Raw genomic sequence first — 69409 nt, 5'->3', positions numbered from 1 at the left:
TTGCGCAACTGTAGTTCTATAGAAAAAATAAAAAACCACTGCTCTCTAGTGGTATATGACCGCTTCTGTTTTGGCTTATTTCCAGCGGCGCCTTCGTTTCTGTAGGAAGTGCAACGTGGCCTTGGTTCTTCTGGTTTATTCTTCTTTTGGAAAGTACGTGGCATACTGATCTCCATTTTAGGAGGGCCCTACGTGTCGTCAAAGTCTTTATCTTATCATATTCTCGAACGATAATTATAGTGTGGTGTTTGAATAATATTCTTGGATACAGCAGGGACATAATTAGTGTGTTTTAACACATAGATATTTATTAATATTATATTTTAAAAATGGGAAATATCATCTATGTCGCGCATATATATATTATGATATGTAAATGAATTATACAACATAGTCATACTCCGGTAGCAAGCAATTTGCAAAGAACACTACTTGACTTTTTACTTGTAATTTGTTTGTTACAAACAAATGACAGTCATATGTTGTTGAGTAAAATGCCTCCAGGCTGAGCTTGTCTAAAACCCAAATGATCGAGCTCAACTCGAGCCCAGGTCGTCGAGCTTAGCTCGAGGTTGAGTGGCTAGGCTAAGTTAAGCTCAAGATCAGGTGGTCGAGCTGAGCTCAAACCTAATTACCACATATGTTTCCACCTAATCTCATGTGGGCTTCTAAATCAATTAGTCCATGAATTTAGGACCGGTGTGGATGAGGCTTACCTATCTCGATTTACATTTGATTAGAATTCCTACCTAAATAGATAGGAGCTGAAGCGTATGTGGAGTAAGCTCCGAGGTACACGGTGTTAACCTAAAGGACTTCTAATCCTAAAGGAACTAGGATGTTTCAGGTTTGCCAAGACACGTCCACCTATAGGGAGTCATAATCCAAGGAGGAATAGATCGTCCTAGAGTATGACTATGGTCAGAAAGGTTTTACGACCTTTTCTCAAAGTTAGGCAATTCTAAACACCAAAACTATCGTATACTTTACTCTCAAATACTCGACTGACTTAAGCATCGGAGGGTCTTTGGCCAACACCACACCGATGTCACCCTCCTAACCTGGTCCGAAAGAATTACGTGGCCTAGATGTCGAAAAAGTCATCCCACTGTTGAATCAAATTTAGGCATCAACATAACACATATGCAAAAATAACATATTAAAATTTCATAAAAGAAAATTTTCTACACATATGTGTAACTGTGATTTGTAGAAATTGCTTCTTATTTATTTGCAAATACGATTCATTTCGGAATGTTTGGCTTAATGATAATTGTAAACAAAAGAACTTTCACATTAACGAAACAATTCTTTTATCATTTTTGTTCAAACAAAATTTTTATAGCATTTTTTTTTCCAAGCTATCTTTTTTGTACATTAACAAACCAATAATAGGAATTATTCTTCCTATATGAAAACTAAGAGAATGCAGTGGCTTGTAGCTTGGGCTTAAAAATATAAAATACATATTCTCTAAAATATATACATACACATAAAAGGCCTAATAGATTGCATACCGAAAAATTGAAGATACAAACAAACGATAATTTGTTAGAACTAATTTCTATTTTTATTCTTTTTCAATTTCAATTCAAATTCAGCCATTTGGTACATCATGTAAATAAAATTAATCTATAATTGAAAAGGCTAATCCAAATTAAATTAACCTTAAGAATGTGAAATATAGAGAGGTAGCTCTAAACTTATAGCTTAATTACATAATTCAACAACAAAATTGGATATATTTTTGTGAAATTTAACTTAAATAATTATTTAATTAAATAAAAATAAAGATTCAATTGAAGATACTAATCCACCCCCAAAACCATGGTGGAAACCTAAGTTTTCTTCTAAAATTGAAGGTAGCAAGAAAGATGAAAATTAATCACTTGATTTCTACCATGATAACTACTCAAGTTTTGACATACCACCACCATCTTAGTTTTAGCCAAGGGAGCTCATAAAATTCATAAGAAAAACAATTTAACCAGAGAATTAATAGCAAAGAAGATAAAAGAAATCAAACTCCTGACTATGCAGATGCAGCAGTTTTGTTCTCCTTGGTTTAACTATGATCTTCTTCAAGCTCCCACATAAATCATCTTCTCTTCAAAGAAAATCTCCATCTTCTGAGCTTTGTTTCTCTTCCTCCTTGTAATTTTCTGCTCCTTCCCCTTGTCTTTTTAACGGATGCAATTTCCCTTCTCTTGCAAATTGGCCAGTTTCCTTTATCACTTTATTTATCGGTTTCTTCAAAGCGTGGCCTTGCATTTTATTTGTACAACATTACTCATTATGACGACATACTTACACACCCTTCTTTTTTTAGTAAATAAAACAAATCTTTTTTACTTGGTTAAGAAAAAAATATCTAATGAAAGAGGGAATCGAATTTAGGATCTCCCTCCACGTAGTTAAGAGAAATATCATTAGACTAATAGAAAGTAAAATATCATTACACCACAAATAACTGGTAGTGCATATAGTCTGAGTGGGTCAGTGGTCATGTAGTCTGGAGTGGTAAACGTGATCCATTGCCTGAAAATTACCTCAAACATTCTTCCACATCCAGCTTTCAGCAAAAGAGCTTTTCTGTGCATATAAAAGCCCATCCAAGCCTGGTCTATCTCCATTGAAAGTGTAAAGAAAAATTGGACCTTAGGGATTTAGGCCCAATTGAGAATATGGAACCCTAGCCTGTAATTTTATGCAAAGGGGTCCATTGCTCCTCACTGGACTAGGCTATAGGAAGGTACACAAAGATACATAGGGATAACAACGGGATGAGAAACACTTACGTGCAATGGGGATAACACTGGTTTGCTATTCTTAATTAATCGTGTTATACCATGTGTGATAACTTTTCTACTTAGCATAGCATGATTGATTGAGGATAGCAAAACAGTATTATTCCCGTTTCATACAAATTTTTCTACAATAAAACAACTTGGGATCAGATTTTCCCTCACCTTCCCCACCCCCATCCCCTAAAACTTACCAATTTCAATCGAGTGCGAATTCCCCATTGAAGATTGGGTTCTCATTCCATTAATCAAAGTAAAATTTTCAAATTAAGAAAATATCTATTAAATAAAGATATTAAATAATATAATAATTAAAAGTGTAGACAGTTTATTTGAAAATTCATAAAATACTATTTCAAAGCAAAATTACGACGTCATTCTCACTATCATGTTTATTTATTAGCAATGGGTATCAAAATCATTTCAATTCCTTATTCCCTTGTGTTTACTAACACAGGTATTGGAATGATTCCAATTCCTTACTTCTCCTTCGTTTACATACACACACAAAATAAAAAAATTATGGGAGTTCTATGGTAAAATCTCTAATCAAATATCATCAAAACTAGGAATCAGATCAACTAGAATGGGTAGTTGATCCGATTCCAATTCCTTATTCCCAAATTCTTAAGTTCTTCGATTGATAACAATTCTCATTCCCTTACCCATACCGGATTTTACCCCATGACCAAATAAATATCTAATTGATTATTGACGGCCATTTGACATTTTTTTGCCAATGTGGGATCTTATCAAAATTCAAGTCAAACATGAAGGCGTGAGAGATGAGTAGAACATATTTTTCAGGTGCAGTATATATGACTACCAAGTAGATTAAAAACCGACCAATAATTATGTTTCAAGACTTCTGTCTCAAGAATGCAACGAGGCAAGCTTTAACACTACCACATATACATATGATATAGATTTGGGTCATAACTCATAGAGTCATAGGCTTTTGCCAAGTAATCTTCTTGGCACTTGCATTTTGCCCAACAAAAGATATAATCATGCTATATATATATATCTATAAGACAAGCTTCAATTGTAAGCCAAATCTGTCTAATTGACTTCACATATAAATTTGTTACCAAAAAGCAAGAACTATTGTATGATAATTGCTTTAAATATTAAAGGGGAAGAAAAAAAAAAAGAACAAATAGTAGGAACAACATGATTTAGCCTTTTTCTTCTCCTTTTCTTTTTTCTTGAGTCAAAATACATGGTTTGGTCGGGGAAACTTTACCCAACCCCAAGAAGAAAAATAAGTCTCCTACCTTAATCATAAGCCATGATTTCCATCTTCCTTTCGGCCACCACTAGTCTATGTACTACTATGACACCAAACCTCAGAGAGCATTCTTTTCTGTCCATAACACTTTGGCACTTAGACGATTCAGTTCATATGCTTTAGCTGAAAATGCAGACTTTTTCTTTTTTATTATCATCTTCTTGTGTTTTTCCATTAATACAACCCTAGAAGTATGTAGTAGAGGAGCGTTACTGGTAAGGACACTAGCATCCCAAAAATAACCCTGCACAACAAGGGCAGAGCTTATAAGTATTTCTTGCAATTAGCATTTTGAATGAATAATTATGTATTTTCATAAACTAAGTGTGTGTCTAATTTTATCAAAGATAGTTTTTCAGAAGTTGGAGGCAAATAAGTTTTTGTTTTATTTAGTATTCGATTATGTTTGTAAGTACTTTTTGGATTAAGTCTTGCCTTATTAGTATCTCCTAATTTTTTATTCCCATTAAAGTTGAGTGGTTGAGTGTGTGAGAGAAATACAATGCCACTAACACATTAATTTCCGGTAGACTTCTTATAATTGGTATCCATGCACGCGTGAGAGACATTCTTAGTCAATGATTGATGTGAAGTCCATTATAGAATTGGTCATATCCAACAATTTTTAAAGTTAATCATGATGGGTTCACATCAATTAACGGCTAACAACTACTCATTATGACAGTGTTCAGGACACTGACCACATAGGTGGACCACTCTCCTTAGACACGACTGTCCATAACATTGCTCCTACTCACAGACGATGCATCGAACCAACATTAACATTTGACTAGGTGAAACAACAATCAATTAGCTACTTTTGGTATATAGTACCATTGCCCCCACATGACCCGTTGAAGAATAAAATTGGGAGGGGGGAAAGTGATGAAAACTAGAAGATTGTTGATTTTTCACTTAATAAACTAGTTTATAGTTCTTGTCCTTTAAATCTTTTCAACTTCCTTTTTCTTTAATGTCTGGTTTGAAGGTTGGGCTACACAATGAAAGCTAGCAAAAGCCTACTCACATTTCACCACCTTAATAAAGGGAAAACCATAATAATTGGTTCAAGATTTTTCATAGCACCCAAAGATTTTTTTCCCCCCTTTCTCTCTTTTTGGCTAAGCAGAATCCTATAAGACTTTTTCACAAAATATTTTATACTGCTAATAATTTTACAATTTTATACAATAAAATTATGAATCAATGTATGAAGATGAAGTAGAAATGAGAACAAAATGAACTTACCCTGTACTCAAAATGTCAGGATGCAGCCCGTATTCCCTAGCAAAGACAAATGGTACTATTCCTTGTGGAAGCGCTGCCTGATCAAATCATCAGTTATTCAACATTTCATACCATCATCAAAGACTAAGGTAACATTAATGTCACTTGGACAATAGACTCGACTTAAAAGGTGAACGGAATTAGCCGTAAGTAGTAACAAAACTTTAATTCAGGCGACAACAAATGTGGTTCGATTGTTTTTATTTTTCATTTTCTGATTTTATATTATGGTGGGAAATTGTTATAAAACCTAGCGACCTATATAGCTCAATGGTTTTCATGTAATTTTCTCCAATTATTCATCCGTATATAACGACAGTACCTGAACTATGGCAGCATGAAGTTTTACTCCTCTTAGACCAGTGGTGACAGAGGCAGCAGACATTAGAAGAGGCCCACAAATAAAACGGATCCCCATCCCCATTGTTGCCCTTTTTGTGCCACACGCAATAATCCGAGGCTGAAGGGCCATGAACAACCCTACAACATTCATTCATAACGATTTATTGCCATTTTCAAAAGTCAAACCCTAAACATCAATGTTTTATCATATGAAAGTGCAATGGAATCCAATCCTGTGATAGAATTTCAAAATAAAAAATTAAAAATTTGTTTTATGCTCTATAATTAAACGATGATGTGACAATTGATGTGTTAACAGTCAATTGTAATAATTCATATATATAATAAGTATACTTCAACTGTCACATTAAATGATGAGTTAATTAATTTGCGTAATACACGTATGTTTTGAGCAATGCAGAGATGAAATACCTAAACTGAACATCGCCATCCCTAGACCTGCATCGGATATTATTTTTATGGAATATTTCACCAAATTCGGCATCCCCACATCCCACCTGAAAAATAAAAGAGAATAAAACTATCATGAATGGCATAGCTTAGCTCAGGATGAAAGTTAACGAGAATGATTAAGACTTTATGGTATATATTTATATAGCTCACTTGAATGAGATGAGAGACCAGACAAGGCCTAAGACACTTGAGTATGTGTTTGGGTTGCGGGAAAGCTTTCTTCCAACCATGATTAGTATAAGCCTTAGCATGACTAGGGCACTTGGCATTTCTTGATTAGTTGCTGCGGCCTTCGTATCTGCCTCCTCTGGCATTGGGATTTTGGTGCAGTCTCTGAAGCTGATTTCTTTCTCTGAAACAAAGAGAGTGAAAAACAATCAATGATGATTCACAAATATTTTTATTTATTTGATTAAATTGTTAGGTTGACAAACTTCATTTAGAATTAGAATTATAAAATCATATATGAACATGTGGGAAACAGAATTCGAACTTGGGTGCAAAGTAGAGAGCATATCTACTTTAGTTAACTTGACTAAACTCATATTTACTTAAAAAATTAAACTATTTAGATTAATAGTATCACGACATAAGATTATACTATTTAGTGATACATATTTCTCTATTACTATATTAGAAAGTAATGCTCCTCCTTTTACGAAGCACAATAAGACAACATAATTAGAAACTGAAAATTTTGGTTGAGCATGATTTGGGCGTTATGATTTATAGGATTCTTTACCATGACTACCAAGATTAAGTAATCAAATAGCTCCCCTTTATCATTACACACGTGCTCTCAAGCAAATGATGGCACCTATCAATGAAAGTTCTGATGACTAAGCAAAATATAAGTAGAAATTCGAGATGACTTTATGTCAATTGGTTTAGGGAAATTTTGAATACTTTCCTCTTGAATTAGGCTTTGAGTGGAGACACCACATGTCTCCTTTGAGGTTGAAGACTTTTTTCACAGGGAAATATCATCATACATAATCAAATAATTGAGGTCGACATGTAATTTATATAAGCTATATTAGAGAGGGAGATTCGAACACATTGGAACTCTGCAAAATCAAACCATTAATCTTGCTTGATTCTAACTTATTTCTCTACCCTCTAGATGCAATTATATTTTGGATTTGTGATATTATAACTATCCATAGAAAAAATGGTATTTTAGTTTCTAGTTTGTTTTTTTTAGTATAAGCGACAATCTAAATTACAGGAGAGGGGAATTTCTCACAGACATAACTATGAAGCCAACCTGAAACCTCTGGTATACAAATCAATGTCTTTTTTACAGGACTAGACCCCTTGGCTAGTTTCTATAGTCTTTTTATTAACAATATATACCCAAATATTTGTAAAATTTGTGTAATTATTTATCTTTTCACGCAGGGATTAATTGATTATATTTGTACACTCTGCATTAGTTGGTTTTGTTTACTCTACTAGAGGACAAAGCGTACATATCCTCCCTGAAAAAGCTGCATGTCTCGTTGGTGTTCTTCTTCATCACACAAAACGACACCGTTTGTCCCCTTCACAACATAAAGCGTAAAAAGACATACCATACCACACGACAAGTCTACATCTACACATGCACATGCGTACCTCCAACCTCTTTGCGACCTTGTTGTATCTGATCCCCACTTTCACATTTCACCGGCGACTCCCACACCATCCTCACGCCGCTAAACGCCGGCGAAGGCTGCTGGGAAAACTTTCCGGCCACAGGAGACCTCCCCCAAACCGGAGTGTTGGCCGTGGTGGCGACAGTCGTCGTGTCCATTTCATTAAAAGTCGACGCACGCGGCGTCGGCTGTAGCGAGTACGCATCAGAAGACGCGTAGCCGGTGGAAAATTGAGGGCTTGCGGATCGATACCCAAACGCCACGTCACCATGCCCCAACGTGAAGTCATGGTTTGCATGGTGAGGTGTGTTGATTGAGAAAATTTCGGCGTTGGAAAGGTTTGATGGTCTGGGAGTGAGACCCATGGAGGATGATAGAGCTGAGGAGCCAGGGAGTGATGACGTGGAGCGTCGGATGCGGACCCGGATACGGCCGTTATCGTCGGTTTCCGACTCCGTACAAAGCGGGTTTCGGCCGTCTAAGGAGATAACGTCGTCATCGATTTCGAACTTCGTTATGGCTGCGGCGGTGGGTCCTGGGAACTGCGTTTGGATGAGTAGTGTGGCTGCTCTGTATTCAAAGAGGAAGAGCAAAAGTGTGTACCTGCCAGAGATCGAGTGAGACTGGTTAAATATTTATTTATGTATTCACAAATTAAGCAAGAAATAAATTTGCCATAAAAAAAAATATGAAAAAAAGAATAGAAGAAAAGTACCATATTATGCATTGAAGCACAACCACTTGAACCATGAGGGATTGAGTGAAATCACCATACATGGCCTTGAGCAAAGGGATGCCCATGACCAGTGTATTGGGCAGAGTGGCCAATGAGAAGAGAGTGATAAGCCAGTCAAGACCTCCTGCCTTGAAGAAAATTGCCCAAAGTGAGAGCAAAGCAAGGACCAAGAGCTTAGAGAAAGTGTCAGCCAATATGAACTTGGTGTCCATCTGATAAGGGTTGTTTTGGGATATGAAGTGGAAAGACAGCACCGGAACGGCGAAAACCGCGACGAAGCGGTTGATGCCGGAGCACTGCTCCGGTGTGAATATTTTGCACCATTTGACAGAGGCATAGGCCACCAGCATTGCAAAGTATAGCGGGACAATTGCACAGGTGACTTTGTAGAAATCTTCTGCTGTTATCATCTTCTTATTAATTGCTTTTCTCTACCTTTTTTCTTTGTTTAGCTCTCAGTTCAAGGTAGAGTTGCACTTACATGAGAGATGAGAGTGAACACTTGAGAGTTTATATAGGAGATTATGGACGAGAATGTCCCTCAAAGAGTTACTAATTTACTTGTGGTGGTATAGAGTATTGTACTGTGGTTTTATATATTTACTTGTGGTGGTGTATTGTACTTGTGGTTTTATTTTTATTTTTATTTTTGTGTCAGTAGTACTGAGGTTTTTAGCGGGAGGCACGGTTGTGCAGTATATGTTGACGAAGATTGATGTTTTTTTTTTTTTTTTGGGATATTTAGTCATATATTCATTCTTAGCATTAAAATTATAAATAAACTCTACATTATTTAATTTTTATAAACATACCCAAAAAGAGATAGCTGGCCCTATTAAATTTAATTTTGATTATTAAATTACTTTAATGTCCTATTGAGTGTTTTGGACTTTTTTATGAGTTTTGAGTTGGGTTTGTTTTAAGAAATTAATGGCAGTTTTGTAATTTAAAATAAGTTAAGAGCTTTTTTGTTATGTTGTAAATGAGTTTTGGGTGTGTTTCTAAAGTCCATTTCATATAGGGTTTTTTTTATTTATAATTTGGACTCCTATATTGAGTATAATAGTGAATCTCCCTTTTTTTTAAAAACTACAAGTAATAATTTAAATTACATGGAGAATATGGTTTCTCACATATATACTATCAATATGTTATGGGAGTTCGAACATAAGACCATTTGTAAGTAACGGATTTTTTCAACTGAGTTAGACTCAAGGACGATGCTATGAACAGGGCCTACCCAACCCAAAATTTTTCAACCAAAAAAAAAAAACCTACATCTGCTGTAAGCCCAATTCAAAATTTAAAAAAATTAAAAGCAAACCTTACACATGTTGCCCATCCATATGGTCTCATATCTTCTCTCTCTCTCTCTCTCTCTCTCTCTCTCTCTCTCTCTCTCTCTCTCTCTCTCTCTCTCTCTCTCTCTCTCTCTTGGCTATTAGGCTTCTTGTTTCTCTCTATCTCTCTTTGCTACCTAACAGCAGCAAGTTTCTCCCTCTTCTTTTTTTTGGGTCAAATTCTCCCTCTATTGACTACATATTCTATTATCTTAGGTAGGCAACTTGGCAACAACATCTTCTCCTCTCCGTTTGTCAACAAGAAGTATTATTCTCATTCTCTCCTTTGCTATATATCTTTAATTATAGTTTTAATTTAAAATTTAGTATTCTAGGGTTTAATTAGGGACGAATTATAATTTTTGGAATTTTGTTGAAATTAATTAGGGTTTTGATTGGGGATGAATTATCCTAGGGCTTTGATTGGGATTTTATTAAAATTGAGTATTGTAGAGTTTAATTATGGATGAATTATAATTTTTAGTTTGGTATTTTTGAGATGCTATTATGAGAAATTTGTTTTATTTTTTGTTGGTATGTTTGATTAAAATTCTTTCTACATATTATTCATATGCTATCTTTTATTATGTCGGATCACAATCTAAATCCCAAGAGAACAAAGAATTTGTTGTCTTTTTTTAAGAAAAAGAATGATGGGTCATCATCTAGTACATTTCCTTCTAGCACTTCTTTATCTACTCCAATATGTGATGAGCAAAATCTTCCCGAGTATCCCATTGTCGAGACTCCAGTTGAAAGAGTTGAATCTCAAAGAGTCAATGATGATCATGATTTTAATGTCAATTATCTTGAGTGTGATCCAGTATTATGTCGTTTAATATACAAATATTTGGTGAATAAACAAGATAATGTGCGAAGAGCATATATTCTTTTATGATCATATCAACCCGAGTGAGAAGACTATCTAAGCCACTCAGAAGGGCGGGACTTTTGTTGATTTAATAAAAAATGGTTTGGCCAATTCACTTGGTTTGAGTATTCAGTTATTAAGAATAAAGTATTTTGTTTTTCTTGCTTTCTTTTTGACATAAATCAGTCACCCAACCTTTATTATTGATGGGTATAAGAAATGGAAGAGAATTGGTGAGAATCAATGTGCATTTCAACATCATGTAGGCAAGCTAAATTCACGACATCATCTTGCTATTCAAAAGTGGATTAGCTTAAAAAACCCATCTCTTCATATTGAAAAACTAGTAGATAAGCAATCAAAGCAACAAGTGATAGACAATCAGTTGTGACTTACGACCACAATAGAGAGCATTAGGTATCTAACAAATCAAGCATGACTTTTCGAGGCCATGATGAATCCGTTGACTTATCTAATCAAGGCAATTTCATTGAAATAGTAAAGTCTTTTGCAAGAATGAATATAGAAGTTGAGAAAGTTGTCCTAGATAAGGCTCTTCAAAATGCTCAGTACATTTCCAATGACATACAAAAACAAATCTTACATATTTTTGCTACCAAGGTGAGGAAGACAATTTGTAGAGAACTTGGGAAGCACAAATTTTGTGTTATTATTGATGAATTACTTGATGAATCCAGTAAAAAAAGAGAGGCTATTATTCTAAGATTTGTTGATTGTGATAGATTTATTCTTGAGCGATTTTTCGATATTGTGAGTGTTGCAGACACTAATGCCTTGATTCTTAAAAATGAGATATGCAAAGTGCTTGGTAATAACAATATTCTAGTGGAGAATATGCATAGTCAAGGGTATTACGGTGCTAGTAATATGCGTGGTTCATGGAATAAATTACAAGCATTGTTTCTTCAAAATTGTCCATATGCATATTATGTGCATTGCTTTGCTCGTTGCATGAAATTAGCATTAAATGGCGCAACTAAAGATGTGAAAGTTATATGGAGATTTTTTTTAATGTTGACTAACATTGCGAATTTTGTTAGTGCTTCTGCTAAGCGTCGTAAGGAATTAAAATTAATTTGAAAAGCTGAACTTGAAAAGTTGTTAGATTCTGGGGAACTTGAGACAGGTAGAGGACTTCATCAAACTTGTACTTTGAAACGAGCTGGAGCCACTAATTAGGGCTCTCATTTTGCCTCTATTACAAGTTTGATGGGTTTATTTAAAGAGACTAAATTACTTCTTTTGGAAATCAGTGATCATGGACCTAACCAACAGTTTCGTGGCGATGCAGAAAGTAACTATATTGCTATGATGTCTTTTGAGTTTGTGTTTGCATTGGTTTTGATGGATAAAATTATGAGATTGACCAATTTACATCGTCAAGCATTTCAAAATAAAACTCAAGACATTGTAAGTACTTTAAAATTTTTGTTGAAAACACAAAAATGTAGCTTCAAGATATGAGGGAACATGGTTGGGATGATTTATTCATGAGTGTGGTATCATTTTGTGAACTACATGGTGTTGATGTTCTTGATATGGGTGGTCGTTATATGACGGGTACATGTCATTCTTGTCAACAAAAAAATGTTATTACAATTGAGCATGCCTGTCGTGTTGATGTATTTAATGATGTTATAGATTGCATGTTGAAGGAGTTAAATGATAGATTTTCGAAGCAAACAGTTGAATTTCTTACCCTTAGCTCATTATTGGATCCTCGTAATTCCTTCAAGTCAATTAATATTGAGCACATATGTAAACTTGCTGAGAAATTCTATCCCGTTGATTTCCTTCCACATGAGTTGAAAGCTTTAGAAATAGAGCTCAGATATTTTCAAAATGATATACATCACCTTCCTTGCTTTAAGAAAACCACTACTCTTCCTTAGTTATGTCAACACTTGGTGGAAATAACTTTGGCAGAAAACTACATTTTCCTTGACAGGTTGATTCAGTTGGTGTTGACTCTTCTTGTTTCTACAGCAACAACAGAACGAGTTTTCTCATGTAAAAGAATTATTAAGAATCGACTTTGAAGCACCATAGCTAATGAAATTCTTGTTGACTGAATAATCCTTCACATTGAAAGAGAGTTTGCTAATAATATCGATGATGCATCGATAATTGAGGAATTTAAGAGTTTCAAGCCTCGCAGGGTTAAATTTTAGATTTAAATATTGTTGTTTTATATTGCATTGCATTTACCTTTGGTTTTAGTTTTAGCTTTTGTATTTGTTGAACTTTTATTTATGGATAGAGATGTATTTGAGGGTATAGGCTCATTATGTCCTCTCTGATTAAGTGTATCTTTTTATGTTTATTAATGAAATTCACTCGTACCGTCAAGTTAGTATGTAAGTTTTGCCCAATCAACTTTTGAATTCTAAAACCGTCATTGGTAACGACTCCTTTAGTTACAAAAATTAATGTCACTAAAAATAAAAAGAGATTAGGCAATGGTCACCTTTTCAAAGTGAATTTTCGTGACATTTGATGGATAGTCAATGACTTTCCTATTTTAATTTTAATTTTTGTACTAGTAAGTTGTCCAGTTCTCACACATTAATAAATTAGTGACGTTTGAATTTGAGCACTGCAATTTTCATTCACCTGTCTTATTTCTCCATTTATTTTATCTTCAAAATTTTAAAGACAAATTTTCCCGTTTGTAAAATAACTGATGAGAACATATTTATAACTCTCTCAGTCCCTCTCACACGCACCCACAATTTTTTTATGGAAAACCCACAACTATCTTTATCTCCAACACCCACCAAACACCTAACCGCCATTAGCACAACCCACTATCCCGCCTTTTACACAATATTCAGAACCATTTGGAAGAATCCACCATCCCTTCATCCCTTCTCCATCGTCCCTGCCCTCATACACCGCGGACCCTCCCTGCAATTTCTCAGCACACCGATCATAAAAGGCAACTAGTACTACTCACTGTATGGTCTCCCAATGGGTTGCAATTCTTGCTAGCTATGTTTGGACGTTTGCCCTCCAACACAAGAACAATGGGTCGGTCGACGTGTTACATGCTAAGCCAAGCCAACCCCTCATGACTTTGGCATCCTTGTGGTCGCTGTTGCTGCTGCTACTATAAAAAGTCCAAAGAACAATTTGAAATGGACCCAAATTCTTAAGCAATAATTAGATTTAACCCAACTCTCTTCTTTTTTTTTTTTTCGATTTAAGACCATTGACTTTTTAATTTAGGACCAAATGGTTTATTAATTATTTTCTTATGACCATTTTACCCTTTTAGGACCAAATTAAAAATCCTTAATTTAATTTCAAAATTTAAATATTGCGTTGCCAAAAGGAAAAATCATCTTTAATTTTTATATGGAAAATCAATTTAATATAAAAGATCATCTTTAGATTGGTGGTAAATTAAATTGATTAGGCTATGAACCGGAAGGAAAAATAATCTTTAGAAAATTTAGGTTCGCCGTAAAAATGATTTTGGTTATGTCATGTATTGAATAATACTACTCAATCAAATCAATCCATAATAAGCCAGTTGAGTAGTCGATATATCATCTAGATTACTGATAAAATTGATTCTTACGTGAATGTGTAATTCATATGCAGAGTTTGACTGTATACATATAAACATAAACATAACAAGATAATATTACACCATGTATTTGTATGTGCTAGCTAGCTAGCTAGGGTTTTGATCTGTGCATATATATATATAGGGCTTAAAAGATTTGTACTACGAATGTAGCCAAACCTTTTTAACAATACTCGAACTCTAGCTAAAACTGATGTCCCTTATATGCGTTTCTGCCTTCTTTTTGGTGTTGGATGATGTTAAAATGCATGCTTGATAAAAGCAAAACAGAAAGTTAAAGCATCCAGATATGGAGAAACTCGCCCTTTGTCGTCCTTAAAAATGTGGGGCAAATAAAATGAAAGCTGATGAATCCTGAGCCTTGGTGTGGCCTTATCATTATGAGCACTTCATCTTTATGACAGAGACTCGAACCCCAACCCATTGCAAGATGACTCTTTATCAGGATTCAGGAGGCTCAAGATATCATGGAGAATCTACAAAGCCAATGATATGTTTACTTCTAAACAGTGATGGGCTTTTGTGTGAAATCGACGGATCAAACCATGAACCTTACCCTCACTGTTGTAGTAGTAAAGTGAAAAGTAAAAAGTAAAAAAGTAAAAAGCATATCCACCTTTGCAAAGCCTAGTTCTTCTCTTCTCAGAAAGTTTCCAAGCTTTTTGTAACAAAAGAAAAAAGTTTCCAGGCTTTCTAATTAAGTATTAATTTAAGACTGGGGAAAAGAAAATGAAGCATCTGCAAAGTTTCCCAAGTGCAGAATGCCATTAATTTCAAACAGAAATGTTATTCAACTCGGTCAAAAAAGCGAGAGAAGCTCAATTACCTAGCGCAGTTAAATGAGAGTCAGTTTTTGTACCCTATCTCAAAGACTTTACAAGGACATTCATTTCTTAGCAGGGAATTTTGCTAACGTATTTTTCGACAACGGAAGCTTTTTCACGTGATGAGAAATGTAGAGAGGAGAGTCATTGCATCCAAAATAAAAAAGACATTCTTACACGTTAAGTTTCATTAATTATTTGATTAAGTCTCGTAATGAGAGGGAAAGACTTAAAGATGTATACAGCTAGTGATATGAGAAATCATCTTATAAAAGAAGAGAAAAAAAAAAGAACAAGAAAAAGATTGTTTTAAGAGAACAAAAACCTCAAAAGAACCGTTAAAAGAAGTATTTGAAGAAGTAACACAAAAGTATGGGGAGCTTGCTAAGAGCATGTACAGCGCCAGGGGTTGGCCCAGGCAAAAGGCAAAAATCAGCCCAAGTCCAGCTCCAGCGCGCGCAAAGCAGCCCGGGCAAGCTGCGGGTCCCACGAGCCCGGGCAGGCCCAAGGGCGAAAATCGACTGGGCTCGAGCCCGAGTTCAGGTGACGTCAGCGCTGACGTCACCACCAACGGTTACATGCCACGTGTCGGAACCGGGTGGCTCCGATTGGATTTTTTTCAGAAATCCTACGGTTCTCATTTTTTTGGCCAAAAAAATTTTAAAAAAATCCGAAAAAATCCGAAAAAATTCTGAAATTTTTTTTTAAAAAAATACCAAAAATGTATGTATTTTTTCCCTATAAATACCTAACCATTTTATCTACTTTCAACACCAAATCTTCATACAATTTCTTCTCCATACAATATTTTCTACTCTCCACTCACATAATTCATTTTCCACACCAAATCTCCATACAAACTCATCTCCTTCCAATATTTTTTACTCTCTACTCATATTTTCCACTTTCCACACCAATTCCATACAAACTCTTCTCCTTCTAATATTTTTTACTATCCACTCACATTTTTGTACTACTTTCCATTTGTAGAAAATAAACAAATGGCATCTTCTGTTGAAATCGGAGGCTCGTGGTCAACCCAGGAAGATATTGCGTTGTGCGAGTCTTGGGTGAACGTTAGTCATGACCCTATCACGGGCAATGAGATGAAGTTCCATCATATGTGGAGCAAAATTCATGGAGAATTTTGTCAAAGATCGGGTTCCATTCGGACCGAAATGGCTTTGTCTAGTAGATGGAAAATTCTAAACAAAGAGTTAGGGAAATGGAGAAATGCCTTGACAAAAGCAAAGGAGAACATTCGGAGCGGTGCGAATCTTTCCGATGAGGTAAAATATTTTTAATTGTCATTTTAATCAATTTAATGTAACTTTTTTTTATTGCATATTCTATTTCTTTTTGTTGCACAATGTTTATTTTATTTTTGCATTTCCTAATTGGATTTATTTATTTACATAATCAATTTTATTCTTGCATTTCAAATATGTTTATAATTTCATGCATAATCTTTATTTTTTGTTTTTGCATTTTCAATTTGTCTATATTTATTTACATAATCAATTTTATTCTTGCATTTCAAAATAGTTTATAATTTCTTGCATTGTATATTTTTTTAATGCACTTCCAATTATTTATTTTGAATAGATCATACAAGCACAAATGTGGTTCGGTGCCATGGGACAAGGGAAAAAAAGTTTTGTGCATTTCCAATGTTGGGAAATTGTCAAGGATTGTTCCAGATTCAAAATTATTCTTACCGCACCCCCGGTTGTGTTGCATGAGACGCCGCTCCACGAATCGCCATTAACCGATTCACCATTGGACTCCCCAATGGAAACGGAGTCACCACTCCCACGTCCGCCGAGACCTATTGGGAGAAAGGCGGCAAAGGCCAAGAGAGGGGGCACTTCGAACATTGATTGTGTTCAAATATTCGAGCAAATAGCTAAGAACAACTCTCTAAGATTGGAGAGAGACTTGAGGAGAGATGAAGCGGACAAGGCACGATTGGAAGCCTTTGCAATTGAAAAGCAACATGCAAAAGAAAAAGACGAGGATGACAAAGAGATGAAAATCATGGCCATGGATACGAGCCATATGTCTCCTGAAACAAAGGCCTATTGGAAACATAAACGAAGGGATGTGATGAGAAGAAAACTTTTCCATGACGACGGACCTAGCAATACGGATTGGCTAAATGATGAAAACCATTAGATTGTATTGTTGTATTTTTTTATAATTGTTGTATTTTTTTTAAATTGTTGTATTATCCTTTAATTTGTTGTATTGTTTCTTTTTTATTCAATCAAAAAAGCATTCTATAATTGGACTACTTATTAAAAACATTTGAGCATTCCTCACAAAGATTAATTAAAAACAAACCTTCATTTATTGCAAACAACACACAAAACAAACCATACATAAAAGCATAATAATAAAAAAGACCTCGCAATAATTCCACAAAACACAACACACAAAAACAAAGCATAATTAAAAAAAAAGCATAAATCCAAACAAAGCACAAATCTAGCCTTCATCCATTGTGATTGCCTTTCATCTGCCACAAGTGCTCGATCAAGTCAACTTGACGTCTTTCGTGAACATATGAAGATTGCATTTCTTGATAACGATCAATCATGGGGTTGTTGAATCGACCATCCTGAAGTAACGGTTCGGGCTCCAATGGTAGTCCATTTGGTCCTATCGGCCTTTCATATATTCTTGTCAACGCCGTGTTCATAGGATCGGGTTCAAACACCTCTGGAGCATCGTAGTCATACTCATCCTCCACAATCATGTTGTGGAGGATGATGCAAGTCATCATAATACTCCTCAGCACCTCCTCGTCTAGCATCCGAGCAGCACCCCTGATAATTGCCCAACGAGCTTGCAAGATACCGAAACACCTTTCCACGTCTTTCCTGTAACCTTCTTGAAAGGAAGCAAAGCTTCTTTCCTTCTCGGATTGGGGATTCGGAATTGTTTTCACGAATGTCGTCCACCTAGGATAAATTCCGTCGGCAAGGTAGTAGGCCCCAGAGTATACGGTATTGTTGATTTGGTATGTGACCTGAGGGGAATGACCTCGCAATACCTCATCGAACACCGGGGATTGACCAAGGACATTGAGGTCATTCTGAGATCCGGCAACCCCAAAAAAGGCATGCCAAACCCAAGTGTCGAATGAAGCTACGGCCTCCAAAATGATACTTTTTTGGCCCTTCCGATTCCCATACTCTCCTTGCCACGCAGTAGGACAATTCTTCCACTGCCAATGCATGCAATCAATGCTTCCGATCATTCCTGGGAAACCTCGAGCCTCGCCTTTTTGTAGAAGCCTTTGCAGGTCCCTCGGAGTGGGTTTGCGAAGGTACTCCCTCGTGTACAAATTTTCCACTGCATCACAAAATCTCACCAAGCACTCTAGGATAGTAGATTTTCCCATCCTTGCAATCTCATCCACCTGCTCTGCAGATGCCCCATAAGCAAGCATCCGCAAAGCAGCTGTAAGTTTTTGCTCCGGGATAAGACCCAAAACTCCAACAGCATCATGCTTTTGAATGAAGTATGTGTCGTAATTACAAATATCATGCATGATTTTTTGGAACAAATGTGGCTGCATTCTATATCTCTCTCGAAATTTATGAGCAGGATATAACGAATTTGGGATAAAGTAATCCTCCAAGAGATTCTTACCCCGAGACTCTCTGCGTCTTTCCACATTCGGGGCACGACGACGATGGTGTTGGCTTGATTGATTCATCATACACACCGCCGCTACTTCAAGCATTTCTTCCTCTTCTTCATCGGCGTCCCGATCTTCTTCCTCACGTCTACGCCGGATTTCTTCCCATTCTTTCTGTTGCCTCTCCAACACCCTCCTGAAGTTTGACATTGAGAGTATAATGGGAAATTGTAAAATCTGAGAAATGAAGGAATATATCAGAGATTGTGTGAGAGGAGTGGTGTTGATGGTGTAGTTATATAGAGGGATTCAGAAGATAGAGATGACACGTGGCACAATTTTAGAGGGTGAAAATCTTATCTGAAATCTGAGATCACTATTTGAAAAAAATATCTGAAAATCTTATCAGACATGGGACACGTGGCACAATTTTAGAGGGTGAAAATCTTATCTGAAATATGACATTATAATTTTTTAAAATTATCTGAAAATCTTATCTGACATGGGACACGCGGCACAATTTTATAGGGTGAAAATTTTATCGGAAATCTGATATTATAATTTTTATTAATGAATATCCGAAAATTTTATCTGGAATAAGACACGTGGCAACCGAGATTCACATCCGAAAATCTTATCCGAAAATTTAATTACAAAAGATTATCAAAATTAATGATTTAAAGTATTAAAAAATAGGAAATAAAGTACAATGAATAGTAATTGCCCTAGACTTGCCCTAGACTTTGCCCTTGTGGGTGGAACCACAAATGGCAAGGCTGACACTATTCACGTGAATAGTGTCAGCCCTTGCTTGCCCTTGCTTGCCCTTGCCTTAGACTTTGCCCTAAGGGGTGGAGTTGCTCTAAAACATATGAAACAAAATGTTCTACTAGTGGGGAAACGGGTAGGGGTCCTCTCTCGTAGATGGGAGGCAGTGTCTGTAACTAAGCGTCAAAGCGAGTCGCATTTGTTTGTTTAAGACTTGACAGTGAAATGACATGTGGCCTTATGTGGGCTCCCAAAGCCCAACCACCCACCTGAATTTACAGCCACCCGTGTCCCGTCTGCACCGGCCCATCTGTTTTTTCACTTATGTGGGACCCACTCTAACTCAGTTTTTCAATTTTTAATTTTTATTTTAAAAATCAAGATTAATTCATTCCATTAAAATGAAAGGGATTACAAAGTTAGGAAATGCAAAAATAAAAACCAGCCCAACACTAATAGGTACACGGCCTCAATCCAATAGAAAGAAAAAAAGATACTACATAAAGGAGAAACCTAAAACAAAGTAACCAGACAGACTAATGCTTACAACGGAGAATGGTGGTGGACAAACATCCTCATCCATGGAGCTGAGGAGCAGTGGCTAGTTGTTGAGATCTCGGGTCGGGACATAGTCGGAAGAAATGTGTGGAGGATACCATAACTCTACTTGACCCAGACCTTTTTTTTGAAAAAAAAAAAACAAATTCCTTCTATTCACTTGTGAAATCGGATGAATCCTTAGTGAAAAAGAATCTTAATTTACAGATTAGTGGTCTCAAGTTCGGACCCCCATGGCACCTTGTTAGTATGTGTGTGAGAAACCTCCTCTCCCTTTGTAGTTTACGGGGTGCATTCAATTATGATTTTAATAGATTGTTTTCAAACTTAAAAGTCTAGTGGTATTCAATTAGAATTTTTAAGTTATCAATAAAAATATGATGGTATTCAATTATAAAATAATCAATACAAGTCTGGTGGTGTTCAATTGTGACTTTTAAAAGATAAGAAAAAGTATTATGGTATTAAAAAACTTACCGATTTTGAGGTATTTCATTAAATGATGTATTGACAAGACCCGATCCAAATTCTACTTTGGAATCCGAGCCAAACTCTGTGCGTGTCTGACACCTGGCAGGTGCCGGGCACAAATGGCAAATTTGCCCTTCTAACCAAAATTCAATGAAATTCAAGTACAACTTATGCCGAAAAGTTGACAAAGTCTCCCCTGTAAATTGAACATTTCCAAAAAAATTCCACCTGTAAAACAAGCATATATGTTTATATATAACCCAATTGCCAGCATGCATTAAATTATATCCAAGAAAGTCAAGTATCATATCACTCTGACTTCAGGCCTCAACAAATCAAATAAGTTATCCTGCTAATAAAATTCATCTCAACTTTCAAAACATCAATAGTACATTAACAATCTCAAACACTCCTACTCGTGGTTGCACCTGGTAACATTAGGCTGTCTACGTACTCTTATTGAATGATCAATTTGATTATACCCTCCCCCCTTCCTTTCTCCTGTTGTCTGTTGCCCAAATTTGATTCAAAGTACGCCTTTGTAATTTGATTATTCCCCCCACCCCACCCTCCTCATCCCTTTTCCTTTCTCCTGTTGTCTGCTGCCCAAATTTGATTCAAAGTACACCTTTGTAATTTGATTATTCCTCTCCCCCCCACTCCTCCCTTTTCCTTTCTCCTGTTGTCTGCTGCCCAAACTCCTTAAAAAATTGGAGACATTGATTAATGCTTAATTACAAGCCAATATGATTTTTTTTTTTTTTGGGCTTGTGATGCTCCTATAATTTGACTTGCATGAAATGTACTATATAAATTTATCAAGTTGTATATTTTCTTTTAGCTGAAGTTTATCAAGTTATATATGCAATGATATTTATTACATACTAAATAAAAATTTAATCTTTATTTTTGTTTGCTCAGATTGGTACATCATTAAAAGAAGATTTAAGCATACTTTATTTGATCAAGAGTGTCCAAGTAACTACACATCGTTAAAATTTGGGACTTTCTTTTTCTTATCTTTTAAAAGTCCTAATTGAATACCATCATACTTTTATTGATTACTTAAAAATTCTAATTGAATACCACTAGACTTTTAAGCTTCAAAACAATCTATAAAAATCCTAATTGAATATATTCTCTTTTACAACACAATATATTAGTTTTAAAAAATAAAATAAAAGAAAGAAAACACGTTCAGGAAACTTGCAGTGCAACGGCTGTCTAGGCTCCTCTGACTCCATGGTAGAGGTCGATCCCCTTATTACCTTCGATGCCTCCTTATGGTTAGTTTTTTCAACTGATTGTCAAATAAAGAAGAGCTAATTTGAGTGTTATGAGTTTTCTTGTTCTTCTTACCCACCTTTGATATTTTCTGATATGAAATCTGCATTTGAATGATTGAGGAACCAGATTTGAAATCCTTGCTTTGCTTGTTATTCTTCACCTTTGATTCTACATACTATTGAGTTATCAACCCAAAAGGGCACACTCTAGAAATTTTCCCTGGGCCTTAGAAAACCCAAGACTGGCCTTGATAAACAAACCCAAAAGTATAAAGACTTAAACTATCAATGAAAATAATAATGACTTAAACTACATTGTAAATTAATTAATTTTAGTCTAGTAATGTTTTTATTCTCAATGCGTAGAGAAATCTCGAGTTTAAATTCTTCGTCTACTAAATTAAATATAAAAAAGCACATAGAAAAATTATTTTATATTTGTTTTTAAGCCAAATGGCAAATATATGGACCATAACGACTTATTTATTAAGTGCCCAAATAGACGGATCCCAAATCTTTGCATCTAGTATCAGTGCATTTACACGAATTAAAAAAAATCTTAACCATTTAATTGATCCAACGGAATTTCATTATTCCTCCTCATCATAATTGTATTTGATTAAAACTCCTCCTCATCATAATTGTATTTGATTAAAACTCCTCCTTTTGCACCGTATCACTCACCCATCTCTAACTCTCCTCTGCAGCTACTTGTTCTTTATAATTGGAAATTTAAAGTTTCGAGTTGAAGAAAAGATGCTCAAAATCCAGGTTTTACTATTCTTTGTTCATTAGTTTTATTGTTTTTGTTTTTGTGTTTTTGTAAAAATTAAAAAATGTTACCTAATAAAATTAATTTGTTGATAATTTTTTTTTTGTTGTTGTTGTAATTTTAGTTTTTAATTTATCTAAAGGGGCACACTCTAGAAATTTGCCATGGGCCTTAGAGAACCAAGGACCGGCCCTGATAAACAAACCCGAAAGTATAATGACTTAAACTACCAATGAAAAAAATAATGACTTAAACTACATTATAAAATTAATTAACTTTTAGTCTAGTAATGTTTTTATTCTCAATGTGTAGAAAAATCTCGAGTTTAAATTCTCCGTTTATTAAATAAAATATAAAAAAGCCCATGGAAAAATTATTTTCTGTTTTTTTAAAAAGCCAAATGGCATATATACGGATCATAATGATTTATTTATCAAGTTCCCAAATAGACAGATTCCGAGTCTCTATATTTAACATCGAGGTATTTACATGCATTTATAAAAATACAAACCATAAAATTCATCTAATTATTTTAATAAGTCCACGTCATCAAAATTGTATTAAACTAAAAACTAATTATTTGCACCTTATTATGTCCCCAACAAGCCACTGCCACACTTACCTTAAACTCCCAGCCATGGTTGCCACCTCTCTCTCTCTCTCTCTCTCTCTCTCTCTCTCTCTCTATTTGGGATGAGTGGCTCTCAAACCTACAAAATCATAAATGAAAAATGTGTAAAATAAAGAGAAGGAATTCTGACATACAAGAAGCAAAGTGAAGAGAGCGATATGCAATTCAAGAAGCAACAGTGTCTATAATTTAAAAAATTAATACATTAAAAGAGATAATTTATTGGTATGAGACATGTCGAATTGGATATAAGTTTTTGAATCAAATTCAAGGTTTTGGTAATTATAAAAATGATTTAATTGTGGGAGAGAAAGGGGAAAGGCTGCGCATCCGTATGGGAGAGGAAGAGATGAGTGAGTGATAACGTGCAAAAGGAGGAGTTTTAATCTTATACAATTATGATGATGGGGAATAATTAAATTCCATTAGATCAATTAAATGATTATAATTTTTTTAAATACGTATAAATGCATCGATACTAAATATGGAGGTTCGGAATCCCAAATAGACACATGTGTAGTTGGCAACAAACAATGCTGATTAAATGTTGCAAAGTCTTCACTTGATCATCAGTTCAAGATTAATGTCAATTTCAACCAACACTTATCTTGTTCAAGTCTCAATAGTCTCTTCCGATCCAAAAAAAAATATCAATAGTCTCTTGTTTTACTTAAAATACCTTCTCACTATGGCTAAATTAAAATTTCTGAATTATCACGATATTAGTTGTCTTTTCAAAATATGTGTAGTCAATTGTGGTTTGAATCAAATTCTAGGTGTGCCATGAACTTGGGACATGTTATGATTTTTGTGCTCGTTATGGCCTTTGGCTTGTGTTGGCTCTCTCACCAAAAACCCCCTCGTTATAGCATTTTCATTTTGAAACCAAATGCAAGGGTCTTGTGACATTAAAGTAAAACCTTTTTTTTTTTTTTTGATACTGAAAAGAAATTACAAAACAAAGCCTCTCGAACAAGAATGCTCAAAAAGGTCGAAAAAAAGAGAGAGCAAACTGATAACGAAAGACCAAGCTCCCAACAAACTTGCACTGATAGCCCATGGCCCAGCTTAGCAACCGCATCAGCCGTGAAGTATTAAAGTATAACCATTAACAATCCAAGTTTGCTTGTTTTCTTTCCAAGTTTAATGTGCTTACATAAAAATCAGAATCCATCATATAAAAAAAGTAAATTTAGGTTTTACCCATAAAAAAACTTTTACTTTTGGAAAAAGCCAAAGCTTTTTCAAAAAAGACAGAAAAACCTCTCAACTTTCAAACCAAAGACATGCAAATGTAAAAGATTCTTTAGGAAATCAAAAAATAAATAAGGGCAATTTTGTCCATTTTGGCTTCTTTTAAAATTTTTCTCTCTCCTTTGGGCTTTTCCAAAGTCTCCCTATAAAAAATGTATAAAATCAGTAATCTTTTAACCCACTAGCGAGAGACTTTATGCTACGAGAATTATTCTGATCAAAACAGGGTTTGAAAATTGAAACAGGGACTTATCAATATGACTACTGTGCCTCTTGTTTCTTTCTTTCCAAGTCAAATGATAATTGTAAAAAACGTGAGTTGGATTATTGACATTTCTCAATCATTACACAAAATTGTTTTATGAGTAATTATCGGAAAGATCAAAGTAACACTTTTAAACTGTTCTTCATGCCTCTTAATTACCGATGTGCGATGAGAATTCGAATATGAAACCATTAGTCTGCAAATCTATTCATTTTTTTCATTAGACTAGACTCCATTCCCTTGTGCCTCTTGGTTCATTTGTCCTAGTTTGTATATGGTTCAATGTCAATCCAACAAGTTCTGTTGCATCAATCATGGGCGACAGCATTTTTAACTTTAGTCTCGCATATTAAAAGGATGACATAACAGTGTAGCCTACGCTTACTGTAATTGGTTGCTTAATATTTAATTTTTTCTTGGAGCAAGTTGCTTGATATTTATTTTGATACTTCTTTGGTAAGACAAATGAATCGACAAATCGTATAAAAAAAAAAACAAAAAAAAGAATCGACCAAACCGGGGACTGTGGTCCAATACCAATACCACCACTAATCCTCGTATTTCTGTCTTTGGCTAACCAGAAAGATGACAAAACCACTAGTCCTCCAATTCTATAATCGAGCAACTTTCTATTTTTATTTAGTTACGTAGTAATCATCAATGAAAATTTATCTGATTGGAGACTCGCTAAACCTGCCTGTAAAGCCAGGGACTAAATTCCTAACAACTGAAATCTAGGAATGGTTTTGGTTTTGCCGTTGGTATTAACAATTGTTGAAAAGTCTAATATTCTAGGACAACATCGCAAAGCAATATCCTTTATGGGATGATGTATAAATACCCACACATGCTGCCTTTATTTCCAACCACACCAGAAACTTTACACTGTTCTTGAAAGTTACTAGTCTGTTACACACTACAAAGCTTTCTCAGAGTTTCAATTTCAAGTTCTCAGTAACCAAGAGGAGGAAGAATGTCTAAATCTAGTGCTGTTGGACAGGTCATACGCTGCAGAGGTATCATACTCTAACTAACCATGTGTATACAAATTGATGGCTTGTCTATTTATAGAATCATCTTGCTTGCTGTTTTTTTTAATGTTTCTGAGATTTATTGAGTAAAGGGTTTTTTGTTTTTGGTTTTGTTTATGTAGCTGCTGTAGCATGGGAAGCAGGGAAGCCACTGGTGATTGAAGAAGTTGAGGTAGCACCACCACAGACAAATGAAGTTCGTTTGAAAATCCTTTATACCTCTTTGTGCCATACTGATGTCTACTTCTGGGAAGCCAAGGTGTTTTATTTATTTATTTATTTATAATTCTTTTTCCTCCTAAGCAAGATTTCTTTATGATCATGAAAGCCAAGAACCAAATATAGCACACAAAATCTGAATTGGGTTTTCTATATTGCAGGGACAAAAGCCTTTGTTTCCTAGAATTTATGGTCATGAGGCAGGAGGGTATGTAAATTTCTATCAAACTTGTTTTCAATTTAGCAGAAGCTAGGAAACATATAATAGGGTGTAGCATTAACTTACGTGGATTTTTTTGTGTTTACAAATTAGGATTGTGGAGAGTGTTGGTGAAGGCGTGACAGATCTTAAAGCCGGCGATCATGTCCTGCCTGTGTTCACAGGGGAATGCAAGGACTGTGCTCACTGTAAATCAGAAGAGAGCAACATGTGTGATCTCCTCAGGATAAACACTGACAGGGGAGTGATGCTGAGTGATGGGAAATCAAGATTTTCAATTAAAGGCAAGCCAATATACCACTTTGTTGGGACTTCCACCTTCAGTGAGTACACTGTTGTTCATGTTGGCTGCCTTGCCAAGATCAATCCCTTGGCTCCTCTGGACAAAGTCTGTGTCCTCAGTTGTGGTATCTCCACAGGTATGCATATATACAAGTGTGATTGGAATTTTGCTTAATGTTTAATTGGAATTTATTTTTTCATTATCTGGATATATGTTCAGGTCTGGGAGCTACTCTTAATGTTGCAAAACCGAAAAAGGGATCAACAGTTGCTGTTTTTGGATTGGGAGCTGTAGGCCTTGCAGTGAGTCTCTCCTATATCTTGCTATCTGCCATGTATTTATATATGTGACACTTTCACTGCTTGTTTAGGTGTATGTTTATGTGTATGACGGAAAATAAATGTATAAATGGTTTTCTGATTCAGGCTGCTGAAGGAGCCAGGATTTCTGGGGCTTCAAGAATTATTGGTGTTGATTTGAATTCCAGCAGATTTGAAGAGGGTGAGATATATAATTCCTAAAAGTAAATTGTTTATTTCTGGGAAAGTATCTGGCATTTCAGGATATATACTTGACTTGAAATAAGCCTCCTTTTATCAGAAAAGAGAACAATGCATAAGAAGTAGATGTGTTTTCTGCTTCTATTTTTTGACTTTCATGTTTGCAAATGTTCTCCATATGTCTCTGAATTTTAACTTGATTGTTTGCAGCAAAAAAGTTTGGCGTAACCGAATTTGTGAACCCAAAGGACCACAAAAAGCCAGTTCAAGAGGTTTGTTTGTTACTGGCATGGATTTCTTTTTGTACATTGTTTCCCTTGTACCTCCTTAAACATGTTTCTAAAGAGCTGTTCTTATGGATTGCTTATTAGGTGATTGCTGAGCTGACCAATGGAGGAGTGGACAGAAGCGTTGAATGTACTGGAAATGTTGAAGCCATGATATCTGCATTTGAATGTGTCCATGATGTATGTTCCTAATCCTTTGGCTCCATGTTTCTCTCTTTCAAGTTTCGATGTGATCTTGTTATGATGAACACAAAATTCTATTCCAGGGTTGGGGTGTTGCTGTTCTTGTGGGAGTACCACACAAAGAGGCCGTCTTCAAGACGCATCCCGTGAACTTTCTGAACGAGAGGACTCTCAAGGGTACCTTCTTCGGAAATTACAAGCCTCGAACCGACATTCCCTCTGTTGTGGAGAAGTACATGAATAATGTAAGCTAGCTAAAGCTGAAGCTAATTTTCATTGATGCTTTTTTTTCCAATTTTATGTTATGAGTTGCTGTGTAAGTGCTACGCTTGTTTTATTTATGCACACATCAATTGAATTGGAAACTCCACAATGTTGCAGGAACTTGAGCTGGAAAAGTTCATCACCCACAAAGTCCCATTCTCAGAAATCAACAAGGCATTTGATTACATGCTTAAAGGGGAAGGTCTTCGATGCATAATCCACATGGAGGAATGAAAGCTTCATCCTTGATGTTTGTGTCCGCACATTCTAATTTTCATTTTTTTTTTCTCGTCTTTTCTTTTTAAGAATTGGTCTGCATGTAATGTAAGAGTGCGAATCTGTTTTTTTTTTTTTTTCATGCTGTGTATGTCTGAGCTTCTGTTGGACAGTTGCTGTGTATATATTCAATGAATAAATAAATAAATAAATAAATGTATTCAACCTCCTTGCCCCTTGATGTGTACAGCCTTGAACTTGGACTCATTTACAATATCTGTTGACAATTTTGAGCAGCCATATTGATCAATGTGTAGGAGAAAGAAATCTCTATCGAGTCTAGCTAAAACCAGTGAACAACAAATAAAAACCAAGAAAGGTTCTTCCAACTTCCAAGTACAGGTAAAACCAGAATTTTTATTTGCAAATAAATCCATTTTTGTTGTTTTGAGAGTGATAATGGGAACACACGAGAAAAAGAAAGGATGGAGACAGGCAGGAAGAAAGATAAGGGATGAAGAGAGAACATATTTAAAATAGTTTTTCAGTTTTTTTTTTTGGGTTGTGTCTTAGTTTTCATTTTGTTTCTCCTTCCATTTGTTGTCGTCTGTTTTATGTTAATTGATGAATAGGCTAGAAGTAAAACAAAAATCTCATTAAAAGGGAGCTTAGCATTGCATTGAAAGAGAAAAGTTGTCACACTCGATATACCTGGGGTGGGTCTTTTACTCAGTTTCGCATGAGAGAGAGAGAGAGAGAGAGAGAGAGAGAGAGAGAGAGAGAGAGAGAGAGAGACTCAATTGGATCTTTGCTCCCAAAAATTTGAAATATTAGAAAAATCAATAATAATTTACATTTTGAAATTTTATTTGTTCCCACCAAATTACTATTGGCCTAGTTTTGACAAAATAGCCAAGTCTAATATCTTAACATCAAGGGTGTCATCCACCTTGACAATTCCATCTGTGCCATCCACACCAATCAGCTTACCAGTGACACCGCGTAATGAGCCACCCATGATCTTGATCTTATCATTTTTCCTTGGTACGACTGCCTCCATTTCATTAGGCAGCGCCGTTATAGTTTCCCCATTGCCACTTGACCCTATAACTACCCTACAGGAGCCATCCTGAACCACCAAACAGTACATACTTAGTATCTCAAATAATAATCACAGGTAGGTACTTCAGACAATATTTGTTAGTATCTATTTCGATAAGCGATAAACACTGCAACGAGATCATTCTAGAATCAGCAACATCAACTACAATACAATGCATATAGCAGCACATGCACACGTAAAGAAATTTCAACGGCACATCATTCATGATTCGCATAGCCACCCTTGTTATCCTCGACAGAAATAACTCAGGTGCTTCAGAGATAACTTTAAAAGGCCCTCCCAAGTTACTCCAAAACAGTTCTATAGGCCTGTTCGTTTATCTTTTGTCCTACTACACCATATCTCAACAGGAGTTACAAGTGAACGTATAATGACTTATTTCTAGATTTTCATTTAGTAGAAATCACCAAATTCGTCATGTTCATATCCTTTGCAGGTCCAAATATCGTTGTACTTGGTAAATATCGATAGAGAAATTTTAAAAGAGCATGATTTAAGGACATACCGGGAGCACTTCTCTGACAACTCCAGTAGTTTCCTCTCCAGAATTGCGTACATTGACCAATATGTCTGGCATGAACCATGGTCCCTCACTGTCCCCACCTGATACAAGATGTTAAGATTAGAACTCAAACGGGGGTATAGAGCTCTAGCAAAGCAATGACCAGGGATATTATATCATATAAATAAATCAGATTTGAAGTAACAGTATATTCCTCTCATGTCGCATCAAAATATATTTTCTCTTGTTGGATAAGTAAACAATTCTATGAACCAAAAAGAAGTGCCCCGGTGCACAGGCGTATACAATGAGGCCACTTAAGAAACGGAAAACACAAACACTAGCATTAAGATCCAAAGAAATCAGAAACTATATAACAAGAGCAAATAATAGGAAGCCAAATCTATTCCCATGGGAAAGAGGACAACAGACTACAACTGCTGGACCGTAATTTCTTAATCCTTAAACATAATTCTTTTCCCTGCTTCCATAAGCACCACATAATACAGTAAATGATTTAACGATTATACGCAGACACTTTATTAGAGTTGATTCATGTCAAATTTGGACTTAACGTTTTAAGTCAACGTCAGGATTTTTTACTATTAGGCCCTGTTTGGTTTGCGGAGGCTTGGGAATGGGCATTCTTAGTTATCCCATGAAGGGGAGAATCTAAAACCATTGGGCACCGCCTGGGTATGCAATTCTTTGGCCTTGAAAAAGCATTATTGTGTTTTGTAAGAATAAATTACCTCCCTTATAAGTCAAAAATACCGCTTTGTCTATAAAATAAAAGGGTATTATGGGAAAACTAAACAGCAGGGGAAATAAGAGTTCTAACTACCAGTTCACAACAGGGGAAATAAGAGTTCTAATCAGCACTGTGACTTCATACTGGTTTAAAATAGAAAAACTGAGTCTCATACCTATAACAGGAGACATCATATCCAGACCACCAGTGCCTGGTGTCATTGGTTGCCCCCCAGGAGTTCCAGGAAGATAGGATGCCGAGTTTGGTGTCATAGGCTGCCCACCCGGAGTTGATGGCAAGTAAGGGCTAGGAGCATTTGCTGCAACAGGGTAACAAAATGAGAGGAACTCAAGGGGATCGTAAAAATGAAAAAAAGAGGTCAGCACACAAATTTTTAAAAGAATGAAAACTAAAATTGTACCATAAGCAGAACTACTGTCCCTTGGTGTGCCAGCTTCACTATAATTTCCACCAGGAGTGTTAGCCCAACCAGAACCAGGAGTTGGTGCTTCATACGCTCGTGATGGAGGACTTCCTGGCTGAAACCCAAAACATTACAGCTGCTTAATACAGAAAAAAGACTAAAGCTATATCTATGAGGACATTTATGCATTAGTTACTCACCTGATACTGTGGGCTCGCACTCCAAGAAGCAGGGTTCCCATCCTCCCAGTTATCCCTGATTTTTTCACAATCAAGGTTCCAAGAAACATCAGTGAAAACAAGCAGACTTAGCTTTTTATGCGGCAATTATCTGACTAAATTATAGAATCTTTGAGTAGTTGAAGATACAACAGAAAAATCACAATTTGAGAGCCCCTTATGCAACACGGCATGGTTGAGTGGTAAAGTAGCATCCCTTTAGAGTCCTAAAATAAATCTGTTTCCTATGAGGAACAGATAAGCCCTACGGAGTATTAAAGTTTAATTAATGAAATTCAGCAGCAGGATAATAATTATGGCTTCTCTTTTTCTCCAGTGAGGGCTAATGAAACTGAGTGCCAATGGTTTCTTTATTCTCCTCTCTGTTTTTCTTGTCAACATTCACACTACTCTGATCACATCAGCACCAACATACTAATCGTGCCTATTTGCTACCCAAGCCATTCCTATTGGTTACAGAACTAAAGCACCCAGGTTTTACCCAAAATGCCTACATCACCCCATTTTGCACACAGAAGTATTATACTTGTTCTGTTCAAGACTTATACTGATATGAAAGAGGTGAACTATGTTGCATAATCATAATGTTATCTGGAACACAGATAAGAGTGTCGTGACAAAGTGCATTATGTCGCATCAAAGACAATGTATTTGTGTAAAGGTATCAAGACGTGAAAAATGAATATTTTTACATCAGGTAATGTATTTGTTAGACATACCTTTTTTACTTAATTCGTACCCTTCATATAGAATGAAATTTATCATATTCCAAACTTGGAAAGAATTTGAAAAAGAAATGAGGGGAGTAACATCCAACTTTGGTAAGAGGTGGCATTTTTGTTATGTATTTGCACTTTATCAGGGTTTAATTGGGATCTAGCCTGACTTTCATTTTGAAGTCTATAAGGATGTTACTGAACTTATCATAACAAATCTGATGGACTAGGTCAGACCAAGAAAACAAATAATCCTACTGATTAGTTTTTGGAATATAAAAGATCCCTTAAGTCATTGCATTCCACACCAGCATTCTCTATAATAAGAGTGCAATCTAGAAATCCCTTTCTTACAGGTCTGATTTGACTTTTTGTATCTTCCATTTTCCAAACTTTTGTTACAGATCTAATTTTTCCCCGGTTTTTAATCACATACCTAAGTTGTTTCATAATACAATAATAACACACATCCCTGCAAATATTGTAGATGGTGCAAGCCATGAGAACTGGCATAGCACAAGCAAAATAACTCAGAGCAGTTAATCATGCAAGCCATGAAAACTGGATATACGATTCATCCCTGAATAAAGAAAGAGTTTCCATTTTATTGACGCTGAAACAATTTTCTACTTGGTTTAATGAACTATGTTTGATAGGAATTATTTCTTCAACCACTCGCTTTTGAAAGAAAGAAATAACTTTAATGCCATTGAAACACAAACCTTGCTGGACTCATAGGTGCATACGGATTCCATGCTCGGTCACGCATAGGAGTCCTCATGCCGTCATGAATAGGCGTTGCTGCAAGGAGTTCCAAAGATGAATAAATATATCAGTCATCTAACATATGCGAAAAAGTTTCATTTTTATAAGATCTTCTTGACTGTTATCCAAAAGGTCCAATAATGTATATTGGACCTTTTGAGGAAATTATAGACCCTGGGTTGCAATTCTGATTGGTCAACTGAAATATTAATTTTCCAATGTTACTGCCAGAAGATACAGTCCAAAATAATAATTAAGTACTAGAACTCATACAAACACTATGCTATCTTAAAAGGAAAAAAAAAAATGAAACAAACCTCCAGCATCCCTCATAGGAGTCATATATGGATGAAGCGGAGTTCGAGAAGGATGCATTGGGGTCTCACTTCCCATACCGTAGCGAGATGTATCACTGGAACACATGTAGATAAGAATTGGAAATAAGCATAAGCTAATAAGCTAAAAACCACGAGGAAAAAGAACTGAAGTGAAATTTATAATTACCGATATGGTGTTGTAATAGCCACATTATCAGAAATACAATTACGATCAACTGCAAGCATGACAGAAGTGTTATGGCCCATAAGATACATAAATAACCAAGGGGACAAGAAACCCAACACGTAGACTTGCCTGTAACAACCTTCATTTGGGACTCCAATTCAACCCGTACATTCGGTCCCTTAACCTCAACAACACGTCCCCGATAGCCCTTATAGGCACCCTGGCGAACCTTTACTGTAGTCCCAACCAAGCCATCATGCCCTCGTCCACCTCTATTCCTTCCTCCATCTGAACCATAGAAATAGGAACTATTTATAAACTTGTTCAATAAACTAATAAAGATGATGGAAGAAGAGAAAAAAGGAGAATTTGGTCACAATATGAATAAAAAAGAAAGCACTGAAAAATGTGGAACATACAGTTATTTGGAGGGCCTCCTCTAGAAAACCTCTTTGGCGACTGGGGAATACGAGGAGGAGTTCTGAGATGGTCATATCTTGAGTGGGTATCACCCTGTAGGTTAGATAGAGGAGTGCGACAAAAGCATCAACAATCAGAACTAATAACAAAAATGAAACCCATGAGAAATAAAGAGTTCAGATCCACAAATAAGAGCACAAAGGGTTTACATTTCTATCACCATTCGCACGTGATCCTCCCACAAGAGCACAAGCATGGGACTTAACACAGATAAAGCCTGCATGCTCTAGGTGATGGCGATCATAAATGAACAAGACTCCCCTGTATATGTGTTCCACGGGACCTTGTTTCCCCTATCATACGAAAAGCAGTGAAAAAATAATAGCCTGAGATTTATGAAATACTGCAATGAGGAAAACCAAGCAGGAAATACAGATCTCATCTCACCTCGCAAGGGCCATCAATGACCCTCACAACATCTTTCACAGATACTTTGTGTTTATACTTCACTTCAACAGGAAAACTTTTCTCAATCTTGCACTTGATCTCTCCTAACTTGACAAGGGCAACCTCAGGTCTGTCAGGAACTCCCTTAAGAACCTGGAAACAGTTGAAAATAAGAAAACACAGAAAAGGAGGATGAGGCAATTGTAAATTATGATTACATACCTGAAATGCTTCCCTTTCCACGCGAATGATTACACCGAAACTATTATTACTGCACCACATCAGGCACAAAATAAAGTTAAATAACTAAACATGAAAAAGAACAGATGACTGGTGCCCATGGAATAGCAACTCACGCCAGTAGAACAAGATCGTGAAGCTCATATGCACCAATTCTGGTAATACCAGATGTCACCTCAGAACTCTCCACAACATCATCAGCAAACACACGGATCTGCAAAACAAAAAATAATTATAAAATGTTCACAATCTATTTAGTAGAAAACTATTCCTGAAATCCACTGCGTGATCCTATTGAAGTAGAGAAATCTATATATATTTTTAATAGAGTAGAGAAATAAGTCACTCACATGTTCCTTCGTTATATCAGATAAAATGATGAGCACATGCTGCTCAACCTTAACAACCATACCAGTTGAACCTTCCTGAGTACCAGATACAACTTTCACATGATTCCCAGGTTCAAAGTATTTGCAAAGCTCTTTTTCGTTTATGGCAAGAGTTTTCTGGAAAATGAAATCCCCAATAAGAACAAGTGGTCACACCACTAAACCAGTGAAGCAGTAAGAATCTTTTAACAAAAAATTTAGATATCACAACCAAAAAGCACCCGAAAAAGTAATTCTTACTGGAAGTTCTTTAATTTCGGGCCTGATATGTACAGTCTCTTCTTCAACTTTCTCAACCCATCCTTTCAAATTTTTAAGATCTCCCTTGATAACAATAACTGTATCACCCTTCATAAAGTGTCCCTTCTTTCTGTTTGAAAATAAAGTTGACAAACCGGCAATATCTCCATCACCATTCTCCCCAGGTTTCCGAAATTTTTCAAGTTCATCAAAAGTGGGATGTATGTTTTGAGAGCTAATCGATTTCATTGATACTGCTTTGTACAGGAAACCATCTTTAAACAGCATGCCATTAATATTCTCAAAGTAATCACCAGTCATCGGATCTCGTCTACGCTCTACACGAATATGCAGTTCTCTGAGAAGAGTACATATGGGACAAACAGTGTAAGACGTTAATCTAACCATATATTGAGTGGAGACAGCATTGTAATAGGAAGCGTTTAGTTATTACCTTGCTTCATCAATATTCATAAAACGTGGAGGAGGAACAAATGCCTTCTTTTTCACAACTTCTCTGCCCTCCTGTATCATAAACAAGTCATCTCAAAATTAACCAAATAAATTGATAATACTATGCTATGATAATAAGTGCTTACGGGAGAGGTGGGAATATTACAACAAAGACAATCCTAGGAATTAATTTAATAGGAATGCAACCTCAATGAATGAACATAATAGGAATATAAATAAAAAAGATTGCACATTCACTCATTGAAGGTTGAGACAGTGAGACTCATCTAAACATAGAAAATATGTAACAAACTTTACCAGTTTATTTGCAATAGCTTGTAAATCAATCCTTGGAATTAATTTTACTGTAACTTTCTGCCGCACATTATCGACATCCACAACCTATAACAATAAGCTTAGAGGTTAGACAAAGAATCACAAGATATTGTAAGCAAATATACTGTCCATACCTTGGCAAGGTCTCCTTTATATGTCCCAATCTTCATTCTGACCCACGTATCCCTAGAAAGATCAATTGCCTTGCTTTCAACCGACAGAACGTCAGTCATTTCTCTGATTGGAACAAGATTTATCTTCTGGGCAAATATATTGCGTAGACCTTTGCACGCCTAAAACCAAAACAAAGCACAAACCAAACAAATACAATAATCAAAGACATAAGCATGTACAAATGCAAAAATAGCCTAAAGTGCAAATACATAAATCATCAAAAATTATGCATACACCAACAAAGGCATACCTCCCTCACATGGGCTTCTTTGTCCGCTTCAATGTATATAAAGTTTTTAAGGTGGTCTAGAGCAACAGCAGACCTGATTTGCAGTTCAGGTTTATCAATATACTTTTGCATTAAACAAACAGCTGCCTCTCGCTCACGACCAATCTGACAGGCATCAGTGCAGATATCATAAGTATTCTCTCAAAATTGGGAACTATAACATTAATATCATGCAAAGATAAATAATCATACCGCACATTTCACCATCCACAACTTTGGATCCCTAACAGAAGGTAAAAGAGCTTGCTGATCCACATCAGTGGTCTCCTCATCGTATTCTGTATGACTCGACCTTGCATACCGCGCTTGAATTCTTCTCTCAAGCGCTTCAACATCTTCTTGCTCATCTTCTCGAGGCAGCAATGGACGACGATGCATCCTTCTACCATCGTCGTCTTCAGGTAGATCAGCTCCATTATCAACAATGAAGTCTGCACAAAGACTCTTTTACCATCATCACTAATACACAAGAAAGGAACAACTAAACAAATCCACTAGACATCCACCATGAATTCTAATTTACATAATTATTCACATCAAAAGAAAGCGGAAAATAATCATAACGCACTCTGAAGATAACAAGGATTACACCCTAATTAAAAACAAATCCTAAACAGAATCAATTTAACAAAAGAAAATTTGAACAGATATCTACATAACCTGTTTGGAAGATTGAATTCCATGGAAATGATTAATAAAAACTGAAGGAAAAAGAGCTGACATAAACAGTACTTTCATTTTTATCCTTGGTTCTAAAGCTTTATTCATTGTCCTCCATTACTTAAGAGAAAGCCATCACCCCTCCGGGTCATAATCTTATTTACCATATTCCTAGCAAAGCACGGGTCTGCTTTCTCATGGCACAAGTCTCACAAACACCGTTAATAAAAAACTAAAGAACAAGGATTAAACACATGTTTGGCCATTTTTGAAGCTGCAAAATCAGTGATATCTCTTGTTATTCACTCAGGGAAATGAAGACCTTGTAATCTAACGTGATCACGAGCATGAGCTTTCTAAACAGATTTGCGGGGCCATTGGTGTTTACTACAGCTCCCAGTAAAGACAGGAGGGAGATTGGACCAAGATTTCTATTGCCTCCTAAAATGTCAGTTGTTCCCGTACTCAGACCTCGTTTATCAAACTTCCAAACCTTTTATTGTTTTAAATAAGTAACACTTTTTCACTTATGACTACAGGGTCAAGTGTTCCAAACTACTAAATCCAATCTTGATTGAACCTAATTCCTGATTTTAAAGCACCCCAAACAATATGATAAAGTAATCATAAAACAAACATAATATGAGACATAACTCATTAAAAATAGCAACAGTAATGCAATGCGAAAACCTCCCAAAGTATGAAGAACACAGCAAATAGCATTGGTGTGAACATAAAACTGCACAATTGCCTAAAACTGGGCACAAGTTATAACGAATTGTGCCAAACTCATTTCTCCTGGAAAGCATATGAGAAAACAAATATCTACACAATTCAATCTTGAACCTTGGAGGAGCCTAAGTAAAATTGTAACCAAAGGATACCCGCAATACTAATAGACTACCATTCCCAAATCAATTACAATTCAGTACCAGAATTCAACACCTACAAATTCTAAACCATTTATTAACCCCCCAAATCGCTTATAACCTACATTCCAACCCAGTCTGTATTCATAACCCTAAATCTCCAAACAAAAGCAACAAAATTCTAAAAATTAAGAAAAAATGAGGTTAGTAGAGGCACAGCAGAGCATACCGTCCTCGCCTTCATCTTCATCTTCCTCATCATCGGTATCGACCTCAGCCTCGATATCAAGAAACTGCGACCCACTGGGCCTCTTATTCCTCCGCTGACGACTCGCACCACCACCATAAGACTCATCATCCTCGTCGTCCTCTTCCTCCTCTTCATCGTCCTCCTCTGCAGCATCGTCGATGAAATCCGATCTCCTCCGCTTCTGACTGGAGCGTCGTCCTCCTCGCTGCTCCTCCTCTTCCTCTTCTTCATCCTCGTCTATAACTTGGTCTGGCTCGTACTCGTCCTCTTCCTCTGGGTCCATCTCATCGTCATCTTCGTCTCTGTGACGAGCCATGGCTGTCTGTCCGCTGATGGGATCAAATTTGAGGTTCTAGGGTTTTCGGTAGAAAGAGTGCAGTGGTGCTTAGCAAATAGCAAATAGCAAATAGCAAATACAATTTAACCAAGGGATGTTTATATTTTGTTTGGGGTGTGAGCTGTTGGGCGAATGGGGGTGTTTTTTTTCTTCGACCAAAAAACAAATTGGGGGTGTTTTATTTTAGGGGAATATTATTTGCCGCCCCTCCCCAATCTCCTGAAATCGCCTCTTTAATTTCCTTTCCTAAACTACCAATTATGCCCTCCGTCAAAATCTTCGAAGTGTTTATTTGGTGGGCTGGACTGGATGGATTTTTTCAATTAAAATGAACATAGATCCAGCCTCTTGTTTAGTGAACTTAATTACTTCACACTGGCTAAGACAGGGTATTTTCAGGGACTTCCAAAGATGATCAACTAGCTTCCATCTAACTAATGTTGAAAGACGACCTAAATTCTAATTCCCCTTTTCCATTAACAAAAATAAATAAACACAGAGCCAGCCGACGTCGTTTTCATGTAATGCCTTCTTTCCCAGATGCAGAACCACTTCAGCCACTGACAGTCTGAAACTCATTCCCAGAGTCCGAAAATGGGAAGTATTAACAACAAAGCCCGACCTTTCGGCGGGCAGCACCACCACCAGCAGCCACTATGCACCCGCACGCACCAGATCGGAGCCCTCCTCTTGGTCGCCGCCACCTTCTTCTTCACAAGTCTCTTCGACCGCTCCTTCCGCCCCTGCGCCTCTCACTTCTCCACCGTCGATCTCATCCCCACTTCACGGAGCTCCGTCCATGTCTCCGATGGTCGAGATCTCTTGTGGCCCCATCGGGGATACGGGCCCCACCTCGACCTCAAAATCTACGTCTACGATGACCGCGAGATCGATGGCCTCAAGGCCTTGATGCGCGGGAGGGATGGCACCATCGACTCCAGCACTTGCTTGAAAGGTCAGTGGGGCACTCAGGTAATTTCCTTTCTCAATATGATGAAATTCATTTGATTTGATTTTATAAATTGTTTTAAATTTGGGTAGATTTGAATTCATGCTCTGTTTGGCAACTGAAAAATGTGTAGGAAAATAAACTAACCTTGTTTATGCGGCAATTGAAGCCAAGTCTAGGTTTTTGCAAAATGTAATATATGAAAGCTAGTATATATGTGCCTGTGCTTGAAATCCTGACTACTGCCTGTGCTTAAATGTCTAAGCCTTTAAACTTGGGTAGAATAATTGGTTATAGGTTCTTTTGTTGTTGATGAGAAACTTTCTAAATGGAGAAAAGAAAGAAAATCATGAAATTGTTATTAGAAAGTATATATGTGGGCTTTGAATTTGCTTTGTTATCAAATGTAGGTTAAAATACACAGGCTACTGCTAAAATCGAGGTTCCGAACACAGAAGAAAGGGGAAGCAGACCTATTTTTTGTACCTGCGTATACTAAATGTGTTCGAATGATGGGTGGTCTTAATGATAAGGAGATTAACCAGACATATGTGAAGGTAGATTCCTTTTCATTTCATTTAGAAACCTAAAGTCTAGGTGTTTCTTGTAGCTGTGCTTATGCACGGTGATGAGCTTTATAATTGATGGGGATAAGTCTAAAATCTTGTTATGTTATGCTCATTCAGTCAAATTGTTTCTTACAGGTGTTAAGTCAAATGCCATATTTCAGGCGATCTGGCGGCCGTGACCACATATTTGTTTTCCCTAGGTATGCTAGTTTGGTTTGGTCAGTAACTTTTTTTCTTCTTTTGGGTTTGGCCTGAAAATAGAAATCATACAATGAATTAACTGAGCGGTTTCTTGCTTTCCACTATATGTGTGTAATTTTGAAAGGAAAACTGATGTAAAGCAAGTAACGAGAGCGTAAAAACTAGAAAGGATTTTAGAAGATAAGAGAATTATGGTTCAAGATAATAGAAAATAGAGAAATAGAAAGACAGAACAAGGAAATTAGAAGAAGAAAACAGAGGATTAGAAACAAAATTATAATGGTAGAAGAGCAGGTGCAGAGGGAAATAGATAGACGGAAGAGAAATCTAGATGAGAAGAGATATTAGGGTTTATATGATAGAGATACAAGAGAAAATATAAGAAGGGATAATTTCGTTCTAATTATAAAACACATTTATGACAACCGAATCCTGCTACAAACAGGACAGTAATCCTCTATCTACTAGAAATTGGAAAGTAATAAGAACGTGACAATAAAAATACTGATAATCTTAATCCAGCCTGTAGGTCACCCCTTCTGCAGAGTCTGACCCAGTTGTGTGGTGAAATTAGGGTTTGATACCAATTGAGAGCCCCTGGGTAGAACTTACCCCTAAAAATCAGCTTGTAAGAGAAGGGTCCGGAAGAGATCTTAAACCATCCCAAGATGTGCTATTTTTCCAATGTGGGATATTGGGTTCTAACAAGCCATCTCTCCTTCAACCTAGCATCTCACTGCCACTACACATGCATTAATAAAACCACAAAAAATGGAGAGAAAAAACGAGCATGAATTTCGTGACACCTTGGATGCCCAATTTTCAGCATGTCAAGCTTACATGACTGCATGATAGAGAAAACAACCACTCTATTGGAGCCCGAAGGTGCTCCTGTCTTTAATGGTCCAATGATCCATCAAGATTCTCTTCTCTTTGTTTCGATGGATCTGATTCTTGAACCAAAAGACCCCATCTTACCAATGTTTGACCAAGCTTCTCTTGTTCTTGAACTGACAGATCCAATCCTACCAAAGATTGAGCAAGATCTTCCTATTTTTGAGCCAGTCATACCAGTGATTTTTTTATATAAGAGAAACGATATATAAAAAAGGTGGATATGGCATCCACAGCCAACAGAACAACAACAACAACAACAACAACAACAACAAAACCAAAGAACACAAAAGAGGAAAAGGAAAAAGAAACAAACGGAAGGGAGGACCATATCCTCATTTCACCGCTGACACCAAATCCAACAAAATGATATTAAGGGAATAATCCAAAAAGTCTGAAGAAACTGAAGTCCATAAAGCTGCCCAGAATCTAGCTCTGTTCCAAATTTCGTCAACCCCCTTTCCCTTGTAATCTTAAAAAATTCTTTTATTACGCTCCACCCAAATATTCCACAGAACCACATACACCAGACAACCCCATAGAGTTTTGGCTTTCTTCCCCTTGCCTAGAGCCTCAAACTTAGTACCCAAAAAATCATAACTGCCTTTAGGAATAACCCAGCAAGCATCAATCTCCCTGAACAACTTCCACCAAACTTGTAAAGAAAAAAGGCAGTGAAGAAGCATGTGATCAGCACTTTCATCGCAAAGATTGCACAGAGCACACCTGTGGGGAGAAAGACACATAAAAGGCCTCTTCTTTTGAAGATGGTCACAGGTATTGAGCTTCCTGAGAGCTAGCAACCACACGTGAAATTTAACTTTAGGAGGGACCTTAGACTTCCAAATCTGGGAAGCGGGAGAAAAAATCTGCATGTTGCCATTATTACAGAGAAAAGAACTATAGGATTTGCAGGAAAACAACCCGGACCCATCAAGCTTCCACCTTCTGCTATCACTGCGATATTGGGACAGTCGAACCCTATCCAAAATCTGCAACATCCACAACAACTCACCCACCTCCACCTCATTAAGATTTCTCTTGAAACTGAAGTTCGAATTGTAAGGATGAACACATCAATCCACAAGACTGGAAACACAATGTTGTTGATTCCTAGAGAGCGCAAACAATCTAGGAAACAACTCCTTCAAAGAACCATCTTCCAACCAAGTATCCTCCCAGAACAACACCAGGTTCCCATTTCCAACGATCAAGTCACAACATTGAAGGGCTGGTACCCCAAGGAGATATCCTTCCAGGGGTTCCAACAAGTACCGTTTCCAGGGTGAACAGCATCCCATCAGGAACCCAGTGATTGATGCTCCTCCTATTCAGGAACCCAGTGATGTTTCAATTTTGAAATCCCTGTCTGTTTTCAAGTCTTATTACTTGTTCTACGTCAAAAAACGCTTATATCCTGCACAGAATTATGTCTGGCCTAGGATAAAAGAATAAAATGATGCTTTAAATAATATCTATTAGTTGGAATTATATGGCAAGGAAGTTGTTGGACTTTCATTTGTATGGAGTAGCCATGGTAAACGTGATAATTTTATAATCTTTCTTGTTATTTAAAGTTGAAGAAAAATGTTTAAAGTCTATCCTATGACTGTGATGGACTTGTAAAAAATTATTCCTTATCCAACCTTTGTTCTTCTCAAAAAAGAAAATGTACCGAACATTTCAAGTTGTGTCAATGATGCTGACTTTCTTGTTTTCACAGTGGTGCTGGAGCTCACCTATTTAGATCTTGGGTAACATACATAAATCGTTCCATTATTCTTACTCCTGAGGTATTTACTTATTCCATCCTTTGTGCTTAAGTTATTTTATAAAATTTAATAGTGCTACTGATTGACTAAAATTCCCATTATAAGGACTCAGCTATTTAGTGTCAAGTCAATTTGGGCCTTAAACACAGTGGTCATAAATGTCCATGTTAAGAATCTGGTCATGCAAGGGGCACAGAGTGGGTCTGTTTTACTTTTGATATTTTTCTATAGGAGTTCTACATGTGACATTGTGCATGAGAAATCTGGTTTGAACTTTTATGGGTTTTGGATTTAAAGTCTACATTAAAATTAGTCTGAAACCTGAATGATGTACAGGATTGTCAACACATGCCTTGCATATTATTTATACAATTTGATATAAATATTATCGTGTAAGAATAAATTTTTCTATTGTACAAGAAGAAGAATCTTTGGAGTTTGCTTTAGCAGAATGTTATAAACAATTGTTACTCTAGTTCACTTCAGGTCTAGGTCTAGGGACAATAATATTCTACCATCTCAAACAATTTTTTGTATGATAAAAATATTTCCAACTCCTACATATAAAAAGTTTTTTTTTTTTTGGTTTGTTTTTTGTTACCAGAAAAAAATGTTATTGCTCGATAAGTATGAAATGTTAGTATATGCATCCAATCCAATTAAATAAGGGCAGAAGGAAAGGTTAAAAAAACAATTGAGAAATGGAACTTATGTTCGGAATGCAAATGCAGAGAAAACGATGGTATATTTAAACTGATAACTCTTGAGAGACGATTGATAGAAGGTGTTGATACATCCACCCACTTTGTTTTACTATTTTATATAGAAGAACGCACCTGAAAGGATTTATCAATTGGAAAAGAAATATTGGACTTGTGTCATCATCACTTTTTTCTCCCATAATTTTTATATTCTAAATCATATATGTTCCTTATACAGGACAAGAAGTTTTTTTAGCCTGTGTTACCACATTTGAAGCACTTTGGTAATGGAATTGATACATCGATTGTAGTTTGTTCTATTGCAAGGTTTTATTATGGCGTAATAGATTATTTATGAGAGGGAAAGTACATAAAAGATGCGTAATTTATATGTTAGTGCAGGGTGATCGCACTGATAAGAAAGATACAAGTGCCTTCAATACGTGGAAAGATATCATTATTCCTGGGAACGTTGAGGACGGGATGACTACAAATGGGGCCACCTTGGTTCATCCTTTGCCATTGTCAAAACGGAAGTTTTTAGCAAACTATTTAGGCCGTGCACAAGGAAAGGTTGGCCGTCTTAAGTTGATAGAGCTTTCAAAGCAATTTCCAGATAAGGTATGACACCTGAATTGGCTGAATGAGATTATCTCAATTGTGGAATTTCATGCATCTTATCTAGTTTCCACCTTTGATGTCGAGCTCAATTCAAGTTTGAAGTTTGAGATATTTATTGAGTTGTATCTACGCTATGGGTATTTGCCGTGGAAAAGATACTCTGTAATCCACTGTTTTAAAACTTTGTGGAATAAAGCAGAAAGCCCATTTGGCGCATTTACTTGAAAAGCATTATGAATGCACATAAGTAGTTAGAACTTGTAAGTACTAAGTACGGATGTTTTCTATATAATCTTTGACATGTTTATATGCTGGAATTGAAGAGCTAGCACAGTCACACAAATAGTAACTTCATTTACCAACTGTCAGTCCTGTTAATGCTTGGATTTTGAACTTCAAACGAAACAGTTGACCATGGACATTGGCTTTTAGCTGTGAGTTTACTAGAATCTGCATTGTGTTATCGACTTGGTCCTTTTCCTTTATTTTATGTGTTTTTTGCTTTGCTTTGTTTTTTTGGTGGAATTTCTGTTTGTTTTTGGGTTAAAATGGCTGATTACACTGGCCATATCATTGTCATTAAGTCTCATTGGACATGATTACATTACTTTAATTCTTGTACACTGTTATTAGGGAGAGATATTCAAAATATGTCTGTTAATATTATAAACAGTTGGAATGTCCAGAGCTGAAGTTCAGTGGTCCTGACAAATTGGGAAGGATAGATTATTTTGAACATCTGCACAACGCCAAGTTCTGCCTTGCTCCACGTGGGGAGTCATCTTGGACTCTTCGTTTTTATGAGGCTTTCTTTGTGGTCTCTCTCTCTCTCTCTCTCCCTCCCCTTCTCTCTCTCTCTTTCTAGGCCTGCACATAAAATATTAGATCTGTAGAAATAATGCTTTTCTTGCTGCTACAGGAGTGTGTCCCTGTGATATTATCAGATCAAGTTGAATTGCCTTTCCAGAATGTTGTTGACTACACCCAGATATCAATTAAATGGCCGTCCACTCGAATAGGTCCCGAGCTTTTGCAGTACCTAGAGTCAATACCAGGTCAAATGCAGCACTCCATTTACATCTTGCTCTGGTCAATCTATATTTCAGCATATCATTGCAAAAACTTCTGTCCAATTTCTTATGTTTTGATTCTTTGTTTTTTTCTCTCCTGCAGATGAAAATATAGAGGGGATGATAAGCCGTGGCAGACAAGTAAGATGTTTATGGGCCTATGCTTCTGAATCAGCTTCATGTTCTGCAATGCATGCAATTCTTTGGGAACTTCAGAGGAAAGTCAGGCTGTTTCACCAGTCAACTGAAACATTCTGGCTGCACAATGGATCTGTTGTAAATAGAAACTTGGTACAGTTTTCCGATTGGAGACCTCCAATGCCTTTGCCTTGATTATCAGATTATGCATGGAATGCTGATCTATACAGCCTCTTTGTATAGTCTCTGTGTCTTTCAAAAGTTTATATGTTAATTTTTTTTTATTCATAACTAAATATTTGTTGTATACAGTTTATTGATATATCTTTTTAGTCTAGTGAAAAGTTCCAGGTGTTTACGAATTTACATACTACAGAACATCTCCTATCAGAAAAATATTGCCCCTCTCTCTCTCTCTCTCTCTCTCAAAGCCCCCATCCAAGCTTTTCTGTTAAAGCCATCCCCTTAATAAACCTCCTGCCTGCCCAGAGAGGTGGGGAGGGGGAGGTTGGCTGTTGGGTTAGGAGTTCTGGGCTGCTGGGTGTTTTTAGTGGTAGAAGAAATGAGAATAGCCTTATACTTACCACCATTTGTAGATTCGCTGATTTATTCGGCATTTCAATCTTTGTTAAATGAGTTTTTCTTACTACGAAGATGAGTCTTGTGGGTCAATTTTGACGATTCATGTGATTTTGGATACAATGGTCTTTATACCAATTTTGAATTAGAAAACGCATTTGTGCTCATCATCGATTTTGTTTCTCTTGGGGTCAAGGTCTTCAAGTATTGTTTTAGAATCACATTGCCTGGCTAGAAGAATGTTTTCCTGGAAGAGAAAGGCTTCTCAAGTTAAGACCACCTCAGGGTGAACGCAATTTAGGTGCAAAGTGAAGAGGAAGGCTTCGCTGATATATTCTTTTTTCTTGATGGCAGTGTTTGATGATAAGCCTTCACGTAATTCTACTTTATTTTTCTTCCTAGAACCTTTCTTGCAATTTCCTCCATCTTTTGGAGAAATTTTGTAACTTTCAAGTCTACACACAATAATTATGAGAAACTTTTTATTTCAAGGAAAGCATTTGGTGATTTTTTTGATTAAAGTAGTGAATCAATATAGTCAAGTGACTGATCTTAGCTTATGGTTCAAGTGACACAACGCTTGCGTGTATTCTTGAAATTCGGAGAGTTATCTGAAAATTTGACCTCGTGGTAATCAATTATGGTTCTTCAGTCAAGTGTCTGTCTACAAGTTCAAAAAAGAAAGATATATCAAGTGGCTCTTGGTGCATTTCAACTTTTTAATAGAGAATTCATTAAAATAAAATAAAAAGTCTATTAAAAAAGAAGGGCACCAATTGAAAAATTAGAGGGTTGTAGGTAACAGTATTTATCTCTCTACTTGAAGTTCTAGGTCTGATTCTCCCCTTCTCTAACGTCGCTTGTATAAAAAAAAACGATTATTCTAAAATATAGGATCCCAGGGATAAACTTATCAATTTTATCTTAAAATGTCACTAACTTCTCAATATTGAAAGAGATCTACGTTGGAATTTCCCTTTTGACTAAAAATAAATAAATAAATAAAATTGGAATTCCCCAGCTCAAGATTTTTTTTTATTTTTTTTTATTGTTGTTTATGTGGTGATGTTTGATTGTGTCTTTTCTCGGGAGAGTTGTGATACCTAGTGGCTGATGTTTTGTTTCTGTTTTAACGACGACGGCAACAGTGACACTGTCGGTAGTTGTTGGGATGTGGTGATCTTTTTTACTCTGCGCCGACCAAAGAACTATGTTTGGTCATAGGAGGCTTTTTTTGTCCAGTTCTGAGTCGAAGTGGAGTGCTTCTTAGGGGTCTTTTTACTATTGTTTATACGTTCCTTCTATGTGTTCTCTCCTAGTTTCTGCTATGATATGCCTTGCAGTTTGTGTGGGTGTCAAAGGACTATGATTTTGCTCATAAAATGCTTCTTTTGACAGTTGAGATGTTCTGTGGTCCTCTCATGTGGGTCTACTGTGTTGGTCTATAGTTGCGATTCTCATTAGAGGTCTATGTGTTAGTTTTCGTTTTTGATTTGTTCTTTTATTGTAATGGTCCGAAGTGATCTAAATCAAACTCTCTTGTCAGTCCATGACATGTATGGTACTATTTCCTCCCCTAGAGTTTGTCTCATAAGGTTGTCCTATGAAGGTTTTAATGAGAACAATGTATCATGTCATTCTTTGTATGTCTTTGGTTCTATAAATGTATTCTCTTTGTAAAAAATAAAAAAATAAAAAAATAAAAAGAAGAGCTTTCCGCCATTAAAAAATGCTTATGATATTTGTCTTCTCAAGATTACTTGAGTGTTACAAATTTGTTTATTTTTTTTATTTATTAGTATTTTATTGATAAGAGTTAGAAATAATATGTAACGCTTGTAAAACTAATAACTTTCTTGCGTAAGTGAGGGATCAACTAATTTCAACTTGGAGGCATAAAGTTGACGACCGGAAGTAAAAGGTAAGCGCCAAAGAGATAAATAACAACACAAGAGATAAAAGAATGCCACGTGTCAGTCTTAAAACGATTAGATAAAAATCGCAGGGATTTCTGCACCACAAATGCTACAAAAAATCAGAAGCAACTGGGAACCTCAACTTCTACAACATTCTCTTATTGGTCTTAAATTTTCTGAACACAAACTAAAAAAATTACAGGAAGTCTAAAAGCATCTCACTTCTCTTCCATTTCTGAAGTGGTTGAGGAAATGAGAACAGCTTTACTTACCAGTGGCAGCTTTTGCTGGACTTATCAGCCGCAAGCAGTCCCTTCCCAGAGTTTGGTTGTTCATTCTTCATTGGAACATGGAACTTGTAGGACAAAAGCAGAGAATGGCTTGGTTGATGAAGAAGCTGAGAACTTTTCTGGGATTTTGAAGAGAAGATCAGTGCTGTGGGCAGGAGTTTCTTTGTTTTCTTCTGCAGTATTGGGTTTTCCAAGGGAAGGCTTGGCAGTGGTAAAACAAGGTCTTCTAGCAGGCAGGATTCCCGGTCTGTCTGAACCGGATGAACAAGGTTGGTATCCTTCATCTTAAACTTCTGATAGCAACAAACAAGAGTTCAAATATCATAAAAGAAAGAAAAAAAAAAATATCATAAGATTTACCCTCTCCTAATTCTAACCTTCTTTCTAGTTGTAATATGGCATTGTGTTATGTGCATGTTGCATAAATTTGGACATCATAATTATAATATGCAGAGCCCACAATGAGCTAAAAATCATGCATAGACTGCCCTTTCTAAAACTGAACAGTTTACAAGGCTGAAAAAAGAATGGTCCTGCAAATTACAGTTGCTTTTCTCTGTTTTTGTTTTCAAGTATATGGTCTCATTCACTGAGAAGTATATGCTTAGACAGGATGGAGGACATACCGCAGACCGGATGAAAAGTCTGGAGGTCATGGCGTTGGTTGGAGCCCTATCATCCCTTATCTCTTTTCAGTTCCTCAAGATTGGGAAGAGGTAGCAATCTAATCCATCAAACTTGGGAGCTTAAATTGGTACATGATACTTGTTGCTAAACAAAATGAAGGATTTAAACATGAGCTTAAGTTTGCACATGCTTTACCTTCTGTCTGAAAACTGCCTCAAGTTTACTTATCTGTCTGCTTTACCATGCAACAGGTTCCTGTATCAATAGCAGATCTAGGTGGTACAGAGATCGATTTGAGATTCGGTAGCTCCAAGGAGGGGCGTCTCTCTGTCATTGTTGCCCCTGTCCTGAGATTTGCAGATAGTGAGTTTTGATACAATCTAGTTTTTCTCTTTTCTTTCTGCAATTGGGCAAGTGCCCTTGGATGCATGTCCCGAAGTCAGTCTCTAGATATTGATTTTTAAACTCTGCTTGTTATGACCAGATCTTGATGGAGATGCCACAATTGAAAAAATTGGACGTCCAGAGACAGTGATCAATGCATTCGGACCGGAAGTTATTGGGGAGAATGTTGAAGGGAAGGTTATGAGCATAAATGTTGTACAAGACTCTGGAAGAACATATTACCAGTATGAGTTGGAGCCTCCTCATGTTCTGATCACAGCAACTGCAGCTGGGAATCGCCTGTACTTGTTTAATGTGACCGGAAGTGGTACGGATACGTAGACTCTTTCGGCATGCTTTTTACAATGAAAAAAAAATATTCAATAGCCATAACTGCAGACAAAATTAACTGTATACTTGGTTTGTATTTGTAGGTCTTCAGTGGAAGAGGCATTACAAGGATTTGAAAAAAATAGCCGACTCCTTTCGTGTCGTCTAACTGAGATTTTTTGTCACCTGAGGTAGCATAAAGATAAAGTTCTTCATTTTGATTTTCATACTTGTAATATACACAATGAGGGGAAAAGAAAGAAAGTCTCTGCAGCGTAAACGAGTTCTATGTAACTGAAAACCAGCACAATTGTGTTGAATGTGCAAAATCCATTTTGCTAAAGGCTTTTTAAGAACCCTTGCAGTGATTTCATGTTCAGAAGTATCCAGAAGCTGCTGCCACTCCTGTTTTATTCAATGCCTAAATAATCCAAGATTTGAGGACTCCACTTTTGTTTTTAACAATGGTTGAGCCTGACATTCTGATGCCAATCAATTCTTTGCACATTATATCAGGTTGTTTGAGCAACTGGTGTCTAATTTCATTGGAACTAAGCATCTTGTTTTATCACCAAAATTAACTCAGTCAACTCTACTCTGACATGAACTAATGGGACGGCAGCTACCATCATGCAAAATCCTCTCGTCTTAAGCCACCGCACAATTTGTATGTTCGAGTTGCGCTTATGATTTGAATCAATTTTGGTAATTGCTTAGTGGTCATGATCTGCCACAGAGCAATGATTTACCAAGAAGAGGCACACGAAAGACATGCTATGTGCCGCTGGTCACAAATGCACTGTGAGCAGGTGTCTTTTGAAAGCCTTCATTTACCATGGCAATCCTTGTCCTTTCAGCCGTCTCCCATCTATCGGAAGCAGCATAAATATTTGACAGAAGCACATAGTGTAAATTATCACCCGACCCAATATTTGAATCTAGGGTGCCAATATCCTTTACTACCTGTTCAGTCATCTCCATATCCATATAAATCCGGCAAGCCCCCAGCATAGCCCCCCAAACCATGCCATTGGGTTTGATTGGCATTCTCTTGATTAAAGCATAAGCCTCTCTTAATCTTCCTGCCCGTCCCAAAAGGTCAACCAGGCATCCATAATGTTTAATCCCTGTTGCCAAACCATATTTCTCCATCTTGGAGAAAGTTTCTATGCCTTCATCCACTAAACCTCCATGCGCACAAGCCGACAGAACAGAAATAAAGGTTATGTCATCAGGCCTTTCATTTGAATCTTCCATTCTGTGAAATAGTTCAAGAGCCTCCTTGCACTGTCCATGAATGGCCAGACCTGAAATCATAGCATTCCAACAGGCACTGTTCCTCTCAGTCATCCCCTCAAAGATCAACCTTGCATTGACCAAATCACCACATTTTGCGTACATGTCTACAAGTGCATTCAGAACAATCTGACTAAGCTTTATCCTTTTATGACCTAAGATATCGTGTATATTCTTGCCAACATCTAAAAGCCCAGACTGAGCACATGCAGATAAAACGCTCACAACAGTAACTTCATCTGGCTCAAAGCCTTCTGCTTGCATCTTCCCAAATGCTTTCAAAGCCTCCTCAGAAAATCCATTTTGTGCATACCCGGATATCAAAGAATTCCAGTTCACCAAGTTCCGGACTGGGATTCTATCAAAGATGAACTTGGCCTCCCTAACATCACCTTTCTTGCAATACCCGGAAATCATTGATGACCACACAAAGAAATTGCGCTGTGGCATTGCCTCAAAAACTTCCCTTGCTGCCTCCATCTTCCCATTGCTACAATACCCCTCAACCATCACAGTCCACGTAACCACGTTCTTCAACTCAGGTGGAACCTGATCAAAGAACCGCCTAGCAGTCACAGTGTCCCCACTTCGCGCAAACCCAGCGATCATCTCAATCCAAGTCACAGATGTCCGCATTGACATCTTCTCAAACAAGAAAACTGCAGACGCTGTATCCCCACTTCTCAAGTACCCTCCAATTATTGCATTCCAAGCCACCACATTTTTCTCAGGCATATAATCAAACACTTTCCGGGACTCAAAAACATCCCCGCATTTCGCATACATGTCAACTAACGAGGTACCAACCAACACATCACAATTCATACCAGACTTGATAGACTCTGCGTGCAATGCCTTCCCATGATTTATGGAGGAAAGAGAAGCACAAGCCTTGAGAATCAAAGGGAGTAGGCCTACAATGTAGATTCCTTGATGCCGAACTCGGGTGTAAACCAGAAGCGCTTGTCTAGGTGATCCTTGAGAGAGGTGATTTCGTATAAGGAAAGACCAATTTGCAGGACTTAGATTTGAATTTGTATTGCGGAAGAACTCATGTCTTTGTTTGACGTGCTTTTGATTTGAGACACCAGACATGGATAAGGCCATGAAACCAAGCTAAAACCCACAAAAAATACGCCCCAGAAAAATAATTGAAAAATATTGATTTTTTGTCACCAAATCCTCAAACTTTCATGATACCCAGAAACGTTTAACCCCCAAAAACCCAACTTTGAGTCGAAGTTGTTCATGGAGTCTGAGCCATTTGTGATTGGCTATAACTTTGGTTTATTGAATTGGGTATTGGTTTGCAAGTTCCCTTTTCTCCCTGGCAAACGACTTTGGTCCATCTCAATTGGGTGTTGGGTTCCACCAACTTGTAATCAGGCAACGTTGCTGCAAATTGATGAGGTCAAGGATGTGGATTGAATACCCTCCATCTTTCTTGGATTCTCGATTATAATTTCCCTGTTTTCATTGGTTATCAAGAACAACAGTTTCTGCAACTCCAAGACAAAGGTAGGTGTTTGCTCGCATGGTTAACTCGCAGGGTAGGTGTTTGATAAAATGTATTAGGTTTTGTTCTACAATTTCAAATGACATGGTGGCGTTTTTTGTTCTTCACTCTTTTGCAGAGAATACTTTGAAGAGAAAACAGAGAGATGTTGCGACAAGTCTCATATTTGTTTCTTTGCTCGTTCATTTTAAACTAGTCTATTATTTTTATGAAACAATCTTATTTTCCTTAATATAGAACCAACTTCATCTCAAGAAATGCCAAGGGCTCGTTTGGTACGTCGGACTGTACTGACTAATTTCCGTCGGATAGTATTAATCTGTTCCGGAGAGTACTGACTATTTATTCATAATATTATAAGGCGTTTGGTGCTGTTCCGGATAAATAATCTGACTAAGTTATACTGTGTTTGGTAATGTTTCGGATAACATCAGATCAGACTATTTATAAATAAAAATAAAAAATAAAAATCTTTGATAATTTTAATGGAAATTGAGATTCAAATTACACAAATTTTTTTTTGGTAAGATTCATATGACAAGATTTGTTTTTCAATTGTTTTTGCCAAGAATTTTTTTCATATAACCCATTATCATAATTGTAATATCTCATAAAAATTCCAACATACTCGCATAAGTTAATAAAAACAGTACCAAATAATGTATAATTCAAAGTGATCACATATTAAGGTGATAAGAGCAAAAGAGAAAGTTGTTCATAAACCAAACTACATCAAAGAGTGAATCACAACTCCCATGCCCCAAGTAAGAGAAGAACAAATGCTTTTCTCATAGCACCATCCAATGTCAGGAATGTTTTTTCATCACTTGCTTTCTCCAAAATTAGCAGTAGTGCCTTAATTTGGTCATTAATAGACAAGTCCATCTTTGCTTTTCTAATAGCAATTGACAAAGAAAAATAAATGGTTCCTAAAATTCAGGTTCATACAATTTTAATTTTGTAATTTTGCTCTCCTAGTCGTCAGGTATGTATGTATTCAACTAAACTACCAACACTAGCACAGTTGTTTGTTTTTGGACGAAAACTGGCAATACTCTGTTTAATACCAACAATCTAAATATTCCCACAACGTCGAATCACTATATCACATACAAAGAAAACATTCGATTAAAAAAAATGCCAAAAAAAAAATTCATAACCTAATTTCCACTAAAAATTTGAAATATATAAAGCATATTGGAGAGAGTATGAAAAAGAGAGAGAGTGAGAGATGGATACCTGGAGAAGAGTGAAGAAAAAATCTGTGGAGAAGATAGTAGAGAACAACCCTAGGGAGAAGAATATGAAAAGAGCGTTTGATTTTTTTCGTAGAACGCGTGTTCTTTTTCCCTAGCCGTATAATTAAGCGTGTATTATCTAAACCGGGGTGTGTGGGTTGTATTAGTTAGTCAGGTAAGAAGAGTATTAAAAGCCCAACCCGTATAAAATAGTCGGGTAATTAAATAATACAAGTTGACACCAAACACCTGACATAGACTATTTACTCCTATCAAGAGTCTAATGCGGTGTACCAAACGAGCCCCAAATGTTACAAGAATCGGGTTATCTTTGAAGTCAGAAAAAAAATGTGAAAAAAAAAAAGTAGAGCCGAGCGGTTATACTAATTTTATTTTTATTTTTACGTATAGCTAGGCGGCTATACTGTTTTTAACTTTTATTTTTAAGTAAACCGGAGCGGCTATGCGTTTCAATTACAAATGTATTCGAATATTTGAATTAGTATAGCCGCGCGGCTATACTAATGCGCGGCTATACTAATTTTTTATTTTTATTTTTACTTACAGCCGCACGGTTATACTATTGTTTTATTTTTAAATAGAGTATAGCCGCGCGGCGATACTATTTTTATTTTTTATTTTTAAGTGTAGAGGCGCTATGCGTTTTCAATATATTCAAACACTTCAATAGTATAGCCGCGCGGCCATACTAATTTTTTTATAATTTCTCAGCTATACTATTTTTTTATTTTTAAGAATAGTTTAGCAGCGTGTCTATACTTTTTTTATTTTTTATTTTTAAATATAGTGGTGCAATTATGTGTTTTAAATATATTCGAACATTTAAATAGTATAGCCGCGAGGCTGTACGTAAAAAAAAATTATATATATACACACAAAGTCTCTTTTGCTCTCCTTCTCCTTATTCTCTTCTTTCTTCTCCCTCTCCTAAACGACATGTTTACCTCACCACAACGACGACGAATAAAAACTGTCCTTGCAAGATATAATGTGTGTTCTTTGCACTTGCAAGAATGGAGGAAATATGTACTATTGCAATACCAGATTGTTTTCAATGAAAACCTGTGAGTTTAATTATATTACTTTCTTGAACTACATATTGGTATTGTAATGTCATTATCTTCTTAGCAAAGACTCATTTCACCTTTTAAAACACACAATATTTTGAAGTAACATTAGATTACTTAATCTTCAAACCCTATAAAGTATTTGGGAGAAGTGATAATAATGTTACACACTGAGGAGCAAAAAAAAATATAAATAGAAAAAGTGTGACATTTACCAAACCAAATAAAATGCCTTACCATACTTTCCCGTTCGTGTAACGAGAATAACTGTCTTTCGAATGAAGAACAATCGCAATGCATCACAAATTGCTTAAAATCTTGCAAGAGTGCAGGTCTCTCAAAGAACTGAAGCAGACCCACCTTCAGATTTTTGTCCATGGGCTGCAAGATAGCAGCTTTTTGCTTCCCAAGTTCCTCACTCTCTCCTCAGAACTGGGTTTTCTTCATTATGCTTATTCTGTTTTTCGAAATTCTTGTTGCCCCAATGTTGTCGCTTACAACACATTGATAAAATGCTCTGTAGGAAAGGCTCGTATAGATGCATTGAGCGTGTACGATCGAATGAAGGCGCTTAGGATTGGGCCCAACAGTTTCACTTTCACTTTTCTTCTTAGGTGCTGTGAATCTTTCGAGGCCCTTGAAGATGGGACAATGGTTCACGGTGACATTGTCAAAATGGGTTTTGGTTCTAGTGTCTTTGTTCAGAATACCCTTTTGGATTTCTATGCTAAATGCGGAGGTGGTTTGGATTTGGCTTTCCAGGTGTTTGGTGAAATGCCCGAAAGAGATGTGGTTTCCTGGAATTCGATGATTGCTGCTTACATGGCCCACGGTGAGATAGAACCTGCTATGAGGTTGTTTTATTCAATGGCAGATAGGAGCACTGTGACATGGAATTGTGTTGTTTCTGGTCTTTCCAAGGCTGGAAATATGGAATTAGCTCATTCAGTTTTTGAGAGGATGCCAGAAAGAAATGAAGTTTCGTGGAATTCATTAATAACTGCATATATACGGTTGGGTGATGTCAAGTCTGCGCAGTGTTTATTTCAGCAGATGCCCAAGAAAACAGTAGTTTCTTGGACGGCCATGGTCTCGGGATACAGCATGATTGGAGATCTTGAATCTGCATGGAACATATTCAATCAGATGCCTTCTAAAAATGTTGTATCATGGAATGCCATGATTTCCGGTTATGTTCATAACCACATGTTTGATCAAGCTCTTTGTGTGTTTCGCAAGATGTTAATAGACGGCAAGTGCAGGCCTGATCAGAGTACTTTGATTAGCTTACTATCCGCATGCACTCACTTGGGGTCTCTAGAACATGGAAAATGGATTGAGTCCTATATTGAGAGAAACAAGTTTGATTTGTCTGTTCCCCTGGGGAATGCGCTAATAGACATGTTTGCAAAGTGCGGACATGTAGAAAATGCAAAAGCAGTTTTTAAAAAGATGACTAAAAGGTGTATAATTACATGGACAACGATAGTGTCAGGTCTAGCTGTCAATGGGTTGTGCAGAGAAGCCATAGCTCTCTTTGATACAATGTGTTCAGAGGGAACTAAACCAGATGATGTCATTTTTATTGCTGTTCTGTCAGCTTGCACTCATGGAGGGTTTGTGGAAGAGGGTAAAAGAGTTTTTGATCAGATGGAACAAGAGTTTGGCATCAAACCCCGAATAGAGCACTATGGTTGCATGGTTGACCTTCTAGGTCGGGCCGGGAAGTTGGAAGAAGCAGTCATGTTCTTAGAAAACATGCATTTGGAGCCAAATGCTGTCATCTGGGCCAGTCTACTAGGTTCCTGTAAGATTCATGGAAATGGAGATCTGTTGGAATCTCTAACCAGACGGATTATGGAGAAGGAGCCTGCAAATCCCAGCTATTTAACTCTTATTTCAAATTTGAGTGCATCAATGGGACAATGGAAAGATGTGTTGACCTATAGGCAAGTCATGAGACAGCAGGGAATAGAAAAGGTTCCTGGTTGTAGCTCAATCCAAATGGGGAACAAGATCCATGAGTTCCTAGCCCATGACACAAGGCATGAGCAAAGAAAAGAACTTTACGTTGTTTTGAATAGTTTAAATGACCACTTAGCAGCAGTATGCAATGGACTATGAATATATGAGTGGTCTTTTGCACTATGGTCACCATTATTGTGGTGTTTGGGAAGAAAAAAGAAATGATAAATGAGTAGTCCTTTTATATGATGTCCCAAGCATTTATGTCCAACCTGCTGAGGGTGATGAGGTACTTTGGGTCTTGGGTACTTCAAATTCCAAGATAAAATCAGAAAAGCACATTTTGGAAGACATCTGCTTCGTGAGAAGTAGCAAGAGAAAGCACTAGGCAAACATGGGTTCAGTGAAGAAAGGTTGAAAGGTAAAGTTTTTCTTTTACAAAAAACTGTGGGTACTGACTACGGAAAGAATCTGTGGGAATGAAGGGATTCCTGGTGTTACAGGTACATGCTGGGCTCTTTTCTTTAATTGATAATGAAGTTGAGAGGAAGTTTGTTCTCTTATCAACGGGACACATACCATGGTCCAAACTCCATAGCTTGGGAGCATAGTGGAACCACAATAGTTTTAAAATGGACAAATGACAATGAAAAACTCTTTGCAACTGAGAACATTTAATTTACAATGTTGTCATACAAGACTGATATGGGGAATCGCTTTTGTTCCTGATGGTGAAACTCTGTTTTCCCTCTAGATAGATGGCCTTCTTATTCTATTATTTCAATTATTATTTTAGTACAGAGGTTGGTGTTTTATTTAGACAATGCAAATAAACGTTACACAGTGTTTCTTGAAAAGGTTGATAATAGAGAACCTTGGCTTGACAACATATAAGTTTCTAGATCCTTTGTGTCTAAAATTCTTTCATCTAGCTTGATGATAGTAATGTGGAAAATACGTTTCCAATTTTGGGTTGCCTATGTTTAACAATTTTTGAAGTGAAGTTGATCGGTGTTTTCTGTTAGCAGTTCTGTTTCATCATGTCCAACAAAAAGAATATTCTTCCGGTTTACATTGTATAGTTCCTATTCAATTATGAAATTTCCTGGTGATTAGTCAGGAAATACTTTAGATAGCATAGCGATTAATACTTCCTAAGGAGGAATAATAAATTATCAGAAAATTATTGGCAATTGCTTATTTTATATGTTCGCCAGAACTGGACGTTCTCAAGCTCTCTTGGTTTAGTTATCCTTGCATTTTTGGTTTAGTTGATTTTTTTTTCCAGACTCTGTATAGATCAAAGCAGCATGTGAGCTGATTTGTGGTATGAGTTGAAGACTTCAGTGAAGCTATTTGAGTCTCCAGTTGATGCCATTGGTTTTAAGGCAATGCTGGAATAGAATTGCAAGCACGCAGGATTGGATCTAATAGACTTGAAGCACATACGAAGATCTGGCATTTTGAATCCAACTCTTCATTGTAATGTAGTTCAAGCTGCTACTGCATCGTTGATCAGCTTCCACTGTTTGAGAAGGATGTGTTTCAAAATGTGAACAGTAGTACCATTACTTACTCCTCTATTTGAATTCATTTCTTGTTACACTAACTAGTCTCCCCGATCCAGATGTTGTTATGGTGGTATAGCAGAACATGGAACGCCTCTAGAAAGCTTCCACGTCTGGGCTTTAGCTTCAACGAAAAAGCTCGAGAACAAGGAATTGATAATATTTTGATACCATGCCATGTGCATAGTGAGGTAAATTTTCTAGTGACTGATGCTGTAAGTACTTTGAGATAGCATTACTGGGTCTGATATCAATGTTAGCTTTCCATTGTGATGGTTGAAATCAAAAGGGCGATCTATCGCACCTTGTTCATGTCCATGAAGAATTACTCATGTAATTTTCAGATCCCCGAAATATCGAAACATTGTGCCAGGTTCCATACATTAATTTTTAATACAGTTTAAGATCCCCTTAAAATCTATAGTTTCTTAGAATTATATAGATATTTATTATATGTAAATGCATGTATGTTATGTGTTTTGAATTTGGGTCAATAGTAAAACAGAGTGGAGTGAGAATAATTTTTTTATATTATATTGCACCCTTACTATAGAATTTTGCAACTACACTAATGCTTAAGCTTTTTGGGCCGTTGCATACACAATCTTCCTTAAGTGTAGTGAATGAAACAAAATGGTCAAGAACAAGTGAAGCAGAAAGTCAGGAAGATGGAGCATTTTCTGTTCGCACTAATAAAACCTGAGTAAGGAGCTTAGCAAATAACCCACTAGTTTAGTGTGAGTTTAGTATATTATTAAAATAATAATAATGATAAATAGTTGCTTAGATAGCAGAAAATTCAAGCAGATTTGCCGGCACCCCCCTACGTTGTCATTGAGAAAATGACCCTGGCTTAACGCCATTTTTCTTGTTAAAAAACAAAAAAACAATAAGATTCTAATTTTAAAACCAAAAACATATATATGACAAGTGCTTTTAGAGGAGATAAAAGTGTTTTCTAGCAACTAAAAGCGTTTCTTACTGTGTTATGCAGAATAATTTGAAAGTACTTATGGTCATAGAAGCACCACACTTATGCTTATATATGAAGCACTTACAATTAATTATTTTTCAGGAAGCACTTAAATTTATAACAAACATTTCGACGTTCTTGTAATAAACGTTTCTAACAAAAGCGCTTATGTACAAAAGTGTTTCCTATAGAATCAAGGCCAAAAAGACCCATACATGAGCATCGTCAAGGTCCACATATCTCATCATTTTCCTGCATTTGAACTGAAAAAGAAAAAAAAACATTACAATCATGACAAATTGACGGACATTGGCTGCTCGTTGAAAGAAAAAAACATTGATCAACATCATTTTTGCAATGAACAAAAAATAAAAAATATATATATTATTATGACTACCATCTTTATACTTAGTTAACCTAGTTTGTAAGCCTCAACTGAATGCTTAGATGAACTAAAAAAGAAAGAAACATCTCACTTACCAAAATCACACTAACGCTCGAGTCTTTTGGACATTTCTATACAAGCTTTTTTCAGATGAAACTTGATACATTTCATCTAAAAAAAATCTTGGCATGTGAGAGAGAGAGAGAGAGAGAGAGAGAGAGAGAGTAATAGTATACCAGTACGTATGTGACGTGATGATATGGTTGTCTGGTTCAGTAGTGACCAAGTTATCTGTTGTTTTGGTGATGTGAATTGGAAAAGTTCTCAGCTTGTCACTCTCACCCATCAAATTGCAACTTGCAAATTGGATGCATAAATTCTGTTGTTTGTTTGTTTCATGCAAAAACACTGCACCTTCCATATCTCAATCTTCCTTCCCTAAACCCTATATAAATATATACATTTTCTCGTCATATATTTTTTACTATCCATTTATACTTTTCTCTCTATTTATAATAGAGTAATGCTACACTTTTTATACCACATGATGTGGCATGTCCATATTATATGCCACATCAATTAAATCAATGAAGTGTATTTTAATTAAGACAATTTAGAAAAACAAATACTGGAATAAATCATAAAAGAAAAGAAAATATTAAATAATTTTAATTGATGTAGATGTCCACATCAGCGGCTATATAAGATGGTATAAGAATGTGGTATACAAATATGGTAAGATTAGCATTATTCTTTACAATAACGTCCGTAAAGTAATAAAGTGCAAACGTTCAGATGAGAGAAGAGGTCAGATCAATTGGGAAGGTCTAATAGTGGGAAACTCCAAAATCTAGAACACTAAAAAATACTTGTTTTCGTAAGGCTGGTTATAACAGTGTGAGGCTGTTTCGGCGATAATGAAATTATTCGGCCAAGGCAAAAAGTTTTTGCTGGTAAAAGTTGGCAATCTTGTCGCATGGCTCTTGTACTTCAATTTCTTCTTCTTCTTTTTTCCCCTTTTCTTGTTTGCAGGATTATAAATTAATGCCAATTCAAAGATTTAATTAAGTGCTCTTATCTAAAAAATAAGAAGATTGATGATATGAAATTTGGATAAGTCAGCTGTACAAAGATTTATTTTTCATTAAGTGACAGGGCTAAGGTTGTAACACAAAATTCAAGGGTCACATAAGAGCACTTTCACCCCATCCCCTTTTGTCATGGCAAAAGGAGGTGTAGACAAAGAAATTTTGGGTGCAATAAATTCCATTGACAAGAAAATAATTAGGGTTCGGTGGATTAAATCGTGGGCCCCGTAATTCGCCCATGTGGCGTGTGACTCATCAAAATCGGATTAGTTGTCAAAAATGACAAATGGCGACATCCGACGGAGTGCATCAAACGGTTCAAGATGAAGACAAAATTAAAGGAATGAATCTTCTGTGATTGACTTTGATTTAAATCAAATATTAATCAGGTTAATCAATTAAAGATAATCTGGTTAAATTGCCAGATTATGGGAATTGATTTAAATCAAATCAGAATCCCACAAATCAAGGTTTTAAATAGGGAAAGTTATTTAGGTCAAGCATCCGACAAAAGCCTATAAATAGGAGGCTTCAAAACGAAAGAAGGGGTCGGGGAAAAAACCTAGCACTCAGAAGAAACAGAAAACTCTCTGCATTCTTCGCCCTACTTTGGAAGAGCCACCAAGCACAACAAATACGTGCCGGTTCCTTCACCATAGAAAAATCCCAAACACCAAACAAGCTTCGTGCTACCCGTTTGATCAAGATCAAGTCTCTACGACCCTTGTATCAAACACAAATTTTCTTTAAACACTTTGGAGATCGAATCAGAGGATTCAATACAGAGATTGTAACCCTAAATTTCATTAATACAAAATTATTTTGTACACGTGTTCTTGTCTCATTTGTCGCAGGAAATTCGTGTTTACAGGAGGCTTAGGCTCCAAAAACAAGCTCCAATCGAGGAAAAATTGACACTGAAACTGGGCAAGCCCAAAGGCGAGACTTGTCTGGGCTACTGTCTAGGTAAGTGGAGGTCATATGATGATGTCAGTGTGACGTCAGTGACCAATTTAAATACCAAAAAATTCAGATTTTTTTTTTCTATAAATACCTATAATCATATTCTTCACTTCCCACACCAAAATCCATACAAATTCATCTCCTCATATACTTTGTGAATAGTGATTGTCCTTGGGTTGCCATGGCAAGGAGTAGGAATGCATCAAAAAAATTGCTAGGGCAGACACTATTCATGTCCTTGCCCTTTTGCCATGGCACAACGGGTGAAAGTGCTCTAAGGAGGTATATATAGGGTTACATATATGTACATAAAGAAAGGTAATAAAACCTAATTGTACAAGAATAAGTCAATTTAATAAACTAAAAGAAATCCCCAATATTATATACAATTATCTAAATGTATTCAGAATGCAATTTATCTGAAAACAAGAAAAAAAAAAATCGCATTTGACTACCATGTTTGAAACCTTCATGCAGCACTTTAACCTAGCTCATAAGGCACTCATAACAACGGGCTAAAATTTCATAATGAACTTGCCATAAAATAAAGAAAACACCTCCATTAATAAGGTGTAGTTTCGTCCATATTTAACACTGATTTTCCTACTAGGTGGTTGTTCAGATAAAATAATTGGAATTGTATCGGCCATGGAGTTTATTCATTCCTATCCCATAATAGCTAAGATATCCCGACAACACACTGTGGCGCACTCTCAAACCAGCAAAAGATTGTGCAAGCTTCCTTCCCTATAGGGCAATGCAGCCTTCAAGAACTTCAATACAGAGACCTCTATTATTCTATGACCTGGACCTTGTCTGCCTCAGATATCATTACTGGAAATTGAACCATAAATGATAATTAAGCGTTTAGGGTTTACAGGAAAAAAAAAAAAAAAAAAAAAAACCTTTACAAATTAAAAAAAAACAAAATTGGAATTCGATCTCATATGTGTTTCGGGGTTGGGAGGAGTCATAGCGTGATCTAGCTTGCGAAATGAATGATGTACACATATATCCACCTGAAACCAAGTTGACAACAGCCTGACAGTGCCAAACTGAATAATCGCATCGGTTCGAATTGGATTTTCCAGCTGAAAATGAAAGGGAGTCAGATTAAATTTTGTTATTTTTTTAATTGAATATAATAATTTTGAACGAACTTCAGAATTCAGTACACAAGAGAGGGGCAACCCTCCCTATACACACATGTATCAAAATTTAGTCCACACATGAAATTTGAACCTTAAACTTAATATAACAAAGTAGAGATAAATATCACTAACATGAGCCGCCGCCATTCGACAAACGTCCCAAGTTTGAAATTTAAACCTCGCTACTGGTCCCTAAGTATGTAGGTAAGTTGGTCAGCACCTTCTTATAAGTAGAGAGCCATCATTCAATGTTTCAAGTCCAAGCACAAATCTAATATGTTTGGCCGTAAATTTGGGTGCTTCTAGGGAAGGGACCCCCCACACACACACCCTGGATGAGTCGATGATATGCTTCCTTGATTTGCTCTTTGCCAAACAGAAATCCCACTATGAATATTGTCCAAAGACTACTAGAATTGGAATGTTCTTGAAAGCAATAATTCAATATTCAATCTCTTGGCACCAGAAAATCTAATTAATTTAATCCTATATCTAATTATATTAAATGACAAGCTTTTATGGTTTTGTAAGATACTAAAATTTATAGCTTCTGGTATTTTGTTATCATTTGTTTGAGCAGAAAAAATAATAATAATAAGAAAATTTTATAAACCGGATGAGACACGACACGACACGTTAATTCGGAATTAAAATGCCACTAGCTAGGTAAGAATGTTATGGCTAGTTCACTAGATTCACACTAGGTCAAGTCACAATTTTGTTGCAACCGAAAATATGTCACAATTTGGGCAATCTCTCAAGGGTAAAGAGTTGAGTTGCGTAGGAGTTATGCTAGTCAGCGGTAGGTAGGCAGGCACTAGTTTTGCATGGGGGAATCTCTCCGGAAAAGCTGGCTGGCTTGCTCTTGTTATATATTTTGTTATTTTTCTTTATTTTTTCTCTCATTAATTTAAGCGTATAAATGGCTTCGCAATCTCTTTCACAATGGATTTTCCTTCTCAGGCTCAGGGCTTGATCTCTTCCCTCCTTTCTTAACTGCATGCTATCTTTCAGAATGTTTGGTGTTAAAGACTTCATGAATATTTTCAAGTTCTTGTTCCGAGCAGTCTTTGGTGGGGTTTTCAGTTCCTTTTTTTCTTTTCTTCAACCTTAGATTGTTCCTCGGATTTTGTTTATCGATTTATGCCTCTTTACTTTGATGCAGGAAATGCGATCGCTTTCTTCCTCTTCTTGGTGCCAATGTATGCACTACGTACGCTTAGATATTGTCAAAGCTTAAAATCATTTATGCACACAATCATGTTTTAATTTGAATTAAGGATTTTGGTTTAATACTAATAGGACTACATTGAAGAGGATCATGAAGAAGAATAAGTTCACAGAGCAGTACCTCTCGGGCATTCCTTACCTCATGACTTTGCTCCTTTCAGCGGCTTGGTATGTCTTTTTGTTTCTTGGGCTTTGATCAGTGCATGGTACTTTTATTAAATAATTTGGTCTCTAAGCAATACAAAGTTGAATCTCTTATTCATTGGCTTCATCTCTTCTTCCAAATAATACGAAGGTGACTTATTCATATGGAATGAATATGAGACATTGATTAAGTTCATTTTCGCACGTCACATTTTAAACATAAGTTTGATAAGAGAACATTAATTACCGTATTTGTGTGCACCAATAAATTTTCATGACCTACGTAGTTTAGTGAATTAACAAGTTCGTATTTGCAACATCCAACAGGTACGGCCTGCCACTTGTGTCTCCAAAGAACATTTTGATGTTGACCATCAACACTATCGGAGCAGCTATTGAAGCCATATACTTGTTGATCGTCTTCCTACTGGCTCCCAAGATGGAAAAGGAAAAAATTCTTGAGCTCCTCACTTCTGCGCTGTCATTTAAGCAACGCCAGAACCCAAAGAAAATCAAAGAAACCCTAAGCACATAATTAGGGAATTAAATTTAACAAATATAATGAAGGTAATTGGTTTTGTAAAAAACTTTTCTTTGGGCCACAAATGGTGATCTCTAACTTGAACTACAAGTGGAGAACTAATCCATATGAATGTATTCAATTGGGATTTAAAAAGACTATTTAGGGATAGAAAAAGTCTAGTGAATTCAGTTGGTAATCTCACCTAAACTGCTTAATTCTAAAGTTAATTCCAATTAAAGCGTAATCCCATGTTGCAACTTGCATGCCATTTGTTAATCTCTTTTTTTGGTTTTTTCGGTCAAGACCATTTGTTAATCTCAAGTTGCAACTTGCATGCCTAAACCCAAGTAGCAACTTGCATGCCCAATCTCACCTTTAATTGTCGTTCGTTAAAAGCTGAAATCGTGAGTTGGTAATATACATTGCTTGCAACTTCCATCTTTCGAATTCCCTTGTTCATGATGGATTAGCAATTCCTAACATCCTTATCCTAGCCAAAGCTTGGATTCTGCTTTCGAATTCCCTTGCTCATTTGCCACCGTTCTATCATTTGTGTACCTATAATTATGTCTACACAAGATTTTATCTCCTCGTTGTTGAGTAATTATTGTATGATACTGGATACAATATTATGTGAATAACCAATCCATGTATATAAGTGAATGTTTCCTCATTCTAATAGTCAAAAATATCAATCACGTCATGGAGCCAAATTCTTATCTCCTACACATGTTGCTAACTCATAGAGCCAAATTCAGTTCTGCTGATTTAAATTCCACTAAACCATCATGACATTATTATTTCAGACAACACAGTTTTTTTGTCGGCTCATGATTTTCCAAGAAAACTTCACCAAATTGACGACTTCCGAGACTTGGTGATAGATGACAGTCGATAAGATACTTTGTGTTGTGATAGATGACAGTCGATACGAAAACTATCGTAACCCTAACCCACATAAGACAAAGTGCTATGGGACAACTTGCTGTACTATTTAAAACCCAAATCTGTTGGCCTTATCGACCCTTTTCTCCAATAAGCCGGTGAAATTATAAGAGAGTGCATATTCATAAGATAAAATGGTTGTAGCATACAATCCCTTTTTTTGTCTAATTCTCCAGATATATGTAGCTGGATATGGCTGTTTCTGCTTAACATCTTGGCTTCAAGGAATGATAGCTAGTCAACACATTCTCCTCAAGAGAAAATATCAATGAAAAGGAGATTAAAAAAAGGTTTTAGTAATACATATTTACACAAACGATATCAAAAAAGAAAGAAACGAACTTAAAACTTCCAGTGGAGTGACGTAATCTTTTTCTTAAAGGAAGAAAAAACAAAACAAAAAATCCTGGTCAGGAGGACATGACGTGTGACAGTAACTAATAGGGTTCAGTTAGAGATGGTATACATTGGGCACCGTCCTCTAGCAACTATAGGATGGACTAAACAACAAACCTGCCTTGAAATGGCACCGTCCCTCCAAAAACAACCAAAGTGAATAAAAACCCATTTTAGAGTTTTTTTTTTTTTGGGGGGGGGGTAAATATTTAGGGCACATATCTATATGTGTGTATATATAAAATAAAAAAGTAGAGAATTGTAAAATATTTAAAATATCAAAAAATATCTTTGGTTAATACAAACATTAAGAATTAAAATTATTAATTAAATGTGGATAAAATGATAAATTCACACTTTTCATATTTAAAAAAATTAAAATTAAAAGAAAAATCAGATAAAAGATCATATTTTTATGGAACACAACTACCTATTATCTTTTTTAATTCTAAAATAAATTTTAAATTTAAAAAAAAATCAACTCACACGTGCGGAAGGCTAGTATATATAAAGCATAAGGTAGAGAATAGTGAAACATTCAAAATACCAAAAAATGCCCTTGATTAATTCAAACATTCAGAATTGAAATTATTAATTAAATAAGGATAATATGGTAAATTCACATTTTTCTCATATTAAAACAAAATTAGATAATAGGTCATATTTTTATGGAACACAACTACCCATTTTTTTTTTTTAGTTCAACACTAAATTAAATTTTTTTTTTTTAAAGCCTCTCACAAGAGCGGAAGAGCGTGCAGAGAGACTAGTAAATGTGAACATCGGAAGTTCAATTATTTGGCATTGAAAGCATGTGTTATATAATCTTATGAAATATATTGATTGGTCATTTTACACATCACAATCTGTCAAATATATTATATGATGGAGCATGCAAGTACAAATTTTGTATTGGTGGTCGCTAAAAACCATTCTTTTGCTTAAAAGTTGATGTTGTCTTTGACTTCCTTTAAGACTTTAGGTCACAATTTTGTGGAAGGGCATTTGATTTGATATAGGACTCGCTAATATTCAGCCGATTCCGTGGAGCATTTTGTTGCAAGCAAGTGAATAAATCAAAACCTCATATTTAGCATTCTTTGTCTTATTGTCAAGTTGCAATTTAGTCCTTTTACTTTGGTTCTACCTCGTACTGGTTATTGAAGAACAAATCTACGTCGTACATGTCTCCTCCCAACGAGAGGGAAAGGGAGGAGAGGAGGAGAGGAGGAGGAGCCTCCTCCCCTTAGAAGGCCAGCGGCGCTGGAAACCCTAAACATTGCAAGTTGGCTTTAGAGAGAGAGTACAATAGATTAATAAGGAAGGCTGAGAGAACTACTTGTTAGATGAATAACTAGTTCGTAACCAATAAAATAAAATAAAATAAAAGGCAAAATAAAGAGACAAAGAAGTGGAAAAAGGTGTACAAGAACTACTCATCCAAATCTTTTACGCAAGAATTATGAGGTTATTAGTCAACATGCAAAGCAAATAACAATAATATTGATGCCAAGGACTCCCTCGATAGCAAGGACAGACACACTCTAGCGTTAGGGTTTCAACTGTGCGTCGTCATCTTCTCTCCAACCCTCGTCTGCCTCCAACCCTCGTCTGCCTCCTCAAACTGAAACTTCAGCGGGTGTGTGTAATTTTTGAAACATGAGGGTTTTTTGTAAAAACACAAGAAACATTAGAGAGTGTGATAGTGTAAATAACTATTCAAATTTTTCACTGTTTTTATCATCTCGATATTATTGATATTATAGTAATATTATAGAGATATTTTAACCAAATGTTGCTAAAGTGTGAGAGAAATTATCAACATTGATATTTTTCGATATTATTGATATTTATATGATATGTGTATAGACATGTTCCAAATTGTCAACTTTATGCGACTGTAAGAGCACTTCCACCCATTTATCATGGCAAAAGGTAAGAGGAGGCAAGGGCTGTTATTATTCACATAGATAGTGCCAGCTCTTGCAAAAGGCAAAGTGTGTTTCCACTCGTTATCATGGCAAATAGTAATTACTGTTCATTTTAAATTATTTTTATTTTTTGATACATAAACGATTATTTTTTATAGGATTTAAGATTTTGGTGTGGAAAGTAAAGAATATGGTTAGATATTTATAAATAAAAAATTATATAGATTTTTTCAATTTTTTATTATTTGAATTGGCCCCACCCAAGGTTGGTGGGCCCCATGCCTTACCCAGGCTTACCAAGGCTTGCCCTTGCATGCTAAAGCCGTCACGCAGGCCTAGGCCCTTTCCTGCCCGGGCTTCCCCTTGCCGCTGAAAGTGCTCAAAGATGTAGACAAGAGCCTCTTTGCCAAATAAAAAATTAAGAATTCGTACATTTCAGTATTTACTGCAACGGAGATACCATTTAGTTACACTTCAATTTTTCGTTTCTCTGTTTTTTTTCCTATAAAAACCCAAGCGCTTCTCGTCCCGCTCTCACAAAACCCCATTTGCCATTTTCTGAAGAAACAACTTGCTCTTTATTCGATAATCTTCTCTCTCTTTTCTTTTTCAGTCCAGTTTTTGGTTCTCCAAGTGCTTTTCCTCATCTGGGTTCCTCTTCTTTTCTTTCTTTCCTTTCAAGATTTGGTGTGAAAGAGATCGGAAAACAATGCATATTCTCAAGGTCTTCTTTGGAGTTGTTGGTGAGTTTTCTCAACTGGGTTTCTTTCATATCAATTCTTTTTGAGGTATGTGTGTCTAGTTGCTCTGTTTATGGTTTCCTCTTCTTTTCTACAGGAAATGCCACTGCTCTGTTCCTCTTCTTGGCTCCCATGTATCTCTCTCTCTCTCTCTCTCTCTCTCTCTCTCTCTCTCTCAAATGGAGTTGCTTTTTGGGTCTAAAGATCATTGCTTTAGATGGATTTTCCGTACAATCTGCATAGTTCAAAAAGCTTGAATCTTTACTGTGTTTCTTGAATTTTCTCTGGAATTTATGGAGTGATTTTGGTTTTATAATAGCATCACATTCAAGAGGATCATACAGAAGAGAAGCACAGAGCAGTTCTCAGGCATTCCGTATGTCATGACAATGCTCAACTGCCTCCTCTCCGCTTGGTATAATGCTTCTCGCTCCTTCAACCGCTTTCTATAAATTTCTTTCTTTACCTTTTTACCCCACTTCGCGGCTTAATCACAACGGTTTTCTGTCTCTTCGTTACTAACATGGGATTAAATGACACTTTTGCCCCTGTTTCTGCTCTGTTTTTTTCAGTGTTCCTATTGTTTTTGGTTTGATCTTTCTTTCATTTGCCTTCATCTTCTTGGAATCGATCAAATGTTGGTTCTTGGAATTAATTTTGTTCAACAAAACTAACTAATGCTTGATCTGCATGATATTAATAAATAAAAAATAGGTATGGCCTGCCCTTTGTGTCCCCAAACAACATCTTGGTCTCAACCATCAATGGTACTGGTGCAGCCATTGAAGCAATATATGTGTTGATCTTCATCATATTTGCCCCCAAGAGAGAGAAGTTCAAGATTCTTGGCCTCTTCACCATTGTGCTTGCTATCTTCTCCACTGTGGCTTTGGTCTCAGTCTTTGCTCTGCACAGCAAGGCCAGGAAGCTCTTCTGTGGGCTTGCAGCCACCGTATTCTCAATCATCATGTATGGCTCGCCTCTCGCAATTATGGTGAGTTTAATATTCATAATTAAGGGTTAATGC

The 69409-nt window shown here is 36.4% G+C and overlaps 11 protein-coding genes across 13 annotated transcripts in view; 6 read left to right on the top strand and 5 right to left on the bottom strand.

The window, feature by feature from the left end:
* LOC18767780 (alcohol dehydrogenase 1) overlaps positions 1-28 on the bottom strand; it is a 3422-nt gene extending 3394 nt beyond the window's left edge. The window contains exon 1 of the mRNA XM_007200991.2: positions 1-28. This exon is cut by the window's left edge and continues 336 nt beyond it. The gene's annotated coding sequence lies outside the window, so the exon portion shown is untranslated.
* Positions 1-2020, bottom strand: part of LOC18767541 (alcohol dehydrogenase 1) — a 12488-nt gene extending 10468 nt beyond the window's left edge. Inside the window, exon 1 of the mRNA XM_007199887.2 lies at positions 1-2020. This exon is cut by the window's left edge and continues 283 nt beyond it. The gene's annotated coding sequence lies outside the window, so the exon portion shown is untranslated.
* Positions 3912-9346, bottom strand: LOC18766896 (auxin efflux carrier component 6). Its single transcript, XM_020569592.1, has 7 exons — positions 8551-9346; positions 7816-8438; positions 6349-6550; positions 6157-6242; positions 5705-5862; positions 5344-5420; positions 3912-4339 (listed from the first exon to the last, which is right to left on the bottom strand). The coding sequence occupies exons 1-7, from the start codon at positions 8979-8981 to the stop codon at positions 4270-4272; spliced, it is 1647 nt and encodes a 548-aa protein (XP_020425181.1). The 5' UTR covers positions 8982-9346; the 3' UTR covers positions 3912-4269.
* Positions 25678-28312, top strand: LOC18766820 (alcohol dehydrogenase). Its single transcript, XM_007199876.2, has 10 exons — positions 25678-25886; positions 26024-26160; positions 26282-26328; positions 26434-26759; positions 26843-26925; positions 27049-27124; positions 27334-27395; positions 27495-27590; positions 27677-27838; positions 27975-28312. Exons 1-10 carry the CDS (start codon positions 25844-25846, stop codon positions 28089-28091), a joined length of 1149 nt encoding a protein of 382 aa, XP_007199938.1. The 5' UTR covers positions 25678-25843; the 3' UTR covers positions 28092-28312.
* Positions 28727-38358, bottom strand: LOC18766870 (putative transcription elongation factor SPT5 homolog 1). 2 transcript variants are annotated; one of them, XM_007201697.2, is made up of 22 exons: positions 37844-38358; positions 36278-36516; positions 36047-36190; positions 35757-35915; positions 35605-35688; positions 35288-35358; positions 34834-35191; positions 34555-34710; positions 34321-34418; positions 34187-34235; positions 33965-34117; positions 33727-33870; positions 33517-33610; positions 33227-33385; positions 33098-33146; positions 32911-33005; positions 32551-32629; positions 31074-31128; positions 30871-30988; positions 30625-30768; positions 29702-29799; positions 28727-29202 (listed from the first exon to the last, which is right to left on the bottom strand). In XM_007201697.2, the coding sequence occupies exons 1-22, from the start codon at positions 38178-38180 to the stop codon at positions 28960-28962; spliced, it is 3126 nt and encodes a 1041-aa protein (XP_007201759.1). In that variant the 5' UTR covers positions 38181-38358; the 3' UTR covers positions 28727-28959. The 2 variants fall into 2 exon arrangements, with proteins under 2 accessions (XP_007201759.1, XP_020425948.1); XM_020570359.1 differs by having other exon boundaries at positions 28874-29202; positions 33965-34072; positions 37844-38280.
* LOC18768587 (probable beta-1,4-xylosyltransferase IRX10) lies at positions 38498-45488 on the top strand. The gene is made up of 8 exons (XM_007199780.2): positions 38498-39173; positions 39561-39707; positions 39855-39919; positions 42538-42607; positions 43690-43908; positions 44582-44725; positions 44828-44963; positions 45082-45488. Exons 1-8 carry the CDS (start codon positions 38796-38798, stop codon positions 45309-45311), a joined length of 1389 nt encoding a protein of 462 aa, XP_007199842.1. The 5' UTR covers positions 38498-38795; the 3' UTR covers positions 45312-45488.
* Positions 47669-49703, top strand: LOC18767872 (psbP domain-containing protein 4, chloroplastic). Its single transcript, XM_007200517.2, has 5 exons — positions 47669-48170; positions 48514-48617; positions 48780-48891; positions 49013-49240; positions 49347-49703. Exons 1-5 carry the CDS (start codon positions 47864-47866, stop codon positions 49409-49411), a joined length of 816 nt encoding a protein of 271 aa, XP_007200579.1. The 5' UTR covers positions 47669-47863; the 3' UTR covers positions 49412-49703.
* LOC18767699 (pentatricopeptide repeat-containing protein At3g21470) lies at positions 49442-52232 on the bottom strand. Its single transcript, XM_007200686.2, has one exon. The coding sequence runs from the start codon at positions 51643-51645 to the stop codon at positions 50017-50019; it is 1629 nt and encodes a 542-aa protein (XP_007200748.2). The 5' UTR covers positions 51646-52232; the 3' UTR covers positions 49442-50016.
* On the top strand, positions 54482-57102 carry LOC18767099 (pentatricopeptide repeat-containing protein At2g29760, chloroplastic). Of its 2 annotated transcripts, XM_020569711.1 has the most exons (2): positions 54700-54790; positions 54904-57102. In XM_020569711.1, exons 1-2 carry the CDS (start codon positions 54757-54759, stop codon positions 56502-56504), a joined length of 1635 nt encoding a protein of 544 aa, XP_020425300.1. In that variant the 5' UTR covers positions 54700-54756; the 3' UTR covers positions 56505-57102. The 2 variants fall into 2 exon arrangements, with proteins under 2 accessions (XP_007201186.1, XP_020425300.1); XM_007201124.2 differs by having other exon boundaries at positions 54482-57102.
* Positions 63209-64382, top strand: LOC18768597 (bidirectional sugar transporter SWEET1). The gene is made up of 4 exons (XM_020570195.1): positions 63209-63275; positions 63639-63675; positions 63776-63871; positions 64175-64382. Exons 1-4 carry the CDS (start codon positions 63209-63211, stop codon positions 64380-64382), a joined length of 408 nt encoding a protein of 135 aa, XP_020425784.1.
* The window catches only part of LOC18768928 (bidirectional sugar transporter SWEET1), a 2163-nt gene continuing 716 nt past the window's right edge, over positions 67963-69409 (top strand). Inside the window, exons 1-4 of the mRNA XM_007200528.2 lie at positions 67963-68385; positions 68480-68516; positions 68702-68797; positions 69097-69376. Of these exons, the coding sequence (XP_007200590.1) occupies positions 68352-68385; positions 68480-68516; positions 68702-68797; positions 69097-69376 (447 nt within the window). The 5' untranslated portion in view covers positions 67963-68351. The remainder of the gene's footprint in view (positions 68386-68479; positions 68517-68701; positions 68798-69096; positions 69377-69409) is intronic.

Source organism: Prunus persica, chromosome G8 (assembly GCF_000346465.2).
Source record: "Prunus persica cultivar Lovell chromosome G8, Prunus_persica_NCBIv2, whole genome shotgun sequence".
Lineage (NCBI taxonomy): Eukaryota > Viridiplantae > Streptophyta > Magnoliopsida > Rosales > Rosaceae > Prunus > Prunus persica.
Note: the sequence above shows the minus strand (reverse complement) of the source record. Positions and strands in the feature narration are given on the sequence as shown.

Excerpts from the sequence above, each read along its gene's own strand:
- LOC18766896 (XM_020569592.1), bottom strand. The coding sequence starts at position 8,981 with ATGATAACAGCAGAAGATTTCTACAAAGTCACCTGTGCAATTGTCCCG. Across the intron at positions 5,421-5,704 it reads TTCATGCTGCCATAGTTCAG|GCAGCGCTTCCACAAGGAAT; the intron begins GTACTGTCGTTA and ends TGATTTGATCAG. Across the intron at positions 4,340-5,343 it reads CCTGACATTTTGAGTACAGG|GGTTATTTTTGGGATGCTAG; the intron begins GTAAGTTCATTT and ends CTTGTTGTGCAG.
- LOC18766820 (XM_007199876.2), top strand. The coding sequence starts at position 25,844 with ATGTCTAAATCTAGTGCTGTTGGACAGGTCATACGCTGCAGAG. Across the intron at positions 25,887-26,023 it reads ACAGGTCATACGCTGCAGAG|CTGCTGTAGCATGGGAAGCA; the intron begins GTATCATACTCT and ends TTGTTTATGTAG. Across the intron at positions 26,161-26,281 it reads TCTACTTCTGGGAAGCCAAG|GGACAAAAGCCTTTGTTTCC; the intron begins GTGTTTTATTTA and ends TCTATATTGCAG.
- LOC18766870 (XM_007201697.2), bottom strand. The coding sequence starts at position 38,180 with ATGGCTCGTCACAGAGACGAAGATGACGATGAGATGGACCCAGAGGAA. Across the intron at positions 35,916-36,046 it reads AAGAAGCCCATGTGAGGGAG|GCGTGCAAAGGTCTACGCAA; the intron begins GTATGCCTTTGT and ends TTTTGGTTTTAG. Across the intron at positions 34,236-34,320 it reads CACGATCTTGTTCTACTGGC|TAATAATAGTTTCGGTGTAA; the intron begins GTGAGTTGCTAT and ends GATGTGGTGCAG.
- LOC18768587 (XM_007199780.2), top strand. The coding sequence starts at position 38,796 with ATGGGAAGTATTAACAACAAAGCCCGACCTTTCGGCGGGCAGCACCAC. Across the intron at positions 39,920-42,537 it reads CACATATTTGTTTTCCCTAG|TGGTGCTGGAGCTCACCTAT; the intron begins GTATGCTAGTTT and ends TTGTTTTCACAG. Across the intron at positions 42,608-43,689 it reads CCATTATTCTTACTCCTGAG|GGTGATCGCACTGATAAGAA; the intron begins GTATTTACTTAT and ends ATGTTAGTGCAG.
- LOC18767872 (XM_007200517.2), top strand. The coding sequence starts at position 47,864 with ATGAGAACAGCTTTACTTACCAGTGGCAGCTTTTGCTGGACTTATCAG. Across the intron at positions 48,171-48,513 it reads GTCTGAACCGGATGAACAAG|GATGGAGGACATACCGCAGA; the intron begins GTTGGTATCCTT and ends ATGCTTAGACAG. Across the intron at positions 48,618-48,779 it reads TTCCTCAAGATTGGGAAGAG|GTTCCTGTATCAATAGCAGA; the intron begins GTAGCAATCTAA and ends ACCATGCAACAG.
- LOC18767699 (XM_007200686.2), bottom strand. The coding sequence starts at position 51,645 with ATGGCCTTATCCATGTCTGGTGTCTCAAATCAAAAGCACGTCAAACAA.
- LOC18767099 (XM_007201124.2), top strand. The coding sequence starts at position 54,675 with ATGCATCACAAATTGCTTAAAATCTTGCAAGAGTGCAGGTCTCTCAAA.
- LOC18768597 (XM_020570195.1), top strand. The coding sequence starts at position 63,209 with ATGTCACAATTTGGGCAATCTCTCAAGGGTAAAGAGTTGAGTTGCGTA. Across the intron at positions 63,676-63,775 it reads TTCCTCTTCTTGGTGCCAAT|GACTACATTGAAGAGGATCA; the intron begins GTATGCACTACG and ends TAATACTAATAG. Across the intron at positions 63,872-64,174 it reads TTGCTCCTTTCAGCGGCTTG|GTACGGCCTGCCACTTGTGT; the intron begins GTATGTCTTTTT and ends AACATCCAACAG.